Below are 66,971 nucleotides of genomic sequence, written 5' to 3' on the forward strand. Positions count from 1 at the left end.
CCAAGTGTTTCGTGGGTGCATTAAGTGATGAAATTATATTGCATTGAGCGATGCAGTCCCGTTTTCGGCTTGCTAACAGGCTGATGCAGCAGTCGTCTCGTCGCATTAAGCAAAAGTTGGTTTTGCTTCTGATTTCGAGTTTTGGCTTGTTTGGACAAAATTCGAACAATTTCACCGTGGCAAACTATATAAGATTGCTTTGATAAATGCTCGTGAGTCTTCAAAATTATTCATTACACCATCTCACGTAAATTAGTTGAGGTTCAATAAAATGATTCAAAATCTTCCTTAATATTTAAATAAGATTTTCTCGAATACAATTTGAAGATTCATATACAATTTTTGGGCATGGATATCCATTGCCCATATCCACCCGAAAAATGTTCTTCCCAAGCTAAATGCACTTTGCAAGCTTGTAAGGTCCGCAGAAATAAAGACGGGCAATGGATATTATTTATCCGAATTTGTCTATTATGTTTTATGAACTTTTGCAGCATTGATGACAGGGTTGTTATGGCCCCTGGATTCGAATACTTTTAATACTAATTACTCAACAATTAGTAGGTAGTATTTAAGTTATTGACAGTATGTGTGTTTATGGATATAATTTTTTTTGTGATTAATTGATAAATATTTTCTAAATCACCCACAAAATATAAAATTATAGTTGCAAATACGCACATTAATTTAGATGTGTACAAACTAAATATGAATTATTTAATGCTCAACAACACTTGATGATAGAGACCTTTTTTGTCATTTATAATTGGAACAATAAAATTTTGAAATCATGTTTTTTATTCATTGGCTATACTTTTTTTAATTGTTTAATCTTAAAAAATATGTTTAACCAATTGAATAGCGAGTAATAACTTCTAAATAAATAAAACCAAAATATTATCCTAATTAACTTCCAATCGTGTGTACAATTGATTAAATCTAACGGTATATTTATGCTACTAACGATGATATAATTTATTAACAGCGTCATAGAATGCCCATGTTCATCCAAATCCCAAACATTGACATCCTACACAAAATGGAGCAACACTATTGAATTAACCCAATTTTTTTTTTCAAGAAAAAAATCCCTTCTGGTGTTTCGTCAAGGGAAATATATCAATTATTTTCCAAATTAAAAAGATATTGCTTTCCAAAAAGATAAATCTCTTCGAAATATCTATGTCTAACGAAAGAATGGGATGTAACTGTAGATACCTGAATTTGGCGTTTACACTGGAACAGCCTCATTAACAACAAACAGTGTACATACATCTATGACTATGCTTTGATCACCCCGTGCAACTTCTAGCTCAACTTGCTATTTGATTCATAAACAATCACTTCACCAAATTGATCCCACTTCTACTTTTTGCTTCAATTTTTCTATGACAAATCATGACAACCAGCCACATGGCATCGTAGCACAAATTTTTTAATGTTTCAAGGGAAAGCACAAGAGTTTTATCATTATCATTGTCATTATTATTTTTAGATTCATGATAGTGTTATCTTGAACGAAATAATTAAGCTTCCATTATCGAAACAAGACAAATTGTCCATTAAATTGAGGATCTATTGTTCACGTGTAAAAGTATCTCAATTGAAGTGCATAATTAGCATATGCTTATTATCGTTTTGAAAAGGATCTATTATTCACGTGTAAAAGGATCCCATTTGAAGTGGTTAATTAGCATATATATGCTGACTGCTAAAACAAGTGCCTCGATAAATCAATGTGTGTATTCGCTTACTGCAGCTAAGTCGGCGTGCATACATGCTAGCTAGGTCGGCATATATTTATGCATAGAACTTATCTAAACGATCAATCCGATTTAAACATATGCCAATTTTTAGTGATTTGTCAACGATTTTAGGTGAAGAATGAACAAATTAATACTAATATATTCCCAATTAGAATTTCAACCTCTTATGTAACTTGTAATCATTGTTCTTGGAGGTGATTAAACAAATATATATGTTGCTTTACTCGATCGGAAATGAAGGAAGGGTGATGGATTTCACACCACAATTAAAGCAACCAATATTAGTTATTAATTAAATGATTAATCTGCAAAATATTATCTTTCTCTTGTGTTTCCATTAAAAAAAATATATACTTCAATTCGTAATTTGTTGCCGGCCTTTCGGACAAATGACCTCTGAAATTCGTGAACGTACCTGATCACAACAGTTGACTTTATCTCTCATTACAAATCTCTTCGATGTTATGTTGGGTTGACGAAATTATGATTCTTCGGCTCAAGAGCATAAAATAATAATGTTGATGCCTTGATACCCTCTTAATTAAGTTTGACTGGTGATACGACACTCACCAAAAACTTATGTCAACATGTTCATTTAAAGTATATTGAGGTAGCACTAATTAAGAGCGGCCTCAATTAAATTATACATCAGCTTTTGCCCTCATCTTATTTTTCAACTAGAAAATAGAACCGCGCTTCACGCAGCTTTGAAAAAAAAATTTAGTATTATCCTTTTTTTTTTTACTTTACACTTGATGAAATTAATAAAAAATATGAATTGATTTTTTTTAAAGATGAAACAGCCTTATAAAAAAAAAAACTATTAGCCAGTAATACAAATAAGGAAGCAACGCAAGATAAAAAATAAAATGAGATAATTTATTATAGAGTGATTTTATTTATTCCAATTGTGTGTGTACAAAATAAAAAGATGAGCTCTCCTTTTATAATTACATAATCACTCCATGAAATTAATGAAAAATTATGGATCATAATTTCATTCCTTGTGAGATAATGGGAGTTATAGAGAAGCTAAAGGTTGCTAATGAGAGATAGTGGGGAGACTAAGAGATATATGTTATGAACATCCACATTTATTTTAATAAATGTATAACACTCCCCCTTGGATGTTTATTATAAAGAATATGCCTCATTAAAACTTTTACATAATTGTTATTGTGTAATAACAATTACATTAATTATGAAAAGATGAAAAACCAAATCTAAAAGAAAATTTCTCTATTTATTAGATAATAGAAAATATAAAAAGATGAGAAATAGTGATGCCACATCACCTCTTGTAGTCCCAGCTTTATATATATATATATATATATATATATATATATATATATAAGCTATTAGCTAGCAACAAAAATAAAGAAGAAACACAAGATAAAGAATAAAATGAAAGAATATATTATAGAGTGATTTTATTCATTCCAATTGTGTGTGTACAAAACAAAAAAGATGAGCTCTTATTTTATAGTTACATAATCACTCCATGAAATTAATGAAAAATTATGAATCATAATTCCTTGTGAAATAGTGAGAGTTAAAGGAAAGCTAAAGGTTGCTAATGGGAGATCATGGAGAGACTAAGAGATATATGTTATGAATATCTACATTTATTTTAATAAATTTATAACACACCCCCTTGGATGTTCATTACAAAGAATATGTCTCATTAAAACATTTACATAATTATTATTGTATAATAACAATCAAATTAATTATGAGAAGATGAAAAGACAAATCTAAAAGAAAATTTCTTTATTTATTAGATAATAGAGAATATACAAAGATGAGAAATGGTGATGCCACATCACCTTCTCAAGTCCCAGTTTTATATATATACTAGAAAATAGAACCGCGCTTCACGCGGCTTTAAAAAAAGAACCTTTTGTCTTACTTTACACTTGATGAAACTGATAAAAAATATGAATTGATTTTTTTTAAAGATGAGACAGCCTTATAAAAAATAAAAAAAGCTATTAGCCAGCAATACAAATAAAGAAGCAACACAAGATAAAGAATAAAATGAGAGAATATATTATAGAGTGATTTTATTCATTTCAATTGTGTGCGTACAAAACAAAAAGATGAGCTCTCTTTTTATAGTTACATAATCACTTCATGAAATTAATGAAAAATTATGGATCATAATTCCTTGTGAGATAGTGAGAGTTATAAGGAAGCTAAATGTTTCTAATGGGAGATAGTGGGAATACTAAGAGATATATATTATGAACATCTACATATTTTAATAAATTCATAACACTCCCCCTTGGATGTTCATTACAAAGAATATATTTCATTAAAATCTTTACATAATTGTTATTTTGTAATAAAAATCAAATTAATTATGAGAAGATCAAAAGTCAAATATAAAAGAAAATTTCTCTATTTATTACATAATAGAGAATATACAAAAATGAGAAATGTTGATGCCACATCACCTCCTCAAATCTCAGCTTTATATAGATATATATAGATATAGATTATTTTTTCTCCACCGATAATCACTAATCTCTTTTGTTAATTTTCTTTGCTTTTTCTTCATCTCAACGACGTGTTTAAGAATTTAAGTTATTTGCTTATTAATCTCTAGGAATTCTTACGAACTAAGATTTAAGATTAAAATTAAAAATTATTCAATCATTGGATATTTATTTTCGACTTCTGTCTATTGCTATATAGTGCTACCTGAAATTGTTTAGTGGCAACTCTCATCCGTTTAATTTAGGTTCATAGATTAGAAAGAGCACATGATATCAAAACCATCAATTTCTAATTTTAAATTCACACGTTTGGGGTTTTTTTTCATATATATTAACTTTTATATGTATGTATGTATGTATGTATGTACTGATTATGGAAAACTTGTTCTCATGAAAAAAAAATTAAGTTTTGTCGAGGACCGGAGGAAAAAAATAAGGGAAATTATCATTACACCACCCTATTTTTGGCTTTATGTTCATCAAACCATCACAAAATTCTAACATGTTCTCTGCATCACATTTCTTTTTAAATTTGTATCAATTAGCCACTTTTGCACTAACACCGTTAAATAATTTAAGTGAAATGATAATTTTACCCCTAAATAAATAAAAAGAGCATTTTGTCTTATAAAAACTTTGAAAAATAAAATAAAATTATAATTATAAAAATGCCCCTACATTTAAAAAAATAAATCCAAAATAAAGGTGCTCAGTTGGTTTTTATTAAATTTAGATTTTGCAAAATTTTAATAATTATTTTTATTAAAAATTTATAAATTTGCTAAATTTTAATAAAAATAACTGAATTTATTTATTAAAAAATTATAATTTTGCAAAATTTTATTAAAACAACTAAATTTATTTATTAAAAAATAAATCCCAAATATTAAATAATTTAGGAGATTTTTATTAAATCCAAAAATTTTGTAATTATTTTTGTAATTATAATTTTTTATTAAAATAATTTTTATTAAAAATAAAACTTCTAATTTTTGGATTTATTTCTTTATTAATTGTAGGGGTATTTTTATAATTATAATTTTTTTTTATTTTCAAAGCTTTTATAAGATAAAATGATCTTTTAATTTATTTAGGAGTAAAATTATCATTTCGTTTAAATTATTTAACGGTGTTAGTGTAAAACTGGCTAATTGATACAAATTTCAAAAGAAATGTGATGCATAGAATATATTAGAATTTTGTAGTGGTTAGATGAACAAAATGTAAAAGAAATGTGGTGCAATGATAATTTTCCAAAAAACAAATTAGAGGTTATGTCAGATGAGTGTAAAATTTAATTGATGCAATTTGCAAAGAGAAGTATTATTTCATAGAATAAAAAAAGAGAGAATTATTATTTTATTATTGATTGTTTTATCTTGTCCTCAACAGTAATTTCCTTCAAGGATATTATTGTAATATAAATTTTATTAAAACAATGGGTGCAAGGAGTACTTTCTTTGATTGAAACAGCCTCACCCACTAATTAGTTATTGAATAATTAATTTCATAATCTTATGAAATTACCTTTCAGTACATTAAGTTGAGTATTACTCTTTAACAGACTAACTTTGATTGATATTTAGACAAATTGAATCACAAAGCTACTTGAAACTGTAATATTTACCATAGTTGACCACCGGCCTTTCCAAGTGGCCGCCGCGGACTCGCCGGCGTTAACCGTTCAATGATTATATGATTATATGCAAAGATAATTGGTGATGATTATGTATTGTGTTAAAAGAAAAGCTTAATTTATTTGCTTCATTGCCAACGTGGATTGTGTGGGATGGCTAAGAATAATCTTCGCTAAAGAAAATCATTTTCATAGTAAGCCAGCTTATGAGTAGCTGGATTGAGCTTGCAGTCATCACCAATGAAAAGATTAAATGGTGGGGGGTGGGGGGTGGGTGCTGTCGGGGTGGCTGCGATTAATTATATCTATTCTAGATTACTTTATAAAGTAGACCGATAATAATAACTCACGATTTTCATTTTAGTTCCAATTAGATATAAAATACCAAGGTATTATTTCTTTTAATTATTTTTCATTTTACTCGTGCTATTACTTTTGTTAGTTGCATGCATGAACACATTCATGATCCAAATCTCTGCCTCAGCTGCCATTTGCGGTTGCACATATATATATATATATATATATATATATATATATATATATATATGTAGTGTGTGTGTGTGTGTGTGTGTGTGTGTGTGATGTATATGCACGCATGCAGCCAGCCGTGTGATGTAAGACATGCTGCATGCTGGCCGTCCTAGCGGCATCATCAGCCATGGGACCATGCACATGTCTCTCTGTAAGACTAGAATGTACTATGAGCAAAATCTTACATTTTGACCATCAATATAATTATTTAGTTGAGGTTCCTAACCATATTAAATTTAGAGATAATGTAAAAGATAAAAAATATAGATTAAAATTAATATCTTATACATAATAAAATACACTGTATTAAAATTAGTTTTTTTTTTTTTTTTTTTTTTTGTATTTTAGTTCGTTCCACTTTAATATGGTCAAAGATGTCTCCAAAATTTGACTTAAAGTTGGCAAGAGACGCATCGATCTCATGGAAACGATTTCAGTTTATAATTGTCACTGCGTCTGCATGCAATGTCCCATTTGATTTGGTAAAACCCTAAATTATTAGTATATTCAAAAAATATAAACCAGATTCGTTTGACAACTTACATTAAATTAATCAGGAAGAAATCTTATTTTCAGTCATTAATTCAACTAAGTGGCTAATTTGCCTTTAATCATGCAGTAATCAATTTATATTTGTTCTCAACATGCAATGTTAGATGGTTTCGACTCCCTTAGAGTACTAATTTTATATTGTGTATTGACATGCAAGACATCAAGAAAATGACGAAAATCAATTAATTAGTTATTGAAAATATGCCCATATGACCATCAAAATAATGTTGAGTGTGAGTACAAAGTTGTTGACTCATAATCTTAACACGCTACATATATATCGAATCGTACATTTATTTAAAAATATACAATTGATTTAGACCATAAATCGGAAAAATTCAATCCATGCATGCATTTGTACATGTTGAGTCAGAAATGCCAACTTTTTTCTAAATTTGCGGTTTTATTAATTCATAATTTTAACTTCAACAATTTTGTATACTTTTGCAAAAACATGCGCAAAATGAATTAGAACGTACTTCAAAATTCAACAAGAAATAATGATATCAAATCTTATTGAGTCGTGTATTATTGCAAGTTAATCCAAATTTTGTTTTTTTTTTTTTCAGAGTACACAAATTTGCCAACCCATGAACCCGACACGGAATATTTGTACACCATATATACTAATCAAGTGCATGCATACATCTTTTAATTTCCTTATTCAATAATCAAATGCCGGCTTCTAGACAACACGGATAATATTTGATTCTTTTCAAAAACACTTTTTAGTACCATCCGGTGGTAATGTGATTTGTATCAAACCATATATGGAATACATGTGCAGAGTTCAGAACTGAGATTTAGCTCTAGTGGTACGAAGCAGCTTTCTTAAAATTCAAGTCTTGAATTTGAGTTTCAGTAAGTGTATGAGTTTATACACACACACACACACACACACACACACACACACAAAAGAGAATATGTATAGGAGCGAGTTGCAAGATCCATGAGAAGGGTATTAAAAAAGAGTATATTTCTATTAATGAACATTCTTTATTTGTTACTGTTATTTAAAAATATTACATTAGAAATCTTCTCGGTCAACTCTATGCTCTTGCAAATTATTGGAAGGTTCCTTACACATTCTTTAACTTGATAAAAATAAATAGTCATTCCTTTAATGTTGTCTAAGGTGGCTGAAAATGAGAGAACAACTATACTACGATGCTATCCGATACAACACCATCAACTCTTAATTACATTAAAAATACGTCAAATTTTTCATTACGCTCCTAAATTTTTTTGTTACTAATTCCCTAAGCTCTGGTTCTCCACTCCCAACTGGTAATAAATTACGTAAGTACCTGTAAACTTGAAGTGTTAGTCACGAAAAACTTTGGGTAGCAAACGGGTGGAGGAGGGCGCAGTTTTTGTTCCATATTGCTGTTACCATGGCGCCTGACAATCGAATACGGTTGAATAAATGGGCCACGCATATTAGCCCAAATGACGTCCCAGACAGTTGGCCCAGGCCCGGTGGCATCTCAGTATCCCATCGATAAAGAACATAAAAAAAAAAAAATAACAGTGGGACTATCGACATCCCCCTAAATACCTGTTAAAATTCCTTTAATTATTTTATAATTTTAACCTTTATTAAAATTACATAATAGGATAATTTCTAATTAAACTTCACTCCAAAGTTAAATAATTTTTTATTTTAGAAATTAAAAAGGTTGTTTTTTTTCAGGCGAGGAACTTACCACCAATGACTACAATAAAAAGAAAGAAAATCTTTTTTTTTTTTAAATGGAAGAAATCTGGTTGTTGAAATGAGCTTTAATAATAAAAATTAGAGAATGAGGTTTACACAATAAATTTTACTTAAGGGGATTTTTGTCATTGATGGAGGTGTTAAAAGAAATTTTAAATTTTTTAAAATATTGTAATGGAGTTAATTAAGAAAAAGGGTGTTAAGAGATATTTAGCGGGGTGCCAATACTCCCACTCAAAAATAAAGAATCAATAGGAACAAGCAGGGGTCCCAAATTTTTTTCTTTGCTCCAAAACTAATCAACAGAAAGCATCTAACAAGTTTAGAGAACCACAAGTCCTATGGGTTGCTTTTAGGTAATCACTTTCTTTTTCTACTTTCATGTTGCAGAGAAATGTAAATCAGAATCAGATAATCGATTTATGTTCATTTATTTTGACAATATACAGGTAGGTAAAGATATAATTATTAAGTGGCGTTGCCATAATAAAAAGACATAAAATGGGTCAGGTCCGCACAACACAAGCAGCATCAGACGTACAATAGTCTACTAGTGGGATAAAAAATGAAAATTAAAACCAACAATATCTTTAATATAATTATTTAATACATGAAATTGAGGGATATATTAGTTATTCTAATAAATGATAATTTTTACAATATTTTAAAATAAAAAGATATGAGGTAGATAAAGTTCAATTTAATTTTCTTAATCTTCTTTAGGGTTCAGACTCAGAGTAACACTCCAGCCCAAACTTTGAGAGCAAATTTGACCACAACTCATAAATGAATTTAAATAACTCTTTACAATTGATAACAATTCAAACCTCAAGTATATTAGACAACAGAATAATTTAAAATTTTGGCCAAACCATCTACCATCCTTAATTCAAGCCCTTCTTTTCACTCATCATGAATTAATCATGATTTCCGGAAACTGAATCACAATAAACTATAATAAGTACAAAACTTAGTAAGCAAATTAATTTTTCTTATAAAAAAATACATACATACTTATACATAATGCAAACGGATGATATATCATGATCTTTTCAAAATACAGTGAAAGGAATTCATCAAAACTTCTTTTTTTTGTCGCTTTCAAACTTTCACATTTTCTTTTAATAAAATATATATCTTGCAATGACACTTTATGTTGTGCGTGGCACTTTGCACTATACGTGGCACTTCGCGGCATGTCGGGTCTCAAGAGGTGGCCCCCATACAACTTCAAGAAGTGACCCCCACTGCAAAATCTCATAAAGTAAAAATTCCATTTCTTAAATATATACTTTCTCATTCATAGAAAACTTAATGCATTTTCATGCTTATGCTAATGAAATTTCACACATACATATGCCCATGTACATAATCACGCTCAGCACACAACAACACATGACATAAACACATGGACAGAGACATAAATCCATATTCATTCATATCAAAAATACGTTTTTCACACAAGTTAAACATTTATGTTGTTTATTGTGATTCATTTAACAGTTTAGTTTACTTTACCTCTTGGCATCCACACTTAACAAATGCGTATTGACATCAGCAACCTAAAAATAATTAATAAAATTCTCATAAGATATAATTGAGTTACGATCATAAAGTCCAATATTCTCAAGTATCCCATTTTGAACAGCTCCTAAACTCAATCTCAAATGCCTTCAATATTCGTTCCTCAAAACCAAACAATCCAACTTTTCTGATTTTTAATAAATTATTACCGTATTGGAAAAATCTCAAATTTTACAGAGCATATGCTGACATATTGGGAATTCATTGATAAAAATTTCATAGCTTAATTCCTTAAAAAATGATTGAAAATAATTTACGTTTCAGACATCATCAATTCTGTTAAACAGTTTTCTATTCTAGACATGTTTGCTTTAAAAATACAAAACAATTTATTGTTTAACCATAAAATCATGAAAATTTCCAAAATCACATAGACATATATAAAAGTCTCTGGTCCAAATTTCATAATTGTTGAAGAAGTCTAGTTATGGTAAAAGTAATTTTCGTAATCAATGTTCTTCATTGAAATAAAAAATTTTCAGGTTTTCAGACTTGACTTCAAAAAATCGTATTTAATTGAAATCTTATTCGATTAGCTTAAAAAAATTTTTAAAACAGTCTAAAGATGTCTAGTTTAACATGTCCAAAATTAGGAATCAAAATCAATTTGTACAACTTACTATGATTTTCGAAATAACACACTATCAGCATATTTCCTTCAAAATCTTAAGTTTCTACTTCTGTTGCAAATAACTAGACATGCTTATCCATAACAAATTAATGAAAACCAAGAATTAAAACTTACCTCCAATTTTCTCTCAACAATATTCAATTCAAACACGCAATTTGATCTCATTTCTTCTTCTTCTTCCATTTCTTTCTTTTCTTTTCTCTCTTTTCTCTACATCTCTTTTTTTTCACTCTCTATCATTTTTTTTTAATCTTAGTTGATCTCTCTTTCTCTCTCTCTCTCTCTCATAATGGGAAAGACATCTTATTTTTTTTATATTAGGGTAAAAAAAATCACTAAAAAAAAACTTAAATACTCTTAGAAAAATTGGGATATTACAATTCAAACAAAGAAATCCTCAAAGAAATCTATTTGCAAATTACTCAAACCAAGCTCCATCAAATGAGTGAAATATATAACATTATATGACATAAATAATAACCGACTAATAGACTATCTCAAAATAATTTTTTAACACTTAAATATATCTACTCCACTGGCCATAATTTATACCTAAATTAACAACCTTAATGGCCTGGTCCCAAATTATACAGTGGACACAAAAAAGCATACATTAATTATAAAAAAAATTCCCCAAAATATATACACAAATCCACCACTCTTGGATCTCCATTAATTTCTTGAGTCACCAGGGGGGTATATATAAATACAATTTGCAATGAACCAATTTCAACAAGGCTTATTTTTTCAAGCCCCTAGAACGGTAAGGATTAAAACAAAAGCATGCCTCAATCAAAAGTTTCCCATTTTGTTGTCACCACAAAAGAATCAGAATCTCTAAATGAATGCATCAGTTCTGTCAAATTCCTCTGCTTTGCTTGCTTTTGCAGTGGCACCGTCACTTTCCCAGATGAATGTTCTTGTTTCTGCAATGGCACTTTGCCTGATTTGCTGCTGAGCTGCGTATTGCGTAGCCTTAACATATCAAGTGTCTCGATGTAACTCTGTACTCTCTTTTCCTGAAATAATCAATAAATGATTATGTAACAAACAAAAAAGCCAAGGAAGTAATCACAAAGAATGCCAAAGTACACCTGCTTTCTCTTTTGCAGCTTCAAATCTCCATCAACAACAATCTCGTCCAATTTCACTAATTCTGTCATTAAGTTTCCAATCAAATTATCCAAATGTTTATCTGTCAGTTCCACTCCTCTAGAAGCTATTGCTTCCAAATCCGTAACCTGCTAGCAGGTTCTTAGTCAGAATTCTGTCTCATTTTCAACAAAAAGACAATCGATCACTTATCAAAATGTGTCAGAAACAAAATTTACCTGCTGAGCAAATTTGTCAACTTGAAAGCAGATTTGCGCAATGGAATTTGAATCCTTTTGAAACTTTGCAATTTTGAGCATCTCAAGGCACCGTCTTTCTCGGTTAATAATGTCTTCTACTAAGACGATTTTCGATCCATCTCTCACTCTTGCAACATCCAAATACCCTTTCGAATCTCTCTCTTTCTTTTTGTATATCAGTTTCTGTTCTTCAGGGTGTAATCCAGTTCTCTCCGAAAGCATTTTCTTCAATTCCCCTGCAACACAAACAAGGAACAAAGAAAAATGTAACTTGTAACCCAAGCAAAGAGAGAAAGAAAGAATGAAAAAAAGAAACAAAATGGTCTCAGGAATTTGTATTACCAAAGCTTGCTTGAGGACTTATAAGAACTTCATGATATGTAGAGCCAAATTTGACTCTAACTTTAATAGTGGGAACAGAAACAGAACTCCGATTGCTGGATTCTGAATTTCTCATTTGCACGAACATTCCTCCAGGCCTAATTTCCAATTCTCCGGGATTATTATTATTATTATTATTATTATTCATATTAACTCTGCTGCTAACACTAGAGCTCTTGCTTCTTGCCAATGAAAGCATCCCTTAAAGCCTTCGAGTGGAGGGCCTGAAACTAGAAAAGTGACAATTAAAATTAAAAAAAGAAGAAGTGGGTTCAGGAGAAAAGATGAGAAAGAGGGAAAGGAAAGTGCAGCAAAGGAAAGTTTCTGAAGAGAAGAACTAAAAAAAGAAAGAAAGAAAGAAAGAAAGAAGAAATATATATGAAGATGGGAAGTAGTTACGTGAACAAGGAAACGAGCAAGGAAAGGAAACCTTGGCTTCTCATAAGGAGATTGAGCTAAGATCTTGCGCATGCATATTTTACAGCCTCACAATGCAAATTATTATCATAGTTCATATGCTACCAATTGAGCTGATTATAACCATACTACGATTATATGAATTAAAGGCGACGTAGAAACAAAACGGCAGGAAAGGAAAGAAAAAACAAAATGGGCCAAAGCTTGCGCCAGCGGCAGAACTGGAAAGCAAATAGCGCATACTCCACCGAAATATCCGAAGCCAGTTGGCATCTGTCTGTTTACCGACTTCTAGTGGTTGGTTCAAAGGGACCGACTCCTTCTTGTCCTTTTCATTCTATTATTATTATTATTATTATTATTTTAATACTATGTGATTATAATTGTTTGTTATCCTGTATTTCCTTAAAAAAATAAAAATCTTAGTCATGATAGGTAATTATTATTTTTTATACATTAGAATCATAAGTTTACTATAAGAAAATCAAACAATAATATTTGGGCATGAGCGGAATTTACTTCTAAAATTAAACTACATTAGCACATGGAAGAAACTTGACCAAAAATGATTTATCATCTAGCTATTAAATGGTTATAGTGTAAGATTCTGATTTTAGAAAAGATTTTACTTCAAAATTAGTGAAATTGTAATGCCAGGATTTTAGTCGGTGTAAAGAATTTTCAATCTTCGTGCTAACAACCCACCAATTTCATGATGTAAGAACTAACTTAAATTTAGTAGTCATTACCAACATTGCATGCACATGTAATAGACTGGAATGCCAATCAAAGAAATTGGACGGAGTTTTTCAGATGTGTTGTAGGCGTTATCACAATCAATTCCAATAACAGAAAAAAAAAAAAAAAAAAAGTGAATTATCCAATTCACGGGGGTTCAATTTTAATGGATGAAAACGATGTTGAAAGCAAACATTTCCATTTTCCAGTGTAAAGTATCTATCAAAGGACTGTCGGATGCTCAATGTTAGCTATTAAGAGCCAGTTTAGCAATACTCTAGATTTTAAAATAATTATTATTAGTTATTAAAAAAATCAATTAAATATTTAATTAGATTTATTTTTAAAAAATACTATAAATTTTAAAAATAATTGCATGTATTTAATAAATCTTACTGCTAAACTACTGTAAGAATATAAATCAATGAATTCAAAAGAAAAGTTATGTAAACATTTATAAATATGCATATGAAATATTTTTTAAAAAATAAAAATTAATGATTTTATCACAATTGTTTATGTTTATGTTCCACCAAACTTTTTTCCTTTGGTTAGTATCTTGGAATTAAGCCTGCATTTTCTGAAGGATAATCTTGGTCTGTATACTCTGGGGAAAATATAAAATCTTCTCAGACATTACTATGTTATTTTTTCACGTTATCTAATCATTTAATCATGAAAAACAAATATGTTAGTAGGGAGGAGACTATCTAAATAAAAAAATGACAACAGACTTAAGGTTAAATTAAATTAAACTTTGAGCAGATTTCCACAATTTCAGAGAACAAACTAGTGTTACAAATCTCTTGGGGTAACAAGGTGAAGAAACCACACAAGAAACCGGAGGTGTGTCACTCCAGGAATCTCATTTGAGGCACCTAAGAGACAATGAACTGTGGTTTCTATCTCACATTATCACTCATCTTTCCGTGTTTTTGATCTGGCAGGCTTTCCAGGTTTGATTACATAACTGAGGAGGATCAGTACTATCGGAATGATGGTTCCTATGTAATACACACTCCCATATGAAGCAATTGTCTCATGCAAGCTCAATACCTGCAGTGTACAAAGAGTAGAATTACAAGCTTAAAATTTTTCCCGAAAAGGTCATTCCTTGAGCATATGTGCATGTGTCTGCATGCAGAGTCTGAGAAAGAGAGAGTGAAGACTAACCATAAAGCCAACACACGAATAGTTCAGAACTAGAACTGTGTAAGCGAAGTTCAAAAACACCATTATCTTCTTAACTAACTCCATTTTTGGAGGCAGAGCTTGCTGCCATCTGTAAATGACTGAAGAGAAAAACAAGGGTAATGTGAAGCAAAGAATAGAACAAATTGCCCAACCAAAGGATTACGAGGATGGTTAGATCAGTACCTCTGGAGCCAGCAATCATCAATGCTGACTGGACAAAGAATATGATGTACCCAGGATACAGTCCCTGTAATTCAACGAAGACAAGATTGGAAGGAAGAAAGTTACATCGAAGGAGAGGTCTCATTAAAAAAAAAAGGCAAAAGAAAATAATAGTCCATGTCTATATTTAAGATAGAACACTTATCAATAAAAGGGGAACACATTGAAATTTGACAGGACTATTCTTGATCTAGCTGAATATAAGAATCATGCAACAAACACTTTAGGCGGACATGAGATGAAAGTTATAACATGATGGCAGAACATGAAAAATATTAAACCAAAAAAAAATCAATAAATCTATTTAGAAAATTTAGAGAACACCAAACAGTGATAATGGGGAAAAAACACAAATATAGAACTGTAAAGGATCATGATACTATGTAGGATTGCAAGAATGTGCATTCTAGTGATGAAATATGCAGCGGACATCTACCAAGGAAATTACATTATCATGATAGAATGCTCAATGATTAAATGAATGAGGTACCACAATGTCCAGAAAAGTAGTTCTAACAACTTATAACAAAACTGATGGTTAGTCACATCAGGGATTATTATTTATTAATGAAGAAATGTTTACAATAACCAATAGGCATACTACGATACTGAGAAATTATGAAATTAAATTATAGTTCTAGATAATAGCAGATGTATTTATCTTGAAAATAAATTTATGTTGGCTATTACGTTAAAAAAAAAAAAAAGTGGTGCCCAGGAAAACCCTGAATTCATTTGTAACCAAAGCATACTTATCAATTGTTTATTCATCATACGCATAGTAAAAGCAATCTCAAACTAAAAGTTGGAAATTACAAAGCTTAAAGAATACTTACATGCCAAACAGCACTAACAGTCTGTGTAGCAAGCAGCTGGAAGAAGCCAGGTTTCTTTCCATTCTGAATTAGCCTCTCATAAACATCTACAGTGATGCAAAATATTAGACATATTACATGATTTAATAGGACGTACCAGTAATTAACAATCTCCACTCAGAGAAATCAACAAAGTCAGAATAAATACAATTAAGGCAAGGCTTAAGATATATATATCAAGTCTTATCTTTTCTCAAAAAAATTTTGGAGCAGTTTTCAGGCATGCTTACAGAGATGATAGATAATTATGAAGACATACAATCTAAAGCCTGAGTTAAATTTTCTCACCATGGAGAAGACAATAGCAGTAGCTTTACCAAACGTAAAAAATGTAAAATCATATACGATTGGCACAATTCAAAGGAGGTAGACACACTCACAATGACGGAGCCAGGTGCTGACTTGTATGTTCCACACAAGTGGAATCTGAACAGCACTCTTAGCAAACTCAACACCTAAAATGTCAACATTTTTTGCTCGATCCCATTTTGGCTTTGGTGGAGAAGATTCTGTCCATCCACTAAATCCCAGGCCAGAAATAATGATTGAGGCCTCTGAAATTGACCAGATGAAATAATATTTCCAACGTGCTGTAAAGCCAGCCATGTACTGATAACTCAACCGCTTCCAGAATCCCCATTCTTGGTATATGGGTTCAGTAAATCTGGTCAAGGGATACTGGGGCACCAGGTAAAGGTACAAGGCCATGCAAACACCAGCTTGGAGAATAGCGCGAAGTGTTGCTGCATAAGGTGATGGCCAAGGCTCACTCCAAATCTGAAGTGAAAGCATCAATAATAATCACAGAGACTGAATATTCCAATAAGTCAAAGAATAAAGAAGCATAAACTTAGAAAATAATAAACGCACCCCTTTCCTTTCAGTCCACTCTAGATAATCCTTCATTTCATAAACTGGACCAGCAAAGTGACTGCCACAGCAGAGACAGTAACCAATATACTCAATCAATGAGGGCAAACGAGTCAGCCGATTTTTCTTCTGAGCTTCACGTAAGTTCTCTTCTGTCACTAATCCATCATTATAATTTATTGCACACGAGATGACTTTCAGCGTTAACACCATTAATGCTCCTGAATATTAGAGAAACCAGGTTCACAGACAATATTTGGTAGTAATATGAAGCAGAAGAATTGTTGCACGCATAATAACAGAAAAAATATTTGAATAACATTTATATATGCATATGCAAACACAAATAGAAATTCAAAACAAGTCCAAAATTCAACTAGCCTAGTAGAAGAGAAACCTAGATGTTATAAACCAATAATCAGAAAACCTCTCATTTCTTTCACAGGTAGTACCACTCATCACAACTTAGGCAAGAACAGAAAAGGGATAGAACAGCTTCCCTAAAGAACTAAGTACCAAAATAATAGACGTTTTCTATCAGCAAATTTTTCAAATCAGAAGTTACATCATAAAATAATGAATCACTTATCACTAATATAGTAGCATTCAAAGAAGGAAACGCAAGGCACAGAGAAAGGCTGCAAGTATGCTTACCAGTGGCATCAATACCTCCTTCCTTCCATGCATCTCCACTCATGTAGTATACGTGGCTACAAATTAAATGAATAGTCAAGAATTCCGAGAACAAAAAAGCATATGCAGATAAAATAAATATTCATTAAGTAATTTAAAAAAATCAATTACAGCAAAACATGTTATGGAAAATCAACTCATCACTTCAAAGTAAGCCGGATGACTCTACGGTCCCTCTTTCAAAAGTACATCCCCCTAAATTGCTTTAAACAGCCTTATGGCCGCGCATAGCAAAGAAATTCAAACATTGGCTCACATATAAAATAGAGTCGCCAATCATCAGCAGCCTTGACTACTGCAACTACTGTTATATTTGTCATTGAATATCGCACTGAGAAAAAAACTAATTAAGTACACACTTTGATTGCATGCAATAATCTATCTTTAATGCAGAATCAACAAAAGTCAAAAGCAATTACCAGCCAATGAGATATCCGAAGCCTAAGAAAAACGTTATGATTCCACATTTAGCGCGGTAAATCGCCATGGAGAGGTAACCCAACAACATTGGCACCAAAAAATGCAGATTTGACGAGAATCCAAATGATAAATACGATAATAAAGCGCCCGAAGCGGCGGCGTACACGTGTTTACCGGTTCGACTCGGTACGAATCGCCAGAGGAAACTCACTGGAATCGTCGCCACGTAGCACAAGAGGAATCTCAGCACCGCGACGGAAACCCCGATCGATCCCGCCATTGACTCCATCTCCAGTAAGGCCATGATTGGGCTTTAGAGTTGACTCAGTGCGTTGGGTTTCAAACTCACTGAGTTTATTTTCTCGGTTCGGAGGAGATTGAAGAAGTACAAGGACTTGTTCGAATATGGTTGCTTGTGGGGCTGGCGATGAACATGAGAGGACGTTTAAATTACGGATTTGTCCTTTTAGATTTATTATTGTTTGAGACGTTTATACGTTTATTGTTTAAAAAATAAAAGTTAGCCAGCGCCCGTCACAAACAATCGCAAGTTAGCTCACCGCGCGGACTCGAGCTGTTGAGAATTGATTGTGAAGTCAGAACGTACAATGAGTAAGCAGCATGGGGTGCCCACAGACGACCACACGCGCTCGTTAACTGCGCGTGTGGGTTTCTCTTTAACTTCCTCGATGCCATCGACGGAGACATTGATTACAATGCCCATATGCATGGAGGGTGGTTGATAAACGTAACGAGACTGCAGCCAATTCAGGCCCACTTGAAGGGCTCAAGCTGTCGGGGCTAATTTAAAAAATGGCCGCCGATTCTTTCAAGGTAATGGCTATCTTTGTAGGTTATAATCATAGGATATAATTTAAATTATGTGGTTATAAAAACATACTCTATCCTAAAACAATTCTAACATAATCAAATCTTTTTTTTAAGATATTGTACTGTTTATATTTTTATATTAGTGTATGATTAGAATTTTATTATTTATACTTTTTTAATTTATTAACTATCAATTCATAAAAGAATCATGATCACTATTTGAAGAGCCCCACAATAAAAATATTTTTCCTTCTTAAATTTTTATCCCAACAACTTTTTCAAATTGTGAGAAAATATAATTAATTTACTTAAATATTATAAAAAAATACTAATTTTTTAATAAATAATACATCGTTTGAGATGAGTATCATTATTTTTCTACCTACAACATAATACAACTCTATATGGTTGATCAAAATTAGATGGTTAGATTTCATTAATTAATATAATTTTTAATATTGATGGAGCCGCTATGGGACAAGTAGGGGCAGCTGCCCTAGTTTGTCCAAAAAATTCAAAGGACATGTTTGTAAGCTGAAATCATAAATATACACTCTCAGAATAATTAAATGCATCGAAGTTAAGTTCAAAATTATTTTAAAATCACACAAATATCATTCATCTATAATTTATTAGTCCAATTGCATAATTTATATGCTCAAAGCGCAATTAAAACCGTTAAAAGCGAAGGCCTAAGGTCTAATTTGATTTAGCCCAAATACCCAACTTAATATTAAAAACTCATCAGAACAAAACTTATTATTTACAAAATAAAATAAAAATATTCGCTTTTCAATCTTCACGATTTAGCGGCCTTCCCTTAAACCTTTGGTTTCTTAATATAAGTGTAAGAACAAATACTAAAAGAATAAAAATAAAAAAATAAAATAAGGCTGTTAGTTTTTTTCTTATATTTTATTCGGTCATTTTGCCCTCACTAATAATGATTTTCTTACTCCGATACTAAATTCACCCTTATGTGAGGATCACGAATAAAAAACAAATTGCTCAATACCAAAATAGAAATACATAGTTGCATACTCGTATAAAAGAGGAGAAAATACACACAATTCAATTTTGGATCAGGATTCTCTCCTGATTTGATCATGTTCTGTGCAATAAGTCAATTATTGATTGATTGTTAATAAATAAATAAAATTGAATATTACCCACATACTACCACTAAAAGACACATGACATGAGATCTTAAAAAGCTCAAAAGAAATCAGTTAGGAGAGAATCTTTTTCCTTCAATTTTAATTGGTCCAAACTCTCCATCTTATAATTTTTTTGAACCGTTCAATTCGGGATTTGTTGAAATTTGAAAATTGCAATTTAAAAACATCGATGGACGATGATCTATGGAAAATTGTTAACTTTATTATTTTAGTCAAAATAAATAAACAAAAAGAAATTAAAGTCGCAAAACCCATCGTCAATTTGTCAATAGCCGCAGTACAATGTGAAAAAAAAATTTATCGTCTCGAAATTTCCATGTAACCAAAGTCCATAGATTTATCTTTCCAAATTGGAATTCTTTCTTATCATATCCTATTTTAGGTTATGAAGTTTACGTTGCAAGTATATGTTATTTTCAAAGGAACGTGGTCAAGCCCGTTTATGTGGAATTGGAATTAATATCGTTGAATATACAGAGTCTATCACTTGTTTTTATTTGATACATATTTGAAAATCACAAATATGAAGCATTGTCATTGAATGAACTTTGATGCCAAGATAGGTACATAGGGAAAATTATTTTATGACCAAATCTGATTTGGGGACATAATATTCCTTCTACAGCTAGCTCCATTCTTAATCACAAACACACAAATAACAAAGGGCGGGCGATCCCTTAACGTGAAAGTTTGACTGAAAAAAAAAATGGCTTAATTTTTTTTCCAATGGGTCTATTTAATTCAATACTAATTTAAATTTAAAATGTAGTTTCTAATACAAAAGTATATTTATATGAACTAAAGTTTATCATCCTGTTATTGTTATTATAATCATAATTTTAATTTCAATTGTAATAAGCAGTGGTAGTTGTAATTGAATTTGTTATTGTAATTGTATTAGATGGTAAATAAGTAATCTTACAAATCATAAAATTCATTATCTAATACATGAATGTAATTAGTAGCGGTAGTTGTAATTGAATTTGTTATTGTAATTGTATTAGATGGTAAATAAGTAACCTTACAAATCATAAAATTCATTATCTAATATATGAATGACCCATAGTAATTAGGACTCAAATTAAAACTCAAATGTTGGAAAAAAAATTGATACGTTTAATAAACAAATTAATTCGATTCGATTCGCTAATTAAACGAATTGAATCCAGATTTAAACTTATTAATTTGTTTATTTGTTTAATAAATGGTCATAAACAAATCGAATGCCATCCATTCGTTTACTATTCATTTAATTAAATTACTTTTTATTTTTAAATTCGTTGGAAATTTTTTTAAAATTCGAAGGTTAATATTATAATTTTAGTGATAATAAGATAAACCATAAAATTTAAACAAGAGTTAGGGCAGCTGGCCCTAGTTTTCTCAATTCATTATTTCGCTCTTTCTTCCCCACACCTCTCAACTGCAGCAGCCTCTCTTGACTCTTGTGTGCACACTCAGCAATTTCCTTTTCTTTTTCTCCACAATTTCACAGCCGGCACCTCACAAATAAGCTCTAATTCTTTTTTTTTTTAATTTAATTTTTGAGCTTTGTAGCTTCGGCTTTGGATAAGACTAAGAGCCTGTTTGTTTCTTTTGACTTAATGACTTAATTTTAATCAGTTAAATCATCAAGTCTGTTTATTTTTTTAACTTAATAAAAATTTTCAGTCATTAAATCATTAAGTTATTAAACTAATTTTTTTTAGCTTTTTACTTAATCTAAAAAGTTTGAATGATATCATTAAAAGATATTCTCCAAAATATCCCTAATTAATTAATTAATTTTTATCTTTACCTAAATAAAATTTAATAATTAGCATTATTACCCTCTCTATATAACTTGTGATAATATATAGTGATAGACTATTATTATTGTTATCTATTTATTTTCTTCAAAAATTAACTTTATTTATCTTCATAATTTTTTATGAATATTTTTCATATAAAAACATCATAAACTATAATAAAATTGATTAAAATAAATAATATAGAATATTAAAGAGTTGTATCAAATTAAATATGATTTATGTTATGATAATTTATTATTTTATTTATATTCCTTGAGATGTTTATTATTTATTTAACATTTATAATTTGTAAGGACATAACGTAAAAATATTATTTTTTAGTTTTTTAAGTTAAAAAAACTTAATATTTATTTTTAACGATTCAAATAGAAAAACAAATGTATGATTCAGATTCAAACATAACAAATGTATGATTCAGATTCAAACATTCAATTCTATTTAAAATTCAGAATAATTCAGCTCTATTCAAATTTCAGATAAAAAAATAAACGCCACCTAAGTGAATAGTTGATTTGTTATGGAAATGGAAATTATAGAGCAATACTATTGCTTAGAATTTTATTTTTATCTTTTAAAATAAACTTATTTCAATTTGAAACTTACTAAACTCTAGCTAGATTTAAATTTTTACATTATTGTATAGTTTTTGCCTTTAGATTTCTCCATCAGCTGAGATTTATCTCAACACATTTTGAAATTTAAATTCATATGATTCTTTTTCTTTTATTTTTTTTTCCTCAAATGCACAATCATCAAGATGCAGCCTTTACTAGTGATTCGTTTTTTCAGCTTAGAATTTATTCAAGCTTATGATTGGTTGTATTTAAATTTCCATCTCATAATTGATAAAATGAATTATAGCTAAAATGAAATGTTTGAAAATTTTGATGATTTATTTAATAACATTAACTATTGTTTCTACTGCTCATCTTATCCTAATGACAATGTGGGAGTGCGATAAGTCAAGTTTTATCTTGTTTATTTTTCTTGGCTTTATAGATTTAATTATTATTTCCTTAGCAATACTAAAAATATGTTGTATATTTGATATATTGAAATATTATAGTGGCTATTATCAATATTGTAACATGTTAATATCATTTATTTACTTTTGGTGTAGGATTCTTGTTTTCAAGTTGACAAAGACAAAATGAAGAGAATTAAAGAAATCATCTTAGTTTATAATTTGAATTTTAATTACTGTTATTTGTATTGTTAAGAATTTGTAATTTGGTGTTTGGATGATTGTATATTTAATTTTAAAATATGTTTTGGATTATTTGTATTTTGTAGGATATTATATTTGTGGATTTTTTATATTTTATTTTGCTTAATTTGTTTATTAATTATATTTTTCTAAACAAATTGTAAATGAATCTAAATTTGATTTGATTCGTTATGGATTCATAGTATGATAAACAAATAGTAAACAAATCCGGATTTGATTCTATTCATTTATTAATTCTATTAAACAAATAAAACAAATTGAATTGAATATTCGCTTCATAAACGGATCGAATCCGAATCCTAAGATTTCGATTCGTTTATTAAACAAATCGAATCTGAATCAATAGAATTTTGACCCAATTCATTTATAATTTGATTCGTTTATTTATTTTGCCACTCTTACCTCTCCCCCCCCCCTCCCCCCCAAAAAAAAAACGGGATATCGACTCCCCAAACATTTCTACCACCTTCTTCATTTTTTGTTACTCTCTTTTTCTCTCTCTCTTGAGAAATTTTGGTATCTCTTAAGTATTAACCAGTTCCGCACTATATTGTATTGTATTGTATGGTAATGTATTAAATTATACAATAACTCACGTTTGGTATAGATATGGTTTGTATTACATGTTTTAATAGTTAGTATTATTATTTTATTATAAAACTAATTTTAATAATTATTTAAAATAAGAATGTTAATCGCTGGCCACTGCAGACAGCCACCATCTACTACCACTGACAACCGCCCACTAGAGATAGTTGAAATCAATATTTATACCATCTTCATTGTCAGATCTACACTGTTGTACAGAGATAATAAACAAAAGAAACTTTGTTAGTCTCTTATTATTTCTCTAACCATTGAATAAGAAAATTAAGCTTTGCCACAGTTATGTTAATCAATTGGTTTTTTATTTTTATTTTTGTTAGGCGGTCTTGCGCCTCTCTCAATCTAAAAAATTAGTTTGAGGTTGAGACTTTTCCTTACACTTATAAAATCATCACTAGCCCTTTTTACGATACACGATAACCCCAAAGATTTCGGCAACCAAGGGTATGTAAGTTCAATTCATTCACAAAATGAAATTTCATTTTCTTTTTCACTCTGTATTTTCAGCAATCAAACTAAAACACAAGGCTTTCCGAAATCTAACTAAAATTAAAATGCATCATTTGATTACGTTTCATTCCAGTTATTAACTGAATTAACTACAATTTGGTTAGCAGTTAAAAGTTGATTTCACCCTCACTTATTAATTTTATTTTTACCACGTTAAAAACCTAATCATCTGCCAAAGTCCACGTACGTTAAAGTCGATTTTTTTTTTCATATTATTTATAACCTTTGTTTGTTCTCCTGTAAAAACACATAATTTCCCCATTTTCAAAAGACATTTCATTGATAAATTATGTAAAGAATTTGATTTGTTGACTCTTCCCTCATAATATTTGATTTTACCTGAATAGTGCCCGTGAGAAGAGCGTAACCGAAAAACGTTGTATTTGATTTATTGATACCTTCTTTAAAAATAAAAAATAAATTCGATCCTAATTGTCCTAGAAGGAAAAAGCAAACAATATTCTAATAGACTCATATTCCCAAAGGGAAAAAGAAAATGATAATTATAATGATAAGAATTCTACTCGTAGACGAACTTCGCCCGCGTCCCCTTCCAACGTCCCTTCAAAATTTGTATCAAATTCTTTTTTTCAATTATTCTGGTTTTAATACTTAAAAATACCAATATTCTATTAAGTTCCATTTATGTCTTTGATCTCATGAAAAAAAAAAAAAAAAATTCTTGAAGCGATTTATTTACCATAACCTCGATGGCAACACACAGCAGCTACTGGCGTTGTCTCTTTAATGTTAAGATTCGCGCGAGATTATTCAAAAGAGTATGGAATTGATTGGCAGCACAAAGATAAAGGAGTTAGACGAAAGATGGTCAAAGTTTTTTGCCAAGATTAATATCTGCATTGATAAGCTAGGACAATACCAGTTGGAGCAAATAAAAATTTTCACTGATGCAATTGAAAGATCTAAGGGAACAACGCCACTTGTGGTTGATGATGAAGATGGAGATATTCAATTGTCCATGTATCCAACGTTTGCGCGGTCATTGAGCCGTAAAGTGACCAAAACACCAATGCTTTCCCGTGAGATTGCTGAGAAGGGTATGAAATTCGTCGGAAGCAGCAAATTGGCCGAGTTGGATGAAACATGGAGAGAGTTAAGAAGCCAATTTGACAAGCTTTTCAAGGAAGAGATCAATCCTTTACTTTCGGAGGAGGAACAGATTTTCAGCGATGCACTTCAAAGGATTAGGAGCCATCCTTCTTCTTAAGGAATTCAAAATCAATCAGTTGTTTTAAGTTTGTTTTTTATTTATTTTTGTTTTCAGATTCGGAAAATACTTAATTGCTTTTATGTAATCTGACTCTACCCAAACAATATTCTCAATTAAAACAATGATAATAATAATTGGAAAGAAGTTTGAATATGGGGTTATTTGATTTCAAAGTAAATGTACTCTCGTATTTTAAAAAAAACAGGAAAAGAAGTTTGAACATGGAGTGATTTGATTTCAAAGTAAATGTACCCTCATGAAAAAGAATTTATACACCCCAAACATTTAGAGAAAAAAATTTAAAAGTCCTTAACGTTTTAAAATGGATATTTAAATCCCAAATTATTAACGGATTCTTTTAATTTTAACCGAAAATTCATTTTCAACTTATAATTACCATTTTCTCCCTCTAACATACAAGCCAATAGGGTAATTTTTAAAAACCTCCTCTGAGGTTTGGGCTTGTTGCAAATAGATGGCGAGAATTGATTTATTTGTAAAAAATCCCCTACCGTCAGTTAAGTTTAACACTGACCGTTAGTTGACCGTGCAAAGACAATATTACCCCTAACAATAGTCTGTAAACGAAAATAACTAAATAAAAACCAAAATTATCGGTGGCAAAAAGCACAAGCAGTGTTTATGATAGAATGAGCAGTGTCAATATCAAAAATTTACAAAATCATAGCTAAAGGATATGAGTGATTCCATGCATAAATGTTGAAAGTTATCTGTATTGTAGGAATTTTAAGGAAATATCAATAATTTAAAGAGGATTTGGGAAATGTATAGTTTTAACTTGATTATGGAAACTTTAAGAAAATATCAATAATTTAAAAAGTGTAAAATAGCTAATAATTTCGGCTTTGTTTTTAGTTATTTTCGTTGATAAACTATTGTTAAGGGTAGTATTGTCTTTGCACGGTCAACTAACAGTCAATGTTAAACTTAACTGACGGTAGGGGGTTTTTTACAAATAAATCAATTCTCGCCATCTACTTGCAACAAGCCCAAACCTCAGGAGAGGTTTTTAAAAATTACCCCAAGCCAATATATTGATCTGGACATGTCATCAAAAAGTTATTGATTGTCCAATCTGCCCATGGATCGTTAATAAAATTACAAGCATACCCTTATTTATAAGGATTGGAATTTGACCAAGAGATCCAATTTAATTTTCTATTTTTCTAATTTAACCATCCACTATTAATTAAATTACAAGAACACCTTTATTTAGAAGACCATTTAAAAGGAAATCAAAAGCTGCTGGTTACAACAAAATCATTAAATCTTAATAATAATCCAATCAACACGAAAAATCACAATCATCTGACTAGTTTTCATAGAAAGCCACAATCTTTGAATTGGTACCACCATTCCAATAAACATAACAACAAATCATTATATCATAGTCCTATATCAAATTGGTACCCATAAACATTACAACAATAACCATAATCTTTTTTTAAAAAAAAAAAAATCTGTTCACAAAAATACTAATCATAATAATAACTAAAATCCTAAAAAGTTATTGTGATTCATACATGAAAAAAATAGTGCATTGAAAAATAAATCAAAATGAGTTCACCAAAAAGACAAAAAAGAAAAAAAAATACCACAATTTATCAAGCATAATTTTTTAAGGAAAGTTCATCAACAAAATGTGACCAACTTTGCTAGATTTCAGGTGATCTATGCTTTAGTAAAAAATCATAATGAGATGCAACGCCAACAGCTGCATAAAAAATGAAAAAATATTAATATCTCAAAAACAAATATAGATAATAAACAAAATAAACCATCCTGCCTGACATATATGTCTCATTCACATATGTTTATCAAATGCAAATAAGGAAGATTGAGTTTTTACCTTGATTTGATATCAAATTGGAATCACATCCATCTTTAATGATGACTTGAATAGGGTTGTTTTTTTACTTATGTTAGGCTACTGCCGACTTGAAGACGGGTGATATTGTTGCTAACTTGAATGCTAACTTAAAGAGGGGTGTTGCTGATGACTTAAAGAAAAGTAATGCTGATGTTGAATTGAAGAAGGTTGATGGTGATGTTGACTTGAAGAAATGTGATACAGAGGTTGAATTAAAGAGGGCTGATGTTGAATTGAAGATAGCATGTTTCAGTTCGCAATTGATTGTCAGAGTGAAGGATGTCATTTTGAAATGTTGTTTTGAATTGGCAAACTTGTATGACAATTCTGGTTACTAGTTTTTTTAGAGATTCCGCTCATAGCTTGTGTGGTTGTTGCTGCATTATCAATAATGCATGATTAGTGTATAAAGACAACAACCATAAAGAAGAAAAAGATAGTTTTAGACTTACCTGATGGGTGTTGAAAGCATCCTATATAGTTATGCTCTATGTTGCATTTCTTTTTTTTTTTTCATGGTGACCCACAAGTGCAAATGATAATGTGAACTATTGAGCAATGGGATACTAAGCATTTTAGCTATTAAGTAACCTACGAGTGCAAATGAATAATTGTAACCTATTTAGCAATTGATACTAAGCATTTTAGCTACTAAGTAGTGGATATTAAACATGCTTTTGCACGAAATAGTAGGCGCAAATGTAAATAACTCAGAACCTATCCAGTGGCATCAACAAGCGCATTTTTGCATGCTCTTTTGTTATGGTCGAAAATGGTACAATTGCTACATCTTTGCTTGGTCTTTCTTTTCCCTGGCTGTTCCCCTGGCTCTCTTCTCCTCACTATTTTAGTCCTACCAACTCTTGCTTTGACATATGGTGGTAAGATTTTTAGGCATTCAACAGTAGCCAAGTAATGTGATCTAGAAGTGGATGTATGATATTTGCATATGTGGCCAAACATGTTTCCACTGTCAGTCTTTTGTTCACATAATCAACACCATCCTCATGTCTTTGAGCGATACATGGCATCGCATGTTTACAGGGTACCCCACAAATTTCATAGACACCATAGTCACAAGTTTTATTCTACAGGCTAACTATAAGTGTTTTGTTATTCTCATCTATTACCTCAAATTTATACTCACTAGCCACAAGCACCCTTACAAATCTTCATTCTTGCTTGGAAATATTCAACTTTCTCCCCACAATTGGAGGTAGCTTCCCAATCCATTTTCTTGCATTGGAATGCCTTTTGTACAAGCTTTTCATAACTTTTTTCCTAATGAATTCCATAAGTGTCAATACAAGCTTGTCTCTGCATTCATTTAACCAACTGTTCCATGACTCAATTAAGTTGTTGGTTACATGATCAACTTTTACATCATGTGTAAATGCATGTCTAGCCCACTCTTTCTTGTCAATCTTGATCAAATAATCGTAAACAGCCTATGTGTCTTTTTTAGATGTTTTTATCTCATCATGTTTTCTTCCCATTCATCTTCACTAGTGGCTCTTGCTGCAGCACAAAATAGGTTTCTATCAATGATATCAAGATGATTACTTTTTAAGTTAGCAAACATATGCTTGGCACAATGCCTCACCATGCCAATATGCTTCCAAGCCTAGTAATATTTCTTTTTGCCTATCTGTCATAAATGTCACTTGACTTTGATTCCATATATTCAGCCACTCACTTAATATTGCCAAAAACTATTTCCATCTATCAGCACATTCTGATTAAAAAAAATACAAGTTGCAATTGGAAAAATTCCATTGTTTACATCTATTGCTACTGCTAACAATAGCACACCTCCAAAATGCCATTTTAAATGACAACCATCTAATCCTATAAACCATCTACATCTATTAATGAATCAATTCTTCAAAGTTGCAAAGTTAAACATAAGCCTCCAAAGCTGACATTATATCTTTATCAAAACCAGACACAAATTTCATCTTTACTAACATATCAAGATAATCTGTATAGTTCCTATTTAATTCATTCATTGCTCTTTTCTTGGTCGTATGCATTTTCTTCATGTTTGCCTTAATCCCTAGGTTGCTAACTAACTCATCTTTCATTGCCTTTATAGGTATTTTGGGGTTATTCTTCAAGGTTCTCTCAAATTGAGAGGCAATCTACTTATATAATGCCTCTTTGGTCTCTAACACTCCATTACACTCATGTACATTATTCAGCTTTTGAATTATGAATTTGGTCCCAGATTCTACTTGTGCTGCATAAATAAACCAAGGACAACTCTCGTTCGAACACTTTGCCTTGAACTTTTTGTTGTCATTCTTAATCTTGTTAAGATCAAACCCACTCTTAAGACTGTAGTTTTAGAGTACTCTTATGAAATGTTGGACATTTTTAAACTCCTACCCAACAACCACTCCAGTTACTTCATTAGGATTAGCAGTGTAATAGTTACTTATATTATGTTTATTTATCTAATTGATTGTTTGCTTATCTTCCGAATCTGAAAGCAGACCATGTTCTCTATCATTTGACTTACAGTTGGAAAGAATTTCATCTCCTTCTTCACTATCTTTACAATCCACTTCTTCACCACCTTCAATGTGTCTTACAACCCTTCTATCGTGATCCCAATTTAATTCACTTTCATCATCAACATGTGTTATCTCTTTATTATCATCATTTGACCACTATGCTTCATCATCTTCTTGTTCAATAAAATAAAGTGGGTTAGTATTCAGGTTTTGGGATGACTAATCAACATAAGACTTTGGATTTACGTCATCAAAGTCGATCTTAACTTGAAATGACTGTTGTGGTTGGCCATTATTTGTTGGCATCTGCACACCAGTACATGCTTTTCATTTGTAAAGTTAAGCATGAAATTCACATGCTTCATGACCATGAATAAAAAGGAGAATATGCATAATATAACACCTAGTTGAGTATTCTAACGAAAAGGAAAAAAAAAACACATAGGTGAAAGAATATAGATTTAATTACATGTGTTCAATTACAGATACATGTATAACTACAAAATGTAAATAAATAATTCAAAGTGAAATTTGTGATGAAACAAAGTTCCATATTGTACTATTAGATGTATTATTTTATGAAAAATAAAGCTAAAAAGTCATTAGATGTATACTTTCTACAATCATGCAAAGAAATAAGTTATAGTAGCAACGACAATCATTTAAAATTATAATATGATTAAATTATTCCTTTATGTTTGTTAGGCTTATGGTAAAAGCTCATCTCTAACTAAATCATTACTAAAAGAATAAACACGCATGGTGAAGCAAATAAAAATATAAATAACGAAAAATTAAAAAAATCCCTAAAACCTAAACTCTCTCGCACGAGCCTCCCAATCGAATGCCATCAGAGCTGCTTCTATCACCATCGTGGCCAAACTCATCCACCATCTTTGTCGTCTTGGTCCATCGGCTGCAGACAACAACTTGTTGCCGGTTTCATCTCTATTGGGCTGTGTCAATTTCGTTGTTGTCTTGGTTTTGTCCCTATCTCATTTCATCTTCAATTTCGTCTCTGATGTCAATGGTTCTGATCCAACATACATCTGTTGCTAACGATGATGATTTGTTGTTGCCGTTGTTGTTGATGACAATGACAATTTTGATTTTGATTATTGCCGTTAATTTTTTTTTTTTTGGGAATGGATTATTTTGTTGATGATGATTATTTGGGAAATGGATTAATTTGATTTTGATTATTATTATTATTTTGGAAATGGGTTATTTTGTTGATGGTGATGATTTATTATTTTATTATTATTAATATTAATATTATTATTATTACTACTATTAATGATAGATTATAATTAATTAATATATTAACAATAATTTTAATAATAATAATAGTTATTATTATAATTAACTAAGGGCATTTTAGTAATTTGAAATAATTCAACTTATTTTGATTCTGATTTCAAAATTAAATAAACACATCAATGAGATTCAAATTCATTCAAATTCCGATTTCTACAACTGAAATAAATAATTTATTATAATTTTCATTTTTCATTTCCATTGTAATTCATTACTATTTCAACTCATTCCGATAAGTGACAAATAACCGAATGGTTGTAATTTTTTTAAACCACTCCAGTTTGCCTTAGAAAAAACAAATACAAATATATAAAGAAAGAGGAGAGAGAGAGAAAAAAAAAGGGTAGAACAGTAAATTGCAATCGTGCAATCCCTAACGCCTAACCATTCATACACAGTCACAAATCAGGGATTTGTTCGTGGTATACCCCAAAAAAAGGGTATTTATCTAAAAACACCTCCATACTCTAAAATTCCTCATATATGCCTTTTTTTATGTGCAGTTAGGAAATTACCCTAATTAAAAACCTAAATCATCCAAATTACCCTGCACAATCAGTCACAAAACATGCACCCATCCCTGGAGTTGAAGCTAGAGGTGAATACAAAGCTCTTCTTCTTCCAATTGATTACCGTTCGTTCTTCTTCCAATTGATTACTGTCTCTTCTTCTTCAGAGATACAAAGCTCCCTCTCTTTGCCCGAAGAACATTCTTAAGTAACGTAGGTGTAGCAAGAAGCCCCAAATCCTTGATTTGGCCAGGAACAACTGCACTGCTTTGGCCCCAGAAGCGAAGGGAATGAGCTTGGCTGCTTCTCCTCCACACTGATTTTTCTCTGTGCCCGTTCCGCATGCGCTTCACGCGCCTTTGGCGCTTTGCTCTCCTCTTATTCTTCACCGTCCCTTAAACCCAACGCCTTACTCCCTTCTCCTGACTCTCTATTGCTGCATTGATTATGCTAATTGTGCAAAATTGGACTATGCCACTCCTTGGAAAAATGTTTCCACTGTAAGTTTCACATTATATGCTTAGTTTTTTACATCATATGCACTACAAGTAGATAAAAATAGTTACCGCATTTCGTAGATATATTTGTCGTTACTTGTTAAGAATATTGTCTGTATTTCGTAGGTGTATTTGCCAATATTCATGAATGATCATTGGGTTCTCGGTGTGGTCGATATACTTAGGGGCAAGATTTTTATTTATGACTCCATGATAGATTTAACAAAGGATTCAGTTTTTGTGAGACAATTGCTGCCTGTTGCAGACATGATACCTCTAGTACTTCAGAAGATAGCATATCACGAAACACATCCAGACTGTAGTGAGATTATATCGAAAATTCCTTGGCCCATCGTGCAAGTGTGTGACAGCCTACAACAAAAATCAGGGTATGTACTATATATATAATGTGTTTTGAACATAATAATAAAAATGATGATTTTTAACAATTGATTTCTATGAATTTTTTTAGTGGTGATTGTGGAGCATTTTTGTTGCGGTACTTGGAGGTCCTAACCGATGTACTTGATGTCAATTCATATTGCCAACAATATCATGTTACACCATTTCGAAAAGCCTTGGCTGTAAAATTATTTGGGCATAGGTCATGGAAAAAAATTTTGTAGTGTCATTTTTTGGACTATGAGATGTAATAGTTATGATGAGGATGTTGTTGATATTTAATGTCATTAAAGATAACTTGACAGCATTAATATATTTTATTTTTTTGTTAATTATATTAATGATAAATAAGATAGTTTGTACAATCTATGTGATATAGCAGGATTGCCATATATGCACAGGGAATACGCTGTAAGAAAATACACGACTGCAGTCGGGTTTTTGCACAGATACACGACTGCAGTCGGGTATTTAAAAATAAACATGACAAGCTCTTTATGACAAAATACTCAACTGCAGTCGGGTATTTGCACAGATACACGACTGCAGTCGGGTATCTGAAAATAAACATGACAAGCTCTCTGTGACAAAATACTCGACTGCAGTCAGGTATTTGCACAGATACACGACTGCAGTCGGGTATCTGGAAATAAACATGACAAGCTCTCTGTGACAAAATACTCGACTGCAGTCGGGTATTTGCATAGATACACGACTGCAGTCGGGTATTTAGAAATAAACATGACAAGTTCTTTGTGACAAAATACTCGACTGCAGTCGGGTATTTGCATAGATACACGACTGCAATCGGGTATTTAGAAATAAACATGACAAGCTCTCTGTGACAGTCAGGTATTTGCACAGATACACGACTGTAGTTAAGTATTTAGAAATAAACATGACAAGTTCTATAACAGCCAAAATACACGATTGTACTCGAGTATGTGTACAGAATAAAAACTCTTTTCAATCATTCATTATATTGATAACACAATCAATATAAATTTTAACATATCAAACTTCAAATAAATGAAACTAACTATAGTCTGGTTGCCTATCAAATAACATAAATCCAATACTTATTGAAATTGTAAATAAGTCGTAATACAATAGAAGTTGTTTAACATTCATCATAAATTTTTGGCATATTCAACCCAAACACTCGGTCTATATTTTATAAGCCTCTGGTCGCCTCTTTTCAATACGTATTCTTAGAAAGCCACACGAACATAATTATTCCTCTGCGAAATAAAAAAAGTAGAAATTTATCACTAAATATGAAAGATTTTAAAAAAATTAAACAACAAAAAATAACAAGTATATAAGGTTCATAATAGTACATGTGCTTGTTTATGTTTCATTCGGTCTAACTACGGGCTTATTGTTAGACAGTGGGATTGGTGCACTGCAAGTTAGTCGATTATGTCCTCGAGAACCACACCTACCACACTTACGGCGCAACTTCTCTTCGCCTTGTGATGGTATCCTAATTTGTTGTGGCCGACCTTTTTTTCGCTTTTCCACAGGGGGCAAAACCTCATTACTTTGCACTTCTTCTGAAACCTCCCATTCTTCTTCTGTGCCAATAGGATATATTATTTTTGCGTATGCTGCAACCCATGCTTCATTGGAATAGTAATGAGAACACATGTCATATACAGACAATGTTTCTCAACACCTACAAACAGCTAATGCATGTTCACAAGGTAGTTGATCAAGTTGAAATTCCCGACAACTGCATGTCTTGTCAAGAATGTTGACTTGACCATTGAGGTCACCATTTTTAATAATAAACTCATACATATTTAGTGTCACCACTTTATATGTACGAGAATTCTCAGATTTTGTAACAACTCATTTTCAGCCCATTTTGTAAGTCGTGTATGACAATTAATTATCTCTTCTCACCTATCACAAAATCACTCCCGTAGCTTATCAATGATCGAATCCAATAACTTGTGAATGGGCAACTGTTGGGGGTTTTTAAGAACAGAATTCATGGATTTTGCTATGTTTGTTGTCATAATACTATAACGCAACCCATCAAAATGAGAACGAGCCCACTTCTCATACCCTGCATCTTGAAGATATTTTACAACTCTTTCATCGACTTTTTGTATCTCATTCATAAAGTAATTAAAATGTTGTGGTCGATAAACTTTTGCAGCTAGTTCAACAATTGCACCTACCTCGATTTCTTTAAACTTAGCTCGTAAGTTTTGCTTTAAATGGTGCGTACAAATACCATATGCAGCATTTGGGAATGCGATCTTAACATTCTTTTGGAAACTTGAGTGCCTATAAAAAATGAAAACCAAATTAGGAACTTCACCTATTGCTACTTTTAACTTCATTAGAAACCATCCCCATGATGCATCATTCTCACTGTCACCAACACCAAATGCAACAGGATAAAGTTGATTGTTACCATCAAGTGTCGTCGCAATGAACAAAGTTCCTTTAAATTTTCCCTTCAAGAACGTTCCATCAATTGCAATGACTGGCCTTATTGATGAAATAAATCCATGTATACAACCCCCAATTGCCATAAAAAAATATTTAAAGTTATTTGCATTGTCAACTTCAAGAAACATGCAGGTGCCCGAATTTTTCTTCTTTAACATTTCCATGTATAAAGGGAGTAACTTGAATGAATCCTCAGGCGTGCTTCTAACTTTCTCCATTGCATATTCTCTTACTTTCCATGCCTTGTGATAACTTATTTCATACCCAAATTGTTTCTGAAAATCTTCTCTGATATCACCAGGCCTTTATGAGGACAAAGCACCATCAAACTTATGACAAATCTTATGTCCGATAAGTTTAAATGAAGCATGACGATGATCTCTCTTACGGACATCAAGTGCACAACTATGGACACTATAATACTTTGTGATTTTAAACATATTTAAACTTCCAAACTTCATAGCACGAAGTCGCTACTTACAAGTATCGTCAACACACTTAACAACAAGAATATTCTTCTCTGACTTGAAGGTTTTAAACTCAAATTTTTTCCTTAGAGCTTCCATAAAAAGCACTTGTTGCAACTCTTCTTTTGAACTAAACAACATTTTTCCCATTAACCAATTACTATCACCAACAACTTCCATAGATGGCAAGTTAATAGTATTAGAATACAAGTTATCAGTGTCAAATGAACTGCTGCATGCAAACAAATTAACTCTAAGCATATATCTATTATTGGAATATGCTACATTCCCCAGTGTTGGATCACTAACTGTTATCCCATCAACATCATCATGAACAATAACATTCACATTTTCCTCATTTGACCTTCTATCATTAGGTTGTGTTTCAAGAACAAATTCGAATATTGACTGATCTTCATCAATAAAATTGTTTGGGCTTAAACCTTCACCTTCGACATATGGCTCAACAGGTTCTTCTGGACAGTTATCTGGCCTAAAATTAGGGTCCACATGAGTAATAGGGGTAACCAAAATCTATTTTCTTTGGTAGGTAATGCAAAGAAGAATCTTCAACTCAGCTCCACTAATTGTTTCCTCTGGAAAATAATCTACATCATCATCATTCATAATTGGGACGGGCGGCATTGGATCGAATGTTTTGAGCTTGAACTTCATTTCAATATCAAATTCAGAAATATCAATACAAATAACCCGAGATACTTTTTCTATCAATTGTGCATACGTTGTAGAACGGGGCACCATGATCCTTCTTGCCTCCGTACCATTAAATCTATAATGGTTGTTTTGCTCAATCCATTCACCACAAAACATAATAGGCACACGTATTGAAGTCATTTCCTGTAATAATACAACAGTTGATTATACAACAAATACAAAAATAAAATCAAACAAGATTTATAACGAAGTGTGGATTTGTCTGTCTATTTACACGACTGATGTCGTGTAATTGATAATTTACACGACAATAGTTGTGTAACTTGCTAAAATACACAACTATAGTTCTGTAAACAGTCAGATGATATATTTAATAAAATATAACTATAATCTTTGTACTAACAGAATGTTAGGTGTCATAACAACTAATATATCTTTCAAACTTGCACGATTATTGTCATGTAAATTCATACATACATGACAGAAATTGTGTAAGTTGTAAAAATACATGACTCAGTAAATAATCAAAGGACATATTTTTTCTTAAAAAAATGTTGGGATCTCATAACAATTGGAACATTTTACATATATACACAATTATAGTATGTCAGTTTATATGTACATGCTAGTAGTCGTGTAACTTATTAACATACACGACTATAGTCTAGTAATAGTAAAAGGATATATATAGTGAAAAATATATATTTTTTGAACCAATAGAATGATAAGGTGTCATAATAATTAAATTTTTTTGTACATTTTCACGACTACAGTCGTGTAAATACATACATACACGACTGCTGTCGTGTATGTCGAGTGCAGAAAAAAAAATTAACAACAACTTCAGGTTTTAACAAATGCAGTTATAAAATCCATCAAATAACAGTCATATAATGTAAATGTAGTGAAAATATGAGTTGCTTTAGTATTTATCACAAACCAAACAAAACCCTAAAAATAATATAATATCAACAAATTGAATAGATAGCCCAAAATAAAAAATAAAAAGTTTCAAATACCTTATTCATGGGATGAATAATATACCCAACTGCAAATAAAAATATCAGTACATTAACTGTTTGTGAGTGATTTTAAGTGTAGTGTGAATTTTTATTGTGTGGAGTTAAAAGAGTGCGAAATAAAGAGTATCGTGAGTTATGTGTATTTTATATTTTTTTTAAAGATATTTTAAATAATGTACCACGTAAAAAGATATATTTAAATAATTTTTAAATATGGGTATATTTAACTAAATACCTACTTTTAAGGCATATTTAATTAAAAACCTCCAGTCAAATCTCCCTCTCTTCTTCTTCAATCTGCACAATTGCCGGCTGACGACGGCGAACGCAATCTCCTTCGCTTCTTCATCAATCTTCACAATCGCGCAATCCCTAACGCCTAACGACACACTCGCTCAAACACAGTCACACACAGCCCTAAACCCGCCAAAGCTATCAAAGGCCCACGCCGCCGCAGCTGTCAAATCCGTTCAGGTGCGCCGGCGCTGCGTCTAGCTGTCCTTGAGCCGATTTTCTTCCTCGTTCCAGGCTTCAGCTGCTGTCGTCTCCGCCATTTTGAGCCAATTCACTTCCGAGTTCCAGCTGCTGTCGTCTCTACTTACGCTGCCTCCGTGTTCGTTCACCATCATCAGCCGCACTAGGTAATTTCAAATTTACATACGTTTTATAGCAATTTCAAATGCTGCATGAATGGGACAGTTTTATTATAATTTCAAATTTGTATAATGGCTGTTTATAACTCAATCGGGCATGGCCAAAAGGACTTGTTGAGTATGCTTGGTTCGTAATTGATATTTGTTTTTCAATTTTTTGCATTATTGATCTGGCCATTAGAATAGGCAATTTGGAAACTGATCTGGGGAATACAAACACGAACGCGTAATAATGCCCCCTTTTGTTTTAAAAACTGCAATGTGTTGAGAGTCAAAGCTACATTCATAATACCAATCATTGTACTGTGCAGAAAATATTCATACTGCCAATACTAAGGTCGAACCTGAATTGCAACCTGAATCCAAGTTTATAACCAAAATTTAAATCCGAACCAAACTGAATTTAATTTGATTGAGTTCGGTTTGGGCTTGAGCTTCGAACCCAATTGGGTTGAGTTCTCCAACCCTAATGGGTTGCAACCCAAATTGAAACCCGAGCAACCGGAACCGAAGCTGAATTTGCCCACCCCTAGCTTTAAAGGACACAAATATAAATATAATCTTTAAAAATAATTTTAAACCATTAGATTTAACAAAAATGAATGGTGAGGATTAGATGACATGACTATATTAATTTCATTAATATTTTTTCTCTCTCCTCCTTCCATAAGGAATTTCCCATCTCTCTCTTCTCTATTTTGAGAGGAGACTAGCACAGCTCTTAGATTGAGCTGATCATAATTGGTTTTAGTTCAGAGTTGTTGGAACTGAAAATGAAGAAACCCAATAATGCAACTGCGGGTTCAAGCAAAACCAAGTTCAAGGAGGAGTCTGAAGAAGACAACAAAACCACTTCTGTTACTTCTTCAGAAGAGGTAATAATCTTCACAAAAAATCTCAATTTCTTTTTCTGTTTTTTATAGTTACACCTATCGAAGCTGTTGTATTTTTTTATTAAAAAAATTGTGCTCGGTTATAGGAGGAAGAGATAGAGCGTGAACTGGCAGAAATTACATTCGAGGACCTACTAAAGGCCCGCTCTGATGGATCGCATTTGGTTTATAGAAAGAATAGTCAGGAAAAGAAAGCTGGCAGGGCTAACAAAAACAGGTTATTTCATTTATCTTTTCTTTTAAAAAAATTTTATATTGGATTTTGTTGATTTTAATGTATAGTGATTGTGGTTTTTACATGTGAAGGCCGATGGAGGTTAGTGCAAAGAAGCCGGTGAGTCGGTTTAGAGAGGTTGTTCAAGCACCTAAAAGGGTATGTTTCATTTTTCATATTGCTCTTTTGAATTATAGGTTATATAAAAGTTGGTTACTTGTCACATGTCAGCAGAAGCATTGTAACTAGTTCAAAATATGAATGGTGATTTATATTCCTGTGATTTTAATGATGGTCAAATGGTTTTATTTTGGTTTTGAGCTTACTGAGCTTTGCCGAGTGTTGCTTTATCCTTTCTTTTTAGGATCTGAAATTTCATGCTTCACACCATTGCATCTTATTAGAGGAAGAGTGTTATGGTTTTCTCTTGAAGCAGCAATCAACTTACTGGCTGCCTACTGTGATTAATTTAAATAGGATTATTTGTTTGAATAGTTTGCTTCATTTTGTTCAGGTGGTACGTGATCCACGTTTCGAGTCATTGTGTGGAAATCTTGATGTTGAGGGGTAAGCTTCTTTTTTTCTCACTCTCTCTCCTCTTCCCTGTATGCCTTTGTATCAGTTTTGTTACATTGGTTGTCGCTGTGATATTACTGGGTTCTATGTTTCTTGTTGCTGCCTCTTTTTAAATTTCTGAAGTTACCAAGTATGGTTGCTAAAATCACAAGCTATTGTATCTGTAAAACGTCAAGGAGTGAACGGGAGCAAGCAAGTAGAACGCAAATGATACTTTTTTGGGGTCTTGTTAATCCTCTACATATTTTTTCATACCCATTAATATACAATTTCTCTTGTTGTGGGAGTCCATATTATACGTCTTTGGAATAATCTTTGCTGCCTTACTTGTACTTTTTATTTGATCTTGTAGGTTTAGGAAAAGATATGATTTTCTTTTTGAAAATACCCTTCCTGCAGAAAAAGAGGTGATCTTCTTAAAATCATTACTTGTGGAGATTTATTTATGTTGTCTCTTCATCTATTCTCTTTCTCAGCATTGTTGCTCTGTGGATAAAACAGGAGCTGAAGAAGCAATTGAAGAAAACCAATGATCCGAATGCTGTTGACAAATTGAAGAAGCGTATATCTTGGATTGTAAGTGCTTTTCTTTTTGGAAAGAAACTATAGTCTTAATCAGGTCTATATCAAATTGTTTTAGAGATTCTCTTGAACCTTGATATATTTCATGATATCCATCAGGACAAGCAATTAAGGTTTGAGTCAACAAAGAGCACTGATGCTGCTATATTGGCTGAGCACAAGAAGAAAGAGAGAGAAGCAGCGAAGCACGGGAAACGGCCCTTTTATCTTAAAAACTGTAATGTTATTGTTCTCTTCTGTTTCCTCTCCCTTTCTCCCCCTATACTGGCACTTTTCAATGTTTTGGGGCTATTGGCCTATGGTTATTTTATGGTTCATAATTACAAATTAAAATGCTGTTTTATGGTTCATAGTTACAAATTAAAATGCTGAGTCACTGATTAATATTCTGTTACTTCTTTGCAAAAGTTAGAGCATGTTTGGTAAATGGCATGCAAAATCACAATTTGTGTCTAGTATTAAAATCAAATGATGTAAGAATAGTATGGACGTAGTGGCAATAACAATGTTGGGGGAGTGGGAGGAGTTCCCTGCAGGCAATTTGAAGTAACTCTGTATCTGCCAGTGATCTTTATCCTTTATTTACTTCTTCATGATAATCGTGGAGGTTGTGTTTGTGGTTGAGTTGAGCTCGTGTTGGTGATGGATATAGTTGTGTTGGTGGTGTTAATGGTGAAATAGGAGGCAATTGCTAATAGTAATAGTGACTAATCTATTAAATTTCTTTGCCCATTACTCTCTACTCTTCCTTCGTTTTTTTGTGATTACGTACTTTTTCGGCGACACATAAATCTTTTGTTTAATGACAGTTTATTATATAGATTTTTGTACATAATGTGACTAAATAAACGACAAGCAAACATTCACAAAGTATATGAAAGCTGACTCTGTTATATATATTTTTTTTTGCAGCGGAAATCCGCAAGCAAAGACTCATTGAGAAATATAACAAGCTCAAGGTACACATCTGACTTTCTTGTGTCAATAAGTATGTCAGGTATGATAATTATCCTGGTAAAGATGGTTTTAGCTCACTGATAAATTTCTTGATACAACAGGGGTCTGGCAAAGTTGAATCATTCATTGAGAAAAGACGAAGGAAGAATGCTGCAAAGGATCACAAATACATGCCATATCGTCGGCCCAATAATAATGACCAATAGAACCAATGATTTTACATGTTTTTGGTTGCGCAATGAGTTATATATGCCCCATCGTCCCATAGTACACATGGTAGTAAGAACATCTCCCTGTTTAGTTCCAAACATTCTGTAGTGCTCTCGAGATTTTATTTTTACTGATCAGTAGACAGAGAGGTGAACAGTTAACAGTTTTGTAGTTGTAATTTTGGAGCACGTATTTTGGACTCTGTTATTGAAACTCAATAGACAAACAACCCTGCTGCGTTTCTTGCATCTGGTTTTAAACTTCATGATTGGATTGAGCTAAGCCCTTGACGATCGTCAATTCCAGCAGGATTCTGTCAAAAGTTACTGAGTCACTGCTAGCAATAAAAACAAAGACAAAGAGGTGATAACTTTTTGGCTTATTATTGAGAAGACAGGGTTCAGACTCTCCAGTTTCTACAAAACGGGTCGATGTCAAATTAATGTGAATAAATATATAATTATTGAAACCTGAAAATAGAGTGCAATTATCATTGTGATTTCAGTACGGTATCTTTCTGGTGCAGTAATTAGTCTGCTGTAAAGCTTGATTTTCAGGGTTGGACTTGATGGCACTGACACGACACTATCCGGTCCATTGCAGGGTTGCCGGTTGCGTATTCGGTCTATTATTAGTCACGTTGTATTGATAATTATAATGAGGAGTTTGTTTCCTTGTTTTATTATGTGAAGTACGTAATTGTGTCTTATAATTAATGAAAATTTAACGGTTGTGAAAAAATAAAATTATGTTATTTTATATTTTTAACCATTAAGGATAGTTATATATCTTATATAATAATGTTAAGTAATAATATTTTATAATAAAAATTATCAATAAAATGTGAAGTAAATCATTATTTTTTTCCTCCTTTTTCCTTGTAAAAGTTATAATTACTGTAAAACTGATCTTTATAATTAGAAAATTAGTGAGACCAATCGCTATTGTTTGTATTATGGCTCAGTCTAAAATATTATTCTTATATTAAAGAGAAATCTGATCATGGGAGAAAATCACTATCATATTGGAGAGGAATTAAATTATAAATATTCGATGCGACTGAGTCATTTACCATTATCGGAATGTAAAGCCAATAGGTTGTTTTTTTTCTTTTACCCCCTTAAAATAAACATCATCGCTTGATTTACAAGTAATTAATTATCATTATAATTATTCTTTCTTGTTTAAAAGCAGTCTTTGACGACACAGAGAAGATAATATCTTTGAAAGATGTAAAGTGAAAAAGCAAATCTTGAGAGGATCAAGTACAACATTTTATTTATTTTTAAAGGGTGCTGCTCTGTAACTTACAGCTCACCCAAAACAAATTTTACACAGTCCCTGAATTGTTTGAATAGCAACACCCACTTAGAGGTGTAAAAAAATTAGTTTTTGGGTGGTTGTATGTTACAGATTCTGTAACATAGAAAGGTCCATTTTTAAAATGTAAAAGGTCATAGTTAGTTAAATAAAACTATATGAACATCACCTGAACAAAAATTAAGTCTAACTTAACACAACAGAAATTAATTGATACAGGTTAATTAATTAAAAATTATACCATTATTAATAAGGTCAAATTTGGTATCATCCTTTTTTCCCCCTCCCTTATTTTTCAATATAGTTAGATTTAGGTCTTCGTACACTTATCTACTTATGAGGAAAATAATTATTTGATGAATTCTGTTATATTGATCCATTTTATATATAATAAAACTATGATATTGACCAAAATTGATTAGAGTTTGACTATGTTATTCTATCATTATTTTTGAAGTATGCAGAGTCTAAACTTAGGTACTACTTGTTTTTTATTTTGAAATTTGAATGGTTATGAATTTTCCTGAAATTTGAATAAGTATGAATTTTTCTAAAGTTTAAATAGATCTGAATACAAATGTTTTAATGATATATTTGTTTTTTTTAATATCTGAATATAGATGATATCTTATTTGTTTTTCTAAAATGTGGCATCGCAGAGAAAAGCCTTTTTTAATTAATTTAATTATTTAGTCCCATCTATTATAGTAACTTTCTACATGGACTTTTTTATTAAAAAAATTATTAAATATTGGATTTAATGAGTATTTTGGTGGGTTCAAATAGCCCCACTATTTTATAAATACAACATATCTTAAATATAATTATTTGACACTTACATTCTTGTAAATCAAAAAAATAAAAGAGATTAGGTTTTATAATTTAGAAAATAAGTATATTTAATATATATGTTTTTGGGATATGACATTTGCTTCCTATTAAGATCTTTTCTCGTTGAGATAAAAATTATAAAAGTTTATTTTTTATATTCAGATATAAATATTTAAAAATCATATATCAAATATAAAAAAAATAAAATTTAAAAAAGATTTGATTAAGAAAATTTTAGACTTTAGATGTTTAACAAACAAATTCTATGAATTTTTGAAATAACAACTTAAACATTCATCAATTGAATCCACAGAAATGTACATGGATGAGCATATAAATATTACTGTTTAACTATACATCCATGCTATTGAGGGTGCGTTTGGGAGTAATGTATAGCAGTTGAATGACCAAAGTCCAACTGCCAAGGTGTTTGTTTGTTTGATTGGGTTTTGGCACATCAACAGTCTTTTTTTCTCAATTCTACTCTACAACCATAGTTTTTACTCCACAATAATTATAATTTAAAAATTACAACACCTTACCCCGAAATGCACCCTAAGTTGGATGAATGTGATGGATAAATATTTAATTAAAAATATAAGGGAATCTAATATTTTAAAAGTATATAACCAATTTCATAAATATGCTGAATTAAGAAACGAGACTTTTTCTTTCTGAATTGTTACACCATGTTCTCTACTGCTTTGTTTTAGCACAATATAGAGCTCTATTAAATAATTCAAATATCTATTCTTGCTAACAATTTAAGAAGCCTTCCCCTATTATGTGAGAAGGAAAAGAGCCATTTTTATTTGAAATTGTTGTAATCTAAATGTAGAGTGGGAAAAATATTAATTTTTTTTTTAAATGAAGACATAAATATTAAATATTAATTATTAATTGTTGTAATGACAGCGATGAAACAGCAACAAACTGTGAAGGCAGAATTAGAAAGGAACCGAGAAAAGAGAAGAAAAGGACATGTGAAAATTTAAAACAATTTAATGCCACCATGCAAACCCCCGCAAGGAAGCACGCGTCATATCCCTATTTCACACGTGTCCCTTTACAGTGACCGAGCAGACCGGTTGCATAACCCCCTCCAACTGGCAGCAGGCGGTCACTGCTCTCTTACACGGTGCCACTGAGTCACTGACACACTCTTGCCTCTTCCCGCTCGCTATAAGAGCCTCCTCAAAAACATCAACTTTCATGGTTGTCTTACTCAAAAATCTTTTCTTTTGTATTTGTTTCTAGCAAAAAAACAAAGATAAAAAAAAAGAGAGAGACTTCAAAACAGATAGTCAGATACTACTAGGTATATATTATTGTCTCACTTGTTTTTTAAATGTTATTGTAGTTTTTTGTTTTTTGACATTTTGACTTTCTGGGTTTTGTGTTTCATGATGCGGGTTTTGGGAAAACGACTGTTTGGTTGATGGGAAAATGTGGGAAAATGCTGGGAAAGATGGTAAAGGCTTGAACTTTGGGGTTTCTTTTAGGTGCTTGTGAAGCTGAAAGGAACACGCAGAGCTCAGTTACCTGAGCATTATGTAACCCATTTGTTAAAATGTGCCTCTTTATGTTTTTCTCAGTTTCTACAGCTGCCTAGCTACAATTTTTTAGGTTAAGTTGGCCTTCATTGTGCTTGATTCAGAAGTGCTTCATTTGAACTTCGTTTTAACATTTTTGTGTGTATGCGGGTTTGTGCTTGTTTGATTCTCTAAATTTAGTTTTAGGGATCTCTCTGTTTGTTTCTGGGGAAATTGTTGCCTTTCTTGTGGGTTTTTCTCAAGCTTCAGAGTAGAACAACTCTGAAAATGAAATAAAATGCTTAAATTTTCTGTTGCAAAAATGGTTTGAGATGCTGCATTCATGTTAGTCTGATAGCTAAACCATGGACAGTTTGTTGGTGGGTGGAGGTGTTTGTGTGTATGTGTGCATTCTTTGGTGCTAGATACAACTTTCTTTTCGCTTGTTAAATTAGGTTTTCATTTCTTGTTACTTCTGCCTAAAGACTGATGTGACGATCATTGATATTTTCTTCTCATTGCTAAGGTTTTCAGGTTCTGGGATGGCTCTTGAGGCCTTCTCTGATTCCAAGTACCAATTCGCATTCTCCTCTGGGGTACTGAATCAGGTGACTGGAGACACTATGCAGCCCTCAAGCTCTAATCACTTACTACAAAATGATGGACAATACCGGGCTGCAGTAGCTTCCCTATTGAATGCATCTTCTGGAAATTTGTCAGGTTCTGCTGCTAATATAAATGAGGGTATGGTCACTGGGTTGAGAAATCAAACAATTGTGCAAGAAACTACAAACTACAGACTGAGTAGGTTTAGTTCTTTACTTCCCAATAGTAGCTCAGCAATTTCTATGGGTCCTCAATCGCATCGAAGTGCCAGTGCAGATATGTACTCTTATCTTAATTTACCTCCATTGCCTGTGTTCTCATCACATAGCTCGGGCAGTACAGGTTCTTCGAACACAGATGGTTCCTCCACATTGCAGCAGACCTCCCATTTAGGCATTAATAGCTCACAGCCACGGAAAAGGAAACAACAGCAGAGAGGTTTATCTGCTACATCTCCGCCTGACTTGCACAGACGTCAAGGTGAATCTTCTAATGATAAAAAACTCGATATCTGTGCTTCAACTGAGATGCAAAAGAAGCCGAGATTGAACACATTGCAGCTCGGATCAAAAAGTGAGCAGCAAAATATTTTACATTCTACTCCTGAATTTGGGGCAGTTGACATAGATAAGATGCAGCAGCAGCAGATGAGGCATCACCAGTTACAGCAGCCAATGCATCAAGTCCCTGCTGCATATGCATTGCATAGTGGAGTATGTTCACGCCGGATAATGCAATACATGTATCATCTGCGGCATAGACCATCTGTGAGTTAATAGTTTAATTGTATAACTATTACAAAACCTTTTATATTTTCATTTGAGGACATTGAGCTGATAGTATCTATGTGGGGTTTCCTCGCACACCCTCTTGCTGTCTTTTAACAGTATGCTCCCACTTCATTCTCTGTTTAGTGATATTCTTGAAGGTGCTCTAACTCTCATTGTTTGTTTTTACAGGAAAATGGCATTGCCTACTGGAGGAAATTTGTGGCCGAGTATTTTGCCCCTTGCGCTAAGAAAAGGTGGTGTTTTTCTATGTATGATAATGCGGGACACCATGCCTTTGGTTTTTTCCCCAAGGCAGCTGTGGTCAGTTTTCTTACTGTCTGTTGTTTCTCTGTTACGCAAATCTTCTTTTGTGAATATCCTTTCCATTTATTTTGTCATTCGTTTTGTATGAAACTGCTTAGTTTGAATATTGTTTGGTCTTCCTGTTGGCTTTTCAGGATGCTTGGCAGTGTGATCTATGTGGTACTAAACCAGGAAGGGGGTTTGGTAAGTGCAAGACGTTTTTACCTGTTGTTAAATTGTTGACAACAGTTATCCTGATTATTTGAATATGTTTGGTGGTGTGTAACTGCTTTCTATCCTTATCTGCATGGTAGAAGCAAATTTGGAAGCATTTCCAAGGCTTAATAAAGTAATGTTTGAGAGTGGTGTCATTGATGAACTCTTATATCTGGATATGCCACATGAGCGTGTTCAATTTTCTGGATTGATGATATTGGAATATGGCAAAGCAGTTCAAGAGACTGTCTTTGAGCAATGTCGTGTTGTTCGAGAGGGTAAACTTCGTATAGTGTTCACTCCTGATCTGAAGGTCAGTAAGGTCCATTTAATATTGACTTGGTTAATTAATCTTGTTAACCTTATGTTTATGATATCCATAATATTTTCAGATACTTTCTTGGGAGTTTTGTGCATGGCAACATGAAGAATTTTTGCCTCGGAATTTGGTTGCTCCTCAGGTAGTGATTCTTAGGATTGATGTAGTCTGTTCTTTAATTAAAAGTCTTGATTTGTGATCTTGTACTTAGGTTCTATACTTGGTTAACAGTTGTCTGTGGGGCGACCCTGTTGTTTTAAATTCTTGAAAAAATTTCCTTGTTTCCAGGTTAATCAGTTGGTTCAAACAGCACAAAATTATGAAAGCACTATTTACAGTGGATCTGATGGTGCAACACCACACAATTTACAAGCTAATTGCAATATGTAAGTGTTCAATACCTTCTTCCAGTGAATGAATTTTGGCACCACCCTCAAATGAAAAATTTGTCATGCAAGTTCCATTGGCCTTTGGTGGAGGTCCCCTATGATTTCTGTTTCCCTCATGTTGACTGATTAAGTGATGATGAAGAATAAACATTTAAACCTGTAAAGATTGCTATAGTGCTGCAATGTTTTGTTAATTTATGAGTTAGAAAGAGCCTATTTTATACTCTCTATTTATGTGCTTTTTACGTATCTAGTAACTCGGACCTTCACTCAGAGAATTTTCATGAGTGGACAAATAATTTTGCCTACTCCTTTTGTGTGGAAAATACTTTGGTTGTATAAGACCACTATAGAGGAAGCAATACTTAGAAATATTATCTAGTTATTGATAATTTTCCTTACTTCAGGTTTCTGGTGGCTGGTTGTCAACTTGCGAGAAATACAGAGTTAGATTTGGTTGATGATTTGGGATTTCCCAAGCGATATGTTAGATCATTACAGGTACATATACATAATTCACTCTGGTTGAAAAGAAATTCCAAGTCTTGAGATAATTTGCTGTATTATTGTTTTACAGATAGCTGAGATTGTCAACAGTATGAAAGACTTAATTTCATTCAGCTTGAATAGTAACACTGGACCTATAGGTAATTGATATCTCATATACTGCTGTTGTTGGCTTGCAATATGTTATAAATTTTGGCTTCCTTTGTTGGAAATTTGATTTTGGTTTTAACATTGCATATACTTTTTGCTTTCCAAGGATTTTGTATTTTGCAGTGAAAATTTAGCAAATTTCTGCCTACTTTTGGCTTTTCCTGACTTTCAACCCTTAGACTTTGTTCAGAAAATTTGTGAATGGTATTACCCATAATTTGAGGTTATTTGTCATAATGTCTTAGAAACATATGTAATATAATTAATTATTTGAATAACAATTTGAGTAAAATCTTTAATCATAAATGAGTTTGGTAAGTGATTTCTTTTCTTTTATTTGTTTTCTTCTATAATATGTTCTCTTGATTATGCTACTTTGACCAAATGTGGTGTAAATTTTGAACTACTTTGTTAGCTGATTGATACTAGCATGGAAAATCATATCTGATACTACTGCTAATTTTAGAGAGCTTGAAGAATTATTGTTGTGAAGCAAGCGGAAGTAAGCCCCTGAAAGATGAATCACTAGAGAAGAGAAGTGCTCAGGATCTCTTAAATGATGGGAGAAAGTTAGTAGCTGCTTCACCTATTCTTGATAACAGTGAAAATGATAGCTCTAGCTTCACTGGTTGTGGGCCTTTGGCTAGCTGCGAAGGAGCAACACTTTCCCCTGGTTATTATGAGAGACTGTTAAGACACAACTCTTTCAATCCAAAATTGAGCAAAGTGAAACAGGAGCCTTCTTTGTCATACAAATCTGGTGCATCTTCAAAATCATCTCAATGTCCTAAAACCATGCAGTCTGGGCTTGTCCAGAATTTCTCAGTTGATGGCATGTCAAGTTTTGATTCTTCAGAATGCAACCAGAAGAAGACAATGGAGGAACGCCTGATCCGAAGATTGCTGCAGGAGATGATCAATAACAGCAGAACCAACGGGGACAATGAGGTGGAAAAAGTAAACCATAAAACTCCTAATAACAAGAATTCTGGTTTTCCAGCTATAACCATAGCAAACAATGTTGATAGGAACATGATGGAATTCAGGAACAACGGATCATTTCCATTCCCCTCAAATGCAGAAAGTGGTCATGTGGGGAAATTGAGCTCCTTTACCAGTGCCTCCAGCATGCTCCCTTCTGGTAGTTATAGTAATGACAACTTCATTAGAAGAGATCAATATTTGCCTGAAGTGATACAGAGCATGGCTTACGGGTACCACGATAACAGGACTCCTGATGGGGGTGGCGGCCGGGACATGATCTACAATAGAAAGACATGACTAATGACTTTGCTCATTTTGAGTTATTCACTTGTGATTTCTGACTTGGGATGAATACCAGGGAAGTGGTTCTGCATAGAGGTTCACATAGCTTTTGAAGCAGCTTAGGCTTTTTGGTAATGTAATCATGACGCTGATATAATATTATAATGATTTGAAATTAACCCCTATAGTGTTTTTAACTTTTTTTTGGTAATATAATCATGCTGCTCTGTCGTTAATCAATGCCAAACAATCTGGTGTGATTTTCCTTCCTCACAAGCTAAGCTAATATATAATATCGGGTGCGTTTAACACATTATATTGTATTGCATTAGTTGTATCGTATCAATAAATATTGTATTATATTGTATTAAGTTGTAATACAGTATCATATTTAGTATATTTTATTATTATTATTTATATTCAACTAATAATTTGAAGTTTTATAATTAAAACCAATAATTTTTATCGTCAGCCAACATATGTGTTGGGCTGTCTTTGTACTTTAATGTCATTTGAACTATATTTTAGTATCATTAGAATTATATGATAGGTGTTATCTTAAATTTATGACAAGCAAAAGCTTTTACATAATCGCATAGTCTCAATAATAAGAATTTTAATTGTACCAAATCTCAATGCAAAGGATCTTAGAATTGTCGTTGACAGTTCAATAATACTAGCGGCAACATTTCTGGCCTCCCGTCCCCGGTTTGTTTAATGTGAACAGTGCCACATTATAATGTATTACAGTACACCATAATGTAGCTTTAAAGATTTTCCGAACATAGCATTGCACTTAACTAATGCAATTCCATGGAATGTGATGTGATAAACATATCCATTATTTATACAACGTGGAATTTGAAATCTTATGCCATGTTTGATATCGGATCCTTGAGATGCCTTTCACTCAAATTCTATGAGAACCAGAAGATTAGGTGGCCATTACAGGTCAAATAGAAAGGCTGGATACTATTACAAATGATATAGGTTTATTCGTCCTTCAACCTTGAGATTTAACTAACTTATATTTTTGCTAAAAAGCAAAAAACTACCTTATACGAGACCCAAAATCCAAGCCAACTATCACTATAATGGCAAAGACTAGTTGAGAGAGGACGAGGTGAAAAGAGAGGATAATCCAAGAAAGTTCAAAATTAAGCCCTTACAGGGGAAGATGGGGATCCGGCATCAAGTATCACAAAGATGTTTCAATCTTATTTTTGTAATAAATGACAGATAAAAAAAAATTCGGCATTCTCAATATGGAAATTGATATGAAGGCTGAATCATTTTTTTACTTTGCGAAGTAACAAAGAACAGAATGATATAAAAAGAGGTAGCACGCAAGTATATCACACAACATGGTTCAATTACCAAGTAGCACTCGTTTTGTGAAGAAAAAAAAGACACCATACAAGAAGCCCTTGATAATGATGAAAGATAATTACACACTAAAAGACCATAACATATACATCAGCCTGTTCCAGACTAAAAGGACTACCAGTATTTGATCCTGCTTTCTTAAGATACCCAACCTCTCTACAACATGTGGGTGTTTTCACTTTTCCTACATTTGAGTGGCCAAGCGCAGTTCAAAAATGCTTTAACCTCTCTGTACATTTACTTGGGCATATTAGGACCGAATCTAAACAAAGACCACCTTTGGTGTGGGTGCAATCGATCTGCATCATGGAGAACTTGATCTTGGTCAAAAGATTGCCATTCTCGACTATGAAGTCCCCAATGTGATACTGAACCCATTTTCCCGGTTCATTCAAAATGCATTGCGATGAAGCATGCTGACCGTCTGATGTCCATAGCTGAAACTGCACAGGCTTTCTATCCCAACCGTGGACATGCTCGGTGCTGCAGATCCTGCGACCAAATCTCTTGGATGCCCGTCCTAACTGCAGTCTCATGAATATGCTATAAGTTCCAGCCGGGAAAGGAAACTCCAACTCCCCATCAACTTCAAACCACCAAATTTGCTGAAGATATGCAACTGAAGTGAATCTGAACACAAGGAAAAGGAAATGCTAATCAATTCCCACACTGTATTTTGCTATTAAGTGTAATAATAAAACATCTTTAATCAAATGTTCAATCATAAACCATAAACAGCATAACAAGAAAACATCTAGAACCTTCAATATTGATTTACTTTTATTGAACACGCAACTCCAGCCAGAGTCATAAAGCAAACATCTTCCTTGATTCAAAAGACAAAAAAAGGCAACAAATGGATGTTGATTTGAAAGGGAAGTGACTTTATATCAATAAAAAAGAATTGTTGTTTGAAAAAAGAATTTTCAAAATACATTCATGGGAAATTATCATTTGTATACCCTTAGTTTACTCCATTATCAAAAATACTACAACACTTTGAGGGTGTATCAATCGTCCACCCTAAGTTGACAAAATGTATCAGCTAACCACCAAACCGTTAGTTGCCGTTTAAGTATGATGACATCAGAAGGGTAATTTGGTCTTTTCATATGATACAAGTGATAATTTAAGGGTATACAAGTGATAAAAAGAGAATTTAAGGGTATACAAGTGATAATTTTCAAGGGTAAAATCGTCAATTCACTGTACTTCCGTTAACTTTCAAACGGCAACTAACGGTTTGGTGGTCGGCTGATACATTTTGTCAATTAAGGGTGGACGATTGATACACCCTCAAAGTGTTGTAGTATTTTTGATAACAGAGCAAATATAGGGTATACGAATGATAATTTCCCTACATTCATTAATCAACATTTGAATAAGGCTTAAAGTCAAAGAGAGAATAGTTTTAAACAATAGTATGAAACTACATGCCGCCAACAGATTTGCAGGTCAAACAAATCAATGTTATAGGAAACAGGAATGATCAATAACAGCATGCAGTTGGGAATCTAGTAACGTCTTTCCCTGGGAAGGCAAAACTCAGTAAAATAACAAAACTTCAAGGACAGAAAGGCAGTCATAGAACCTCGAATTCCCCCACAAAATCAAGGCGTCACACAATCATTCAATCAATCAATCATGATTCAATTAATATATTAAAAACTGGACAATTAAGAAAACAAAGAAACATACTTTGAAGAAATTCAGCAAGAAACTGCCCCGTACACCGGCTCTTTATCGGCCAATCTTAAAAAATACTATATGATAAGAAACCGAAAATTTCCCCATTCTCATGGAAAATTACTTTAATTGGTTCTAAAACGTCTCACCTAGATTCCTCGGTTGGAATATGATTCCAATATCTCCGATCATCAATACCAGTAATCGCCAGCCCCTTGGCCGAAATGGATAGACAGACACCCCCAGTACTCTTATCTAGCCAAACTTTCTGCACACAACCATTATATGCAAACTTATCAACCCAATGAACAAAAAGAATCAAATTCACAAAGCCCCTGCAAACAAAGGAAAAAACATCTAATCTATTGGTTCATGGTATAAATCCCAACAAGGCCATAAGATTAAAATATCCGATAAGAGAACAAATTCTGCTATGTAATGACAAAAGAATTTTATCTTTCGTTCCTTAATCAACAAGAAAACAACAAAGTTCAAAACAATTTCATTAAAAAATTCACTTCTTTCTCATAATCTGAAAGAAAAACTTGAAGAAGAGTTGAAATGAAAATCCCAAATAACAAAACGCGCGCGCGCGCGCGCACACACATGATATCCACAGTTTCTTGCAATCGAAACGAAAACGAAACTAATTACCTTGGTGCCACCATCAAAAGAATTCATTCGACAAAGCCTGGCATAAATCTCTCTCTTACCCAAATCCTTTTTCAAATCACCAAACACTTCTTCAATCAAAGTTCGATAATTAGGAGGCAATTTAGATTCCCAGACGAAATCGGCCAAAGAAGCCCCACGAAAAGCTCTATTCAATCTAGCCAATTTGCAAATCTCTGTCGGATCCAAAGACCCAATAATCAAAGCCACACAACTCTCCGGCAAATCACCCAGTCCCGGCTTTGCTGCTGCGGAACCAGGTGTTGCGCCGTTTGGGTCCCGAAATAAAGCAGAAAAATTTGCACCCATCAAGCTCAAAATCAAAATTAAAAAACAGAGCAAGCCCCAAAAAACAGAGGAAAAAGAAAAGAAAGAACGAAAGAAAGTAAGAAAGAACGCAGAGAACTAGAAAGTTCTGAGAATCAAAAGGGAGGCCTTCAAAGAAAGAGAGAGAGATAGCAAAAAGGTTCAGAGGGAACTTGCAGATGTTGTCTTGTCTCACGGACGCGTATTGCATTTCTGAAGTTTGATTCTTTAGTTTTTGTGTTTTGTCTGTTTGTTTGACGAGAAACGGAGACAGAGAAAAAATTGCGGTGACAGACAGGATTTTTTTTTTTTTTTTTTTTTTTGGAGATTTATCAATTTATGCAAGAGAATTTATAATAATAATTATTATTATTAGAATGGATTAGATTTAACTGAATGAGTTTATTGTTTTAACCGTCAAATAATCCGTTGTTTTGAAAAAAAAAAGAAAAAAGAACGATGATTGGATTTTTTAATATTTTCCTGTGGACTTGTTTATCCACCACTAAATTAATTTAAATTTAGTTTGAATTTGACTTTTTGTTTTTTTTAGTTATTTAAATTTAGTTGATTAAACAAAATCCAATTTTTATAATTTCTTTAACATAATTTTTTATATTTATTTGAAAATAAATATCTATAATCCTTCAACCCTCATAAATTATTTTCACATAAAAAAAATGTATTTAATCACTTGACTTGTATTTTTGTTTTTCTGTTTTTGGTAAATCCCATCACTTATCCAATCCTTATCCTTGATCCTACTTTTTTTAACAAAATATTATTTAGACAATTAGATTTATCCAATAAAAATATTATTTAGAAAATTAAATTTATCCGTTTATATATCCATTAGATTTTCATTGTTTTATAAGATAAAATTTTCATTAATTTAGTAAAGTGAATCCATGCAAAGTTTCTTCCCAACCCAATAACAGAGGAGAGATTGATTTTATTTACATTTCAAACAAAATGTTAAAGTTTCCCTTCTCACAAGTTCCTTTGTGCACTAATGGAGATACTGATTTTCCTTTGTTTTTTTTCAAAATATTCAGGAATAGATGATTAAGATATTCCCATCATGCGATCATTTATTAATTAATCCATTAATTAACTCCGGAAGTTTCAGTAGATTTTTTTGTTATAAATATTAATATAATAGAAGTTGATTTAAGAAATTTATTAAATTTCTAACTGTAAATGTAAGTAAATTTGTAATGTTACATTAAAAAAAGAACTATAAAAAACCCTTTTCAATTAACTGTTTATGTTTCAAAGATATTTTCTTTTGCTCCTTGATTTTTCAATCTATAATGACTTGAAAATTGAAATCAGCCAAAATGATGAGTGCGGCATTAGTGCCCTTGAAATTACACGACAGCAACTGAATATATGATGGTGTTGGACAACTCACTTAAGTGACTTAACATTGGACAGATGCCAATCCCATTAGACCATTAGTACAATTTGATGTGACAAATTGGACTACTCTAATTACTAATAGACTCGTTCACAAATCACAATAAAAGCTAAAAAAAAAAAAAAAAAAATCCTCAACTGACAGCTCTGTACATTAAATTCAATTTCATAGCACCCTCTAAATGCAAAATTTTGCTGCTTCCATGTTTTGCTTCTTTTCAATGTTAAAATGTTTGGTATACAAGATTTTTATCGAGACTTAGTTATGTTGTAATTGTGGTATTGTGTCACAGTTATAACCAATTATTAGATTTACTTGAATCTACTGTTATATTCTTAATCTAAGTGGATTCAAAGACTAGTTGCAACTGTGGCACGGTATTACAGTTATAACATAACCGGATCTTTTTTATCGATTGTCCTATTATATGGGTAAATGACCACAACATACTCACTTTCGTTTTTATTATTTGTTTATTTGGGAATAATTTTTTTTTTAGATTTATGCGATTTCGAAATAATTTCACCAAAAACGATTTATGTGACTATGTCGTTTTTTCCATTTCAATACAATGTCATATATATAGCTGAAATTTACAAAAAATTATTTGATTTCGTTTTATTCCAATAGATTGGTGTTAATCAATTTTAATGGTTAATTTTGATTAGTTGGGCGGCGTCTATCTATTCATTGTTGTGATAAGTTGATGATTATTAATCATCCAATCGATTGGGTCGACACTAAATTAAATAAGATTGGGAAAGTTAAAAGTTTTAAGTTATAATGAAAGCCTAGTTAATAAAAAAAAAACGAACCGCCACAAGGGAACATGCCTACTAAATTTTATTGTTTAATAGGCATGATGAGATAAATAAGTAATTAATACGTATTGATGAATATCGCTGAATACATCTATGGTTCAAAAATACCCACGTTGCGTAGCAGTTTGATGATAGCATATGAAAATTTTTAACTCTATGAATACGTATTTGAAGAGTATAAGACACAAATGTAAAGAGAATTCAATTGCACTTTTTGATCCCCTTTCCACTCTCTCATAGCTTTCGTCAATTTCCTTTTTTGTTTGGGGTCACCGTTGTCTAAACGTATAAAAAAAATAAAAAAGGACACATGCAAAGTAAGTGGGTTGAGCATTTTTTTATATTAGAAAATCATTTATATTAAAGAAACCATAGGTTATAATTTTAATACAATGTTGATAACAATGATATATTCAAATGAAGGGCTTGTGGGTTGTCTCTTTTGAGTTCTTTTTTTTTTTTAAACTAGAAAATTGTGGACCAATGACACTGCAAACAGTCAGCAAAAAAAAAAAGTACGGCCAGCGAGACGTGCATCTGAGTCAGCATACGACATGTCGGCCAAGAGTCCAACCAGTATGTTGTTGTTTATTGCCGCCTCCAAACACTTGTCATTTGATTAGCGGATGAACTTGTGTAATTTGGATAAGCGATGACGAGGATTAAGAGAGTAATGGCCGTGTATAAATTTTAGTTAATTGATCAACGTTTGCCACTTGGCTAATCGAAAACCAAAGTAAGATTTGTTAATTATTCGTTGAAAGAGCCACCACAGCTTTCGGATAGGCCTCGTTGGATTTTTAATTAGATGTTGTGAGAATGATTTATATATGCGGAGTTTCGATTTAGATAAAGATAAGTATCATGTTTATATCTCCATTAGTCGAGCTGTTATAATTAATAATTGGTATCAAGACAACTAATCAAGCTTGCATGGAAATAAAACTCGCTTCTTCGATGAGTTACGTTACACGTGTTAAACTTAACATGCGTTATACTACAAATTCAAAAATAGCCGCCGGCGTGGGGGCCAAAGTATATTGCTTTCTCTTCTATTTTGATCCCAGAAATTGAGACCAATTCTCGTTTAATTAATGAAAATTGGGATCGGGTGGAACCGGGCAAGTTGCTTCAATTATGATAAACATGATGCCCAGTCAAGGAGCAATGACTAGGATTTGACGATGAAGAGAAAAAGGTGACACCAAATGAGGTGATCAATGTCATCGTTCATTATTATTATTTGCTTCTCCTTAATGCAAGTTGCACGGTTACTGTGTTCATCTCCAATTAGTAAATTAAATCAGTCAATATGCATAAGCTGGATTCATTAATTAAACCCTAAAAAGTCATGCAAGTTGCCTTACATGATTGATAATTTTTTAGAGTTCATTTCGTGATCTGACTCCGATATATATATATAGAGAGAGAGAGAGAGATTCGTTGTGGTTACGGCGTTTTTTTTTTTTTTAATTCTTTTTGCATTGCATAGGGAAGAATTTAGCAAGTCTTTTGATTCGAGTTAGCATATTGCCAAACTCACTTCATTCTTGCCAACTACAATGCGATTCCTATTATTTCGTTGGGATAAAGATCACATAATATTCTAGTTGTTTAATTTCTCTCGTTATATATGTGTGAAGATGCTAAATTGTGAGATACCATAATCATACTGTTAAAAAAAAAATATATGTGTGATTGTTGGATTGAAACCAAATATAAATGTGATGTCAACAAGACTGACACGAAATGTATTTGGTGTAACAAGAAGTTAAATTCTCGTTCTTGGCATTTCCATTTTAAAGGTCCAAAACAACCAAAAAGAAACAATGAGCTAGCTACTCAAAAAGGGGACTATATATATATATATATATGGTAGCACGATGCTAGCCACTAATTAATTTATTCTTGCCATTCATGGGTGAGGGGCGGCAGACAGGCAAAGTATGTGACAACAAGGGGTCGGTTTGTTTGAATTATAAATTAAGTTATAAGCCAAGCTTTCTGCGGATATATTGCTTTTGAAAAATGTTGCCAAATACCAATTATGTGCATTACATGTGCGAAACGGAACGTATTACAATTGTTTGCGGGCGCGATATGGGCGGCGCGTTCTGATTGAATCACTCCGCAACTTCTTGATGGTTTGAGAAACGCAGCAGGTGGAATTAATGTAATATTGCATATTTGATAAAAAAAAAAAAAAACATTTATGGTGTGTTTACTTCATGAAATAAGGAATGAATTAATGTAATTTATAAATTTATGGTAAATATTTTTGTAAATGTCGATTCATACAAATGAGTGTGTGAATAATAAAAATCTTTTTAGTAAAAGAATGACAACAATACAATAAATAAGTTTATAATATAAAATTATTAAAATTGTACATTAAATAATTATTTATGATTTTTTTTTATTTTAGCGATAGAGAATGTGATATATTTGAATAATTTAATTTAATGAAAAGAAAAAAAAACAAGTATGACCACAAAGGAAATAAATGATTAAATTATGAAAATGTTGTTAATTATTACTATATCATTGCTTTAGTTAAAGTGAAGAATTTTCTTACTGCAAAATTACTCCTGGTGACAATATTATAATATATTGACACACACACACATAAATATATATATATGTTCAATTAGACTAAATTATAATATTATTTTACAGTAAGTTAAAATAGAACTAACATCTTAGCCTCTGAATAATTTCAATTTATTCAATAGATATATAATTAAATTATTTTATAAACTAAGCCTTTAACTCTAATTGAAGAAAAAAATTGAATTGGGGACACACTTAAAAATGAAATGAAAATTATTATTTTACAAAAATTTTAAAAACTTGAAGGATATAAGCCAAATTTTTACGGCTAGAAGGCGTAGGTCCGCTTCTGGATTGCTCTGAGATTGTGGGCAGGTCATTGGAGTCAAAAGAGTATACGATAAATTTACCATTAGAAATTACATGTTTAATTTTTTTTTTCTCCAAAAAGTTTTATGTGAAGCAAACTCTCTTTAGTTCCGAAATGAAGAAGTAAAAAAAAAAAAAATTATCAGATAACTACAAAATCTTAGAAAAAGTAGTAGTTTGAACTATCTCTGATTAGAAAGAAAATGACTATCCATGGGAGATTTAAACGACGAAAATAATTGCTCTGAGGGAGAAGACGATAACAACTCTCATATACCTACAGAACACTCAAAAAAGTATAGAGAAATGTCACAAACAGATCTATTAAAACCGTGGGGACCAATCTGTTGAAAAAAAAAAAAAAAGAGGTAAAACTTTTAGAAAGAATTCTATTAAAGTTGATACGAAAACTCTCAAAAACATGAGAGAAAAACCCATTTTATTATTTTGCTTGAAGATGAGACTGACGGCTGAAGTTTTGTTTATTGAGGGGAACAGGTGGTCGTTATTAATTGACTTCACTAATCGTGCCCATTTGACACCACAGCCCAACTAAGCTGCAGTATCGCTCTATCATTTTAGCCGTCTCTTAATAATTTGTTTTTTAAAAATCATCATTTTTCCGTTTTCTCTTATAATTTTTGAAGGGGGAAAAAAAAAAGGCTCCCACTCCCATTCTCCCACTATCTGTTTCCTTTTCATTTTTGATTTGACTTATCTTTCCAAAGACAAAAAATAGAGCAAAGCTTTGTTACAGTGTGCGAGTCGGAGTCACAATTGCGTCTTAAAAGGCGATGGGATGTGAGTGGTACTAAGAGTAACTGATGGCATTTCAACATCTTTTGATAGAAGCCACGACAACGTGAGTACAAATATCTCCTCAACGAATCTGAAAGGAGTGGGCATATTGGATTTCGGTTCGGGTTATTTAAATTTCGGTTTACGTTTTAATCCGATTGGATTATAGAATTGAATTTAATCGGGTTCAAAACGTTAATTTGAACTGGACCGAACTAAATTTAATTTAGTTCGGTTCGGCTCGGGTTTATAATTCGGATTGAATTGTGTTAATTTGGTTCGGTTCGGTTCGGGTTCGTAATTTGGATTGAATTTGGTTGGTAATTCGAGTTAGAACAATTTAATCCACAAATTCTACCAAACACCACTTAAAATACAAAAATCTCAAATCTAAACATCCTTGACAAATTTCAACAAGTCTTTTTAAAATTAATAAAATATAAAACATGTAGTCAAAGAGTTTCTTTTTTGTTTAATACATATATATATTATTTTTAAAAGCCAAAACTTCAAAAAAAAACAACTCGTTCGGGTTCAACCCGAACTGAATTTTAATCCAAACAGATTAATAATTTGGGTTCGCTCGGGTTGCACAGGTTAACCCAAACCGAACTGAACCCGAAATAAATTTCAGGTTCTGTTCGGTCCAAATTAACCCAATCCGAACGCCATCTTAATAATGCCGAGAGACATTTCTATTTTCAAATTTAATTAAAAAGTAGAAAAATCTTCGTCCGTCGAAGGTTGCGCAAATTGCAAAAACCTGTGATCCCAAATTTCTTGACAAGAAGCGAAACCAAACACATGCATGATCATCATCTTTCCCATCACACACGGGTACTGGTGACGGAAAAGAAGGGCAAAGACAAATGAACAAATGACGTAACAAACCCATGTGCAGAAATTAGGGGCTTTGATAAATATTTATGAAAAGGGAGCCCCTAGCATTTGCCTTATGAAAAGGACATTAGCGGTGCACGGTTGTGATTGCAAAGGACGCCAGCCGTAGAAAGTTGTCCATTGTGCAGTCCAGCTCGACATCAGCTGCAGCTAATGGCCATTTGTTCGATTAATTATATCTTTGTCGCCGTCATAGCTTGACACCTATGCCGTGATAACGAAAGCAAGTGGACTAATGGACAACGTTCACTGCCTAAAAATGACAATGGGTAAATTGTTTGATTCCTTATATTATAATTTTTTAGTTGATCATATTACAGAAGCCCATCCACCTAACTTATCATACTCAAATCGTGATTTTACAGTTGAGAGTTGCTCACGTATTATATAAGTTAATTCAAAATTTATTCTCATATCATAAGAAAATTCTCTTATCACTATTATCATATGCTGGCTGATCTTTTTGCCACTCGTGCATCCACTCGTGCATGAGTTTAACTCTCACAAGTCACAATAGATAAAACTTAAGAGACTAAATCGTACAAAAAAAATTAACTTTTAAATATGAGTTAGGCTCGTAGACATTTATATGACATCGAAGCCAAACTTTCATATGAGTCAAATGTCAAAACTACTTTTCTCCATGAAAAAGACAAGACAAAAAAGGCCAACCTTACACTAATAGTGTACGATTAAGATAATCTTTAGCAATTGAGCTAACTGTCAACTACCAGTTAGCTTGAAACTTGATAACCACATACGTTGAGTGTTTGTTTCCCTCGCATTGCTAAATTATGCAAGCAGCAAGTGTCTTGCTAGCCCTTTGACGTCTTCGGCGCTGGCACTACGAAGGTATCATCTCAAAATTAGCTTGCACATTGAAACCAATATGAATTCCTGCAGGTTTCCATTATTAAATCAGCTTGAACTTGTGTGTGTAAAACTGGTTTGTGAAAATACAAACGAAAAGAAATGCTATCCATGCACAAAGTGCTATGAAAACTGGTTTGTGAAACCAGCTATGAAAACTGGTTTGATAAATCAAAAGGAAGTTGGTCAGAAGGCTGATAAGGCCAGCCGACAGCCGTAGCAAGCAACATGATTATTTTAGTGTTTGTTTGGTAGGTTACATCTTTATCACCTGCCCTGGGATGGCCAGTGCTTGATTTTATAGCTTGACATGTACGGCCATGATCACGAGTGCACGCATGTAGGCCAGTCGCTAATGGACAACATTCATTGTATAAATATGACACTCGGTAAATTCTTTGATTCCCTCCCTTTTATCCACAAATTCTTTTAATTTTGGAAAATTTTATGAAGAAATATAAATTTTATAAATTATACATAAGGCTAGTAAATGAAAAGTAACACAAATACATTAATATAAGAGTAATAAATTATTGTTTTAAAATTGTAAACAAAGCAAACACTTGCAAAAATAATATAAAAATTATAAATCAACATTGGAATTTAATTTTAAAAACACTTTCTTTATTTAATTTATCTGAGCAAAGAAAATAATTTTTCATTAATTGAAAACAAACAATTTGTATTGAGACAATTGGAATTAAATTTTATTAAATTGGTTTAACCATAAATTCTATATTCACACTAGGACATTTATAAACTATGTTTTTTATCATAGTGTTTTTTTTACTATACAAAACAATTAAGCAAAATTATTTTTCTTATGTGGATCAAACCAAAACAAAATAAAAATACATTATTATATTACTATGTATAAAAGATCAATAAAATTAAATCTAATTTTTAGTTTTATACATATATCATGTACTTTCAAACTTTACTTCTTACTTATACTAAAATATGATTAAGGGACATAATGTGAGAGGGCAATGCTCCCTTCCATACACAATTTTCACTACTACCTAAGTTGCTTTAATGAAAGTTAATCTTTCTTATAAAAAAAAATTATATCATTAGGGTTGCTTTCGAGGAGGTTTAGAAGGATGAAAAATTAGTTGGATGAAAAATTAGTTATCTTACAAACAATCTTGAAAATATAACAAACAATCAAATTTTTATCAATCTTGAAATTTTGATTGTTAATAAAATTTCACATATATCATCACATGTATTATATAAACCCAAAATTATCATTATTCAGTTTAGAAATACAAGCAGTAAATATATAAGGTGATAATTATCATAATGAGTTTTTACTTTATATATTTAATTTTTTTTAATAACCTTATAATATATACTTATTTTATGCTTCATTTATAAGTATTCTATTTCATTTATATAATTCATAGGTTATTTTACACTTAATGTTATTTTACAATTTTTATGCCACACCTGTAAATTTATGTTTTGTTTATCAATAATACATTATTTCACCACTCCTATGTTAATTTACTTGTTTTACCTTTTATGTACAAATATTATGTTTTATTTACTTAATTTATACTTTATTTTACACTTAATGTTGATTTACAAGTTTTATATTATATTTGTAATTTTATGTCTTGTTTACCAAAAATATATCATTTTACCATTCCTATGTTAATTTACTTATTTTACATTTTTATTTATAGGTCTTATGTTTTATTTACGTTATTTATATTTTATTTTACACTTAATGTTGATTTAAAGTTTCTTGTTATTTTGATAAGTTTTTATTTTGTTTATCAATGAAATATCACTTTACCGCTCCTATGTTAATTTACTTATTTTATCTTTCATTTACAAGTCTTATATTCCATTTGCATCATTTACGCTTTATTTTACACTTAATGTTGATTTATAAGTTTTATGTTATATCTATAAAAAAAAATTAATTTCCAATAATACATCAATTTACCACTTTTGTGTTGATATGATTCACTTGTTTTACCTTTCATTTAAAAGTCTTATGTTTTATTTACTTAATTTCTGTTTTATTTTACACTTAATATTTATTTACAAGTTTTACAATACATCTATAAGTTTCTGTTTTGTTTACCAGTAATACGCTGCTTTACTACTGTTATGTTAATCTATTTGTTTTACTTTCATTTACACAATTTATGTTTAAATACAATATTGGTGTCATGATTTTAATTACGACATTATTTAAAATTTACTTTTTCCCCCTCGATTTACTTACTGTTAAACAGGAAATATGTGCAGTTGTGATTCCTATACAAAACATGTACACTCAACTATGTTGCTTCTTCATATATGGATCGAGATCCTCTCATGATCTGATCTTCATCTGAGAAAATTCTGTTAATATGATTGGTGGTTAATAAATTAAAAAGAAAAAATAATTCAATCATAATCATCCACTAACACTAAAACACATGTGGCACAAGATTTGTAAAAGATCATGAGTGCTCAGATCATGAGAGGATCCTGATCCCTTCATATATATAGCCAAGTTATGAGTTGATCATTTTTTTGGGGTAATTTTTAGAGACCTCCCCTGAGATTTAGTGTATTAACACCTATATACAAAGTATGACCGTAATTACAAAGACCTCTCTCGTTGTTTGTATTTCCATCCAATGGTTGTTAGTAGATCAATGAAATAACCAAAATACCCCTAAAGCCAAAAACACTCTCATAGCAACCACTAAGGTGTTGTTCGTTAACAAAATGAAATATGTTTTGCTCCCAGTATACGAATAAAAAAAAAACATAATAACCAAATACTTAGACATTAAATACTCATTGACTGAAAAAAAAAATATTGGTGAAGAATTTAACAATTTATGAACTTCAATTAAGAAAATCATATTTGTTTCAAGCAGCTCAAAAAAAAATCTATAACAAAACATTCCCTTCTTAACATTTTTTTTCTTGTAGTTCCAATAAGATTTACAAAACAAAAAAACATGAGAGAAGAAAATATATAGATTTATAGTTGAAGTTACAAATACAAAATATACCAAGTACAAAAAACAATCTAATTTCAAAACCAACCGAAGAGCTTCTTTGGTTCTTAAGAGTGCTACCAATTGCATAATATTTTACAGCCATTTCCTCTGCCTTAAAAAATTCTTGTCCATCTCCAGCTTCAATCATTGCCCTTTTCTCTTGTGCTTCTATGTTTAGTAAAATCTATCTTATTTTTCATTTTTTAAGCATATTCTACCTTCTTCCTTTCTAATTTTCCTACCAATTACTCAATATGTTGAAAATGTATTATTTATAAATATGTGAGATTAATAGAAAGCACTCTAAAATGTCTAACCCAAAGGGTCTTATGGCTGTAGGGGAATTTTTTAAAAACAAAAGCAATTGAAATTCAACTTATATTATGCGCAAAAAAAGAAAGTTGAATCGGCCATGACACATAAATAAGTAATGCATTTCAAGATAATTAAGAGCTCCTTAAGTTTGTTTCTAGGCAAAATATATTTGATTAAACATATCATAGCAAATTTTGTATTTCATTTTTAATCATTTCATAACAGAACGAAATCCTAAGCAATTATTAGGAAATAACTATAATCAATAGTGTTTAAATGAGAAAGCATATTCAAAGTTTTATGAAATTTAGATCAAACACGAGTTTATGGACAAAGACTTGTAGTATCTGGATATTCACAACTAGTGCACACTGATCAAGTTACAGGCAGATACACAAGGTGAAATCTTATAAAAAAAAACATTTAAAACCCATTTAAATCGTATTTGCGAATAAACCCACTTAAATCTTAAATTGTAATCACAAATATGATCCCAAAAATTAATTTCATTAAAAACATCTCAATTTGTTTATTTCAATTTTATTATAAAATTTTTGGAATTATATTTGCGGTTACAAAACTAAAACCCACTTTTGTTCAACACAAAAATCACATAAAAATAACTAATTTTTAATACGCAATGGTTTGTTTAGCTCATCGCTAGTGCGAATCACACTAAAAACATGCAGTAGCTTCTTCAACAACTTAAACACAGCATTAAATCCATTTTCAAACACAGCATCAAATCAACCAAAAAGTTCTAACTTTAACATGCATTGAGTTATTTGGAATTTTCACCTTCTATAAGGTTTAATAACTCATTCGTTCCTTGCCTGTTGCCAGCAATGGTCACTCGACGACAACATTTTCCTACCGCCATCACTTTGTTGTTAATCACTCTTCCTTCAAATTGGGGTTTCTCAAATTTGAGCTTCATTTGGCAAGGTTAGAATCATAAAGAGAAGAATCTAGGTGTATTTGGGACTTTGGGTGGATGATGGATTGCTAATTAGCTTGAGTTTGGAAGATGAAAGAGAAGATATGTCCAATGCATGCTTGGAACCAATGGATAATGAAGTGCACAGCGAGTGAATATTGGTTTTTTTTCAAAATTTTAGATAGCTTTTTTAAGAAATTACCCTTATACATTGACAAGATTCCAAATGGAATCCAAATGGTTGGGGAGGTATCTAATAATATGCTCATACTTTCTATTTAAGTGTTGATATGCCAAATCTTAGGGGAGGTCCCTAAAAATTACCCTTTTTTCTCTCTAATTTTTCTTGAATTCACGGGAACTAAACCTCATAACAAAAGTTTTAAATCCATCATTTTACCAGTTTTCGTTTATGGGGGCGGCATTCATTTTTGCCTGCACTTGATTGTCTCTCTTGTATATGCTAGGCTTTCTTTGGGCTCTAAACTATTTTGGACTTATCTTAATATAAACTTGAACAATGTCGCGTACTAGATGCTTCATTTAAAATATCATCGTATGTTTCCTGACAATCAACCATTTATTGTCTTATAAATTTCACATAAAATTGACTTCCAACCGTAATGGAATAATCAAATCACGAAGGAATAAGCAATATAATGCTTCTTGCCAAAAGCCCTAGATAAGCAATATCGGTATTCCTCTGCCTAATCGGCGATCCCTTCTTATCTTTATACGTCCCTTCACAATCCACAGGCCCCCTTGCGCCTCCATAAAACGCCAATTTCGCAGCTTCCTTGTAAGCATTTTCGTCCAGTTTCTTCTTGGCACCTCCAAAATCATCTTCAATCATCAGCTTATAATCAGAAGCGCATCGCGAAAGAAGCTGCTCAAGATTTGGGTCGCTTGCTTGTAACTTCTTGATCACATTGAGCGTCTCTGTGGCGTTGCCTATGCATATGTCAAGCAAGATTTTCGCTAGCCCTTTGACATCTTTGGCGCCGGCGCTACGAGGGTCTGATCTGAAAATTGGCTCGCACATTGAAACCGAATATGATTTCTTGCATGTTTCCGTTATTAAATCAGCTTGAACGACTTGGTTTGCGAACATGCAAATGAGAAGAAATGTCGTCCACGCCCACGGGTAAAGGGTTTTGTTTTCCATTTTCAAGTGCTTCAAATATCTATATGTGTTTTATGTTAGAAATTGGCGTACCGTATAATTTATAAATTAAAGATAGAGAGCATAATCATATATAAGCAAAGTTAGCTGTAGATGAGATTTTTGGTATACAATATTTTACAGTCCATATATGCAAATTGTAATAGATTCCACAATTCTGTATCTACCAAAAATTAAAGATTTCAGATACACTTTATTTTTTACAAAGATAGAAGC

General features: G+C 31.9%; 6 protein-coding genes across 17 annotated transcripts; 2 read left to right on the plus strand and 4 right to left on the minus strand.

The window, feature by feature from the left end:
* Positions 1-11,559: 11,559 nt before the first annotated feature.
* On the minus strand, positions 11,560-13,288 carry LOC18049465 (BAG family molecular chaperone regulator 1). 3 transcript variants are annotated; one of them, XM_024188946.1, is made up of 5 exons: positions 13,079-13,288; positions 12,610-12,878; positions 12,247-12,503; positions 12,010-12,156; positions 11,560-11,934 (listed from the first exon to the last, which is right to left on the minus strand). In XM_024188946.1, exons 2-5 carry the CDS (start codon positions 12,845-12,847, stop codon positions 11,704-11,706), a joined length of 873 nt encoding a protein of 290 aa, XP_024044714.1. In that variant the 5' UTR covers positions 12,848-12,878; positions 13,079-13,288; the 3' UTR covers positions 11,560-11,703. The 3 variants fall into 3 exon arrangements, with proteins under 3 accessions (XP_024044714.1, XP_024044713.1, XP_006440534.1); XM_024188945.1 differs by having other exon boundaries at positions 12,610-12,872; positions 13,048-13,288; XM_006440471.2 differs by having other exon boundaries at positions 13,048-13,288.
* Positions 13,289-14,518: 1,230 nt separating this feature from the next.
* On the minus strand, positions 14,519-18,643 carry LOC18049466 (lysophospholipid acyltransferase 1). Its single transcript, XM_006440473.2, has 8 exons — positions 18,077-18,643; positions 17,619-17,674; positions 16,965-17,185; positions 16,475-16,871; positions 16,056-16,141; positions 15,181-15,244; positions 14,977-15,095; positions 14,519-14,859 (listed from the first exon to the last, which is right to left on the minus strand). The coding sequence occupies exons 1-8, from the start codon at positions 18,379-18,381 to the stop codon at positions 14,719-14,721; spliced, it is 1,389 nt and encodes a 462-aa protein (XP_006440536.1). The 5' UTR covers positions 18,382-18,643; the 3' UTR covers positions 14,519-14,718.
* An 18,866-nt stretch (positions 18,644-37,509) lies between these two features.
* On the plus strand, positions 37,510-41,567 carry LOC18049467 (rRNA biogenesis protein rrp36). Of its 4 annotated transcripts, none has more exons than XM_006440479.2 (10): positions 37,510-37,875; positions 38,639-38,762; positions 38,867-38,997; positions 39,087-39,153; positions 39,509-39,561; positions 39,923-39,977; positions 40,072-40,146; positions 40,252-40,369; positions 41,065-41,111; positions 41,211-41,567. In XM_006440479.2, the coding sequence occupies exons 2-10, from the start codon at positions 38,661-38,663 to the stop codon at positions 41,313-41,315; spliced, it is 753 nt and encodes a 250-aa protein (XP_006440542.1). In that variant the 5' UTR covers positions 37,510-37,875; positions 38,639-38,660; the 3' UTR covers positions 41,316-41,567. The 4 variants fall into 4 exon arrangements, with proteins under 4 accessions (XP_006440542.1, XP_006440541.1, XP_024044809.1 ...); XM_006440478.2 differs by having other exon boundaries at positions 38,644-38,762; XM_024189041.1 differs by lacking the exon at positions 39,923-39,977 and having other exon boundaries at positions 40,047-40,146.
* Positions 41,568-44,696: 3,129 nt separating this feature from the next.
* LOC18049468 (probable transcriptional regulator SLK3) lies at positions 44,697-49,707 on the plus strand. Of its 7 annotated transcripts, none has more exons than XM_024189045.1 (10): positions 44,697-44,788; positions 45,529-46,375; positions 46,568-46,699; positions 46,837-46,885; positions 46,996-47,210; positions 47,290-47,358; positions 47,505-47,602; positions 48,013-48,106; positions 48,183-48,252; positions 48,729-49,707. In XM_024189045.1, the coding sequence occupies exons 2-10, from the start codon at positions 45,545-45,547 to the stop codon at positions 49,541-49,543; spliced, it is 2,373 nt and encodes a 790-aa protein (XP_024044813.1). In that variant the 5' UTR covers positions 44,697-44,788; positions 45,529-45,544; the 3' UTR covers positions 49,544-49,707. The 7 variants fall into 7 exon arrangements, with proteins under 7 accessions (XP_024044813.1, XP_024044815.1, XP_024044811.1 ...); XM_024189047.1 differs by having other exon boundaries at positions 45,537-46,375; XM_024189043.1 differs by lacking the exon at positions 44,697-44,788 and adding an exon at positions 44,816-45,096.
* Positions 49,708-50,883: 1,176 nt separating this feature from the next.
* Positions 50,884-53,882, minus strand: LOC18048170 (F-box protein PP2-A12). The gene is made up of 3 exons (XM_006440481.2): positions 53,255-53,882; positions 52,750-52,868; positions 50,884-51,544 (listed from the first exon to the last, which is right to left on the minus strand). Exons 1-3 carry the CDS (start codon positions 53,579-53,581, stop codon positions 51,124-51,126), a joined length of 867 nt encoding a protein of 288 aa, XP_006440544.1. The 5' UTR covers positions 53,582-53,882; the 3' UTR covers positions 50,884-51,123.
* A 12,327-nt stretch (positions 53,883-66,209) lies between these two features.
* On the minus strand, positions 66,210-66,737 carry LOC18048171 (pectinesterase inhibitor). Its single transcript, XM_006440482.1, has one exon. The coding sequence runs from the start codon at positions 66,735-66,737 to the stop codon at positions 66,210-66,212; it is 528 nt and encodes a 175-aa protein (XP_006440545.1).
* Positions 66,738-66,971: the final 234 nt, after the last annotated feature.

Source organism: Citrus clementina, unplaced genomic scaffold, assembly GCF_000493195.1.
Source record: "Citrus clementina cultivar Clemenules unplaced genomic scaffold, Citrus_clementina_v1.0 scaffold_3, whole genome shotgun sequence".
NCBI lineage: Eukaryota > Viridiplantae > Streptophyta > Magnoliopsida > Sapindales > Rutaceae > Citrus > Citrus x clementina.

What these genes read in the sequence shown, in the direction of transcription:
- LOC18049465 (XM_024188946.1), bottom strand. Translation starts at nt 12,847, where the DNA reads ATGCTTTCATTGGCAAGAAGCAAGAGCTCTAGTGTTAGCAGCAGAGTT. An exon ending in AAGTCCTCAAGCAAGCTTTG is followed by an intron (nt 12,504 to 12,609) that starts GTAATACAAATT and finishes TTTGTGTTGCAG; the next exon opens with GGGAATTGAAGAAAATGCTT. An exon ending in TTGACAAATTTGCTCAGCAG is followed by an intron (nt 12,157 to 12,246) that starts GTAAATTTTGTT and finishes ACCTGCTAGCAG; the next exon opens with GTTACGGATTTGGAAGCAAT.
- LOC18049466 (XM_006440473.2), bottom strand. Translation starts at nt 18,381, where the DNA reads ATGGCCTTACTGGAGATGGAGTCAATGGCGGGATCGATCGGGGTTTCC. An exon ending in AGTGGACTGAAAGGAAAGGG is followed by an intron (nt 16,872 to 16,964) that starts GTGCGTTTATTA and finishes CTTTCACTTCAG; the next exon opens with ATTTGGAGTGAGCCTTGGCC. An exon ending in GATGATTGCTGGCTCCAGAG is followed by an intron (nt 15,096 to 15,180) that starts GTACTGATCTAA and finishes TTTTCTCTTCAG; the next exon opens with TCATTTACAGATGGCAGCAA.
- LOC18049467 (XM_006440479.2), top strand. Translation starts at nt 38,661, where the DNA reads ATGAAGAAACCCAATAATGCAACTGCGGGTTCAAGCAAAACCAAGTTC. An exon ending in GGCAGGGCTAACAAAAACAG is followed by an intron (nt 38,998 to 39,086) that starts GTTATTTCATTT and finishes TTACATGTGAAG; the next exon opens with GCCGATGGAGGTTAGTGCAA. An exon ending in GCCCTTTTATCTTAAAAACT is followed by an intron (nt 40,370 to 41,064) that starts GTAATGTTATTG and finishes TTTTTTTTGCAG; the next exon opens with CGGAAATCCGCAAGCAAAGA.
- LOC18049468 (XM_024189042.1), top strand. An exon ending in TGTTCACTCCTGATCTGAAG is followed by an intron (nt 47,211 to 47,289) that starts GTCAGTAAGGTC and finishes TAATATTTTCAG; the next exon opens with ATACTTTCTTGGGAGTTTTG. An exon ending in GGAATTTGGTTGCTCCTCAG is followed by an intron (nt 47,359 to 47,504) that starts GTAGTGATTCTT and finishes CCTTGTTTCCAG; the next exon opens with GTTAATCAGTTGGTTCAAAC.
- LOC18048170 (XM_006440481.2), bottom strand. Translation starts at nt 53,581, where the DNA reads ATGGGTGCAAATTTTTCTGCTTTATTTCGGGACCCAAACGGCGCAACA. An exon ending in CTTTTGATGGTGGCACCAAG is followed by an intron (nt 52,869 to 53,254) that starts GTAATTAGTTTC and finishes GGTTGTGTGCAG; the next exon opens with AAAGTTTGGCTAGATAAGAG. An exon ending in ATTCCAACCGAGGAATCTAG is followed by an intron (nt 51,545 to 52,749) that starts GTGAGACGTTTT and finishes CCTTGTGTTCAG; the next exon opens with ATTCACTTCAGTTGCATATC.
- LOC18048171 (XM_006440482.1), bottom strand. Translation starts at nt 66,737, where the DNA reads ATGGAAAACAAAACCCTTTACCCGTGGGCGTGGACGACATTTCTTCTC.